This window comes from Coffea arabica, chromosome 3c (genome assembly GCF_036785885.1).
Source record: "Coffea arabica cultivar ET-39 chromosome 3c, Coffea Arabica ET-39 HiFi, whole genome shotgun sequence".
Classification (NCBI taxonomy): Eukaryota; Viridiplantae; Streptophyta; class Magnoliopsida; order Gentianales; family Rubiaceae; genus Coffea; species Coffea arabica.
Genome location: NC_092314.1, coordinates 17,298,203 through 17,370,291, shown reverse-complemented (window position 1 = coordinate 17,370,291; position 72,089 = coordinate 17,298,203). Strand labels below are relative to the sequence as shown.

At 34.6% G+C, this 72,089-nt stretch overlaps 4 protein-coding genes, 1 long non-coding RNA gene and 1 pseudogene across 9 annotated transcripts; 3 read left to right on the top strand and 3 right to left on the bottom strand.

The window, feature by feature from the left end:
- Window positions 1-19,783: 19,783 nt before the first annotated feature.
- LOC113734819 (ADP-ribosylation factor-like protein 2) lies at window positions 19,784-27,598 on the bottom strand. Of its 3 annotated transcripts, XM_027261554.2 has the most exons (7): window positions 27,229-27,598; window positions 23,272-23,438; window positions 22,185-22,311; window positions 21,975-22,085; window positions 21,304-21,466; window positions 20,427-20,507; window positions 19,784-20,151 (listed from the first exon to the last, which is right to left on the bottom strand). In XM_027261554.2, exons 3-7 carry the CDS (start codon window positions 22,247-22,249, stop codon window positions 20,014-20,016), a joined length of 558 nt encoding a protein of 185 aa, XP_027117355.1. In that variant the 5' UTR covers window positions 22,250-22,311; window positions 23,272-23,438; window positions 27,229-27,598; the 3' UTR covers window positions 19,784-20,013. The 3 variants fall into 3 exon arrangements, with proteins under 3 accessions (XP_027117355.1, XP_027117356.1, XP_071938542.1); XM_027261555.2 differs by lacking the exon at window positions 23,272-23,438; XM_072082441.1 differs by lacking the exon at window positions 27,229-27,598 and having other exon boundaries at window positions 22,185-22,252.
- Window positions 27,599-36,725: 9,127 nt separating this feature from the next.
- On the top strand, window positions 36,726-42,200 carry LOC113735715 (uncharacterized). Its single transcript, XM_072083006.1, has 2 exons — window positions 36,726-37,557; window positions 40,831-42,200. The coding sequence occupies exons 1-2, from the start codon at window positions 36,726-36,728 to the stop codon at window positions 42,198-42,200; spliced, it is 2,202 nt and encodes a 733-aa protein (XP_071939107.1).
- Window positions 42,201-44,234: 2,034 nt separating this feature from the next.
- Window positions 44,235-45,013, top strand: LOC140038075 (uncharacterized). Its single transcript, XR_011841885.1, has 2 exons — window positions 44,235-44,393; window positions 44,485-45,013. It is a non-coding gene; the product is annotated as an uncharacterized lncRNA (long non-coding RNA).
- Window positions 45,014-48,262: 3,249 nt separating this feature from the next.
- On the bottom strand, window positions 48,263-57,560 carry LOC113734817 (uncharacterized). Of its 3 annotated transcripts, XM_027261552.2 has the most exons (26): window positions 57,248-57,560; window positions 56,992-57,153; window positions 56,350-56,515; window positions 56,101-56,217; window positions 55,878-56,011; window positions 55,632-55,791; window positions 55,231-55,298; window positions 54,947-55,051; window positions 54,719-54,834; window positions 53,657-53,831; window positions 53,464-53,574; window positions 53,303-53,381; window positions 53,070-53,213; window positions 52,858-52,971; window positions 52,044-52,165; window positions 51,881-51,963; window positions 51,685-51,809; window positions 51,481-51,601; window positions 51,263-51,400; window positions 50,777-50,873; window positions 50,526-50,648; window positions 49,552-49,644; window positions 49,351-49,456; window positions 48,992-49,143; window positions 48,800-48,886; window positions 48,263-48,697 (listed from the first exon to the last, which is right to left on the bottom strand). In XM_027261552.2, exons 1-26 carry the CDS (start codon window positions 57,407-57,409, stop codon window positions 48,569-48,571), a joined length of 3,189 nt encoding a protein of 1,062 aa, XP_027117353.1. In that variant the 5' UTR covers window positions 57,410-57,560; the 3' UTR covers window positions 48,263-48,568. The 3 variants fall into 3 exon arrangements, with proteins under 3 accessions (XP_027117353.1, XP_071938540.1, XP_071938541.1); XM_072082439.1 differs by lacking the exon at window positions 56,101-56,217; XM_072082440.1 differs by lacking the exons at window positions 56,992-57,153; window positions 57,248-57,560 and having other exon boundaries at window positions 56,101-56,150; window positions 56,350-56,484.
- A 5,895-nt stretch (window positions 57,561-63,455) lies between these two features.
- LOC140037860 (uncharacterized) lies at window positions 63,456-64,890 on the top strand. The gene is made up of 2 exons (XM_072083005.1): window positions 63,456-63,465; window positions 64,319-64,890. The coding sequence occupies exons 1-2, from the start codon at window positions 63,456-63,458 to the stop codon at window positions 64,888-64,890; spliced, it is 582 nt and encodes a 193-aa protein (XP_071939106.1).
- Window positions 64,891-70,053: 5,163 nt separating this feature from the next.
- Window positions 70,054-71,035, bottom strand: LOC140037859 (protein AGENET DOMAIN (AGD)-CONTAINING P1-like; annotated as a pseudogene).
- Between the last annotated feature and the right edge of the window lie 1,054 nt (window positions 71,036-72,089).

Here is a 72,089-nt window from a genome sequence, read left to right as displayed (position 1 = left end):
AAAATTGGGTAAAAAACAAAAAAACCCCCTTCTGGTAAACTCAATATATAGAAAAGTCTCCCGTGATTTTAAAACATACAAAAAGACGCATCATGCCTTGAACTAAATTGTAAAGGTAATGAAATTCATTAAAATTAATAGAAATGATGTATTGGTACCTAAAAACAAATTTTTTATACCTAATTTTTAACAAATATACTTGTTCTACCCCTTAACCCCCAATTTTCTCTCTCTAGAGAATGAAATAAATGATTTTGTTGAATTGCCTTTTGCTTAATTATATCAGTGCATTTTTGTCGTTTCATCCGCCCCTGTTAATTTTACCGAATTCTGTCACATTTACAATTTAGTTCAAAGTATGAGGTGTCGTATTATATGTTTTGAAACCATGAGGGGCTTTTCTATATATTAGGTTTATCACAAGGGGATTTTTTTTTGTTTTTTATCCTTTAAAATTTTGTTTTCAATCCATGGAGCTACTTGAAAGATCTTATGGCTTACGAAGAGGTTGCGAGAAGATTACCTCAAGAAGAAGCTTTCTTTTGTAAATAGATGGATGGTTGAATCAACACCACTACCAAGGTTGTATGAAGCTTCCAAGGGCCTTTCAATTCAAGGCAACGCCACCACTATGCCACCCAAGTGTTTGGCCTCTAGTGAACTCCACACCACCAACTTCTCAAGGAGAACCTCCAAGGAAATGAGTGCACAAGAGAGATAAAGTGCTAGCTCATTATCTAGTCCTTTCTAATGTGAGAGATGTGATTTTTCTAAAAACTAATTTTTCTCTCCTTAATTTTGTGGCCTTTTGTGACTACCCCTCCTCTCCACATCAAAAGGAATGGTTGCTCTCTTGGGTAAAGAGTGTATTTATAGGGAACTTTCCTAACCTAATAGGGTTAGGTAAGTTTCTCTTAACTCCTTGAATCCTATTTGTCTTCACAAATAAGATCCTTAAGTATCTCATACTTAAGTCTCACTTAATTTCATTTTGGTCCTTAGAGTAGATGATGTATTGTGTGTGACCCAATAGGTTCTCATAGAATTTGGCAATGAATATGAATCATAACCCATTATTTCAATTGGGTAAGATAAATTAAAACTCTTTTAATTTATCATTAATTCAACTTAATTATCAATTCATAGTCATAGATCATGATTTTTATCTAGCAATGTGTCATGACCACCTAAGTCCTAAGAAAAGCCAAGTGGTTGACTTTACCTTTCCATGAACTAGTTTCCATGTAATTGATATCTTTTCACCATAAACATATCCCATTTAGCATAAAAGAGGTTATTTCATAGTGTCACCCTCTTCTGTTCTTATGGTATTTGTTACTTGTTCCCAAAATATAACTCCTTGAAGTTGAAATTGGAAACACACTTTCCAATTACACTTCCACTTTACGCAAAGATTTATTGAATTATCATTTCCTACAAGTGGCCATAGGGATATCTCTCCTATAATTAGGAGTGGCGAATTCTTTATTGATCACTCATCATCCTTCCATATTTCATATTATATCCAACATCTACCGTATAATTACTTGATTAAGAAATACAATAGTCAATACTCAAAATGGTCAATACTCAAGATGCTATGGTGATCTTAAGTCTAAGGATCACTTACACCTACTATCACATAGAGAAATTATCATTGACACTATGGAATTCTCAATTGGTCAATTCAATGTACTTGTCATCCACAAGCATCATAGTTGATGAGATCCACTACTTTCTTCGAAAGGAAGAAAATTAGTAGATGCTAACCTTTCCGCATTAGTGATGCCCTTTCTCACTAATACTACGGTTAGGCATATCTTCTCTTCATTGGAAGTTAGAGGAGAATAGAAAGGCTTGCACACATATTCAAGTGTCATAATGTTTGGGATGTTCTAAGAGTTGTATCTAATGTAAACTAGTACAAATCTTAAGGAAGTGTCTAGTCATTTGAATTGTGCCGATTCATTTAAAAGGTGACTATTCAGGAAAAAGTATGTTTCCAAAAGATGTGATATTTCTTTTGGAGTGTCTTAACAATATAAATAAGGATGTTCAGATATTAGGAAAACTCACTTTTTACTTCTAGTTTATTATTCTTCTACTTCTTATCAAAACAATAATTCTCTGAACCATTCTTGGGAGAATTTCTTTATACTACTATGTCAAAATTCTTGTTGGCTTTGTTATTCCTGGAGGAAATTGCCACAAATCCGGTAGTAGAATAGAGGGGCAAATTTCTTTAAGGAAAGCGAATCTTCACATCAAAACCATATTTCATAATTGTAGTTGAAACTTCTCTAACAATCTTAAGGAAATTTTTCAACATGGAGGGCACCAGTTCGAATAATGTTTTGAACAAATTTTTCAAGTCTGATATAATCAAGTTTGGATCATTTTGATGGCACCAATTTCATCCAATAATAAGAAAGGCAAGTCATGTTTTTTCTGTGGTAAGAAAGGACATTTTAAAAAAGAATGTAGGTTCTACAAGAAGTTGAAAACGGAAGTAAATGCTAAGCACAAAAAGGCAAATTAATTAAATCCTTGTATGGTTTAAAGCAAGCTCCAAAATAGTGGCATGAGAAATTTAATAAAATAATGTTATCAAATGGTTTTAGACACAATGAAGTAGATAAATGCATATATGTTAAAGTTACCAAAGATTATAGTGTAATTATGTGCCTTTATGTAGATGATATGTTAATCATGGGGACCAACATGCAAGGAGTAAACGAAACTAAGAGATATTTAACCTACCAATTTAAAATGAAAGATTTGGGAGAAATTGATACCATCTTTGGAATCAAAATTTAGAAACATAGTGGGGGTTATGCGCTATGTCAATCTCATTACATTGACAAGATTCTATCCAAATTTAATCATTTGGGTATAAAAGAAGCTAATACCCCATTTGATGTTTCCAATAACCTAGTGGAAAATTCGGGAAGATCTATTAGTTAGTTAGACTATGTTAGTATAATTGGTAGTTTGATGTATGCAATGCATTGTATTAGACATGATATTTCATTCACTATTTGCAAACTTTCTAGATTTACTCGTAATCCTAATACTAACCATTGGAGAGGAATTGGACAAGTACTAGGTTACCTTAAAAAGACAAAGTCTTTTGGATTGTATTATAACAAGTTTCCTTCAGTACTTGAAGGTTACTCTGATACTAGTTGGATAACTAATATAAATGATAATAAATCAACGACTGGTTGGGTTTTAAAATAGGCGGAGGAGCTATCTCCTCGGCTTTAAAGAAACAGATATGTATTACTCATTCAACTATGGAGTCTGAATTTGTTGTATTAGCAGTAGTAGGTAAAGAGGCAGAATGGCTAAGAAATTTATTGCTAGATATAGAGTTGTGGCCACAACCGATGTCAGCCATCTCTTTGCACTGCGATAGTGAAGCAACTATGTCTTGGGAATTTAGCAAGATTTATAATAGCAAATCTAGACATATTGCTTTTATACATGAATATGTAAGACAATTAATTTCTGATGGAATTATAACAGTTGTCTATGTAAAATCTGGTAACAATCTTGCTAATCCTTTAGCTAAAGGACTCTCAAGACAAATGATCAAAAGCACTACGAGTGCTATGAGTCTAAAACCATTCTAAAATTGTCTATTGTAATGGTGACCTAACCTTTCTTATTGCCAAGTAATTCTAAAGGTTTATTAGGTAATAACAAGTTATCGTTTGATTGTTAGCAAGTACTAGTAATTAAAAGTACTTATGAAAGAAGGAGGTTGAATAAATTATTCTTAATGAAGTAAACATGTTTGGTATAAGAACAAGGTAGTCTATGTACAAGACTCCAAGGTAGACTTCACCTATATGAATTCAAGAGTTGTTGCCGCTTCTATCAAAAGTTTGGACTAAAGTTTTTGTAAGAATTTATGAATTAGGAGGTAGCACAAGACCATAATACAATGTTGAAACTCATGGTGAATGTTTTATGAGAAATAAGTAAGATTTATGTGTATAGTTATTTTCGATCTTGTTATGTAGGAATTGTGGTTTAAAATTTATAATTACTGATGGGAATTTTACATACGTGCAAGTTAAAAAATCGAATTACATCCGTTCACTGCAAGTATACAGGTCAACTAGTAGTTTAGAGTATATATCGGGTCGATCCCACGAGGAAGAGTGAACAATTACCGGTATTACTAAAGCTTCTTTATTATTTAGACTATCAATGAATTATAACAAATTTAACCTACTGAAATTATACAAAATAACAAATAAAAGCTCCTTAGGTTGTGGTATCCCTAACTACTCATGCAAGTGTTATATTTGGATCATTGAGTACTACATCTAGGCTAGTTATGGTGTAATTTCCTTAAACATGTGAAACCTACTTTCGTAGTGAATCAACCATACTCATAACTAATCCATACCTATTTTCATGGTTATGAAATTAGCTACAAATTCATTTTTTCAGTGAAATTACATGAAATGAATCACTAAAACCCACATAAGTGCACCTCTACTTTTGTGAGTGTACTCCCTATGTTTAGCACTTCTTGAACTAGTGTTAAATCTCAATTTTCATTGCAGAAACAACACCTTAGATAATCACAATCAATGGTACCAGATTAATCATGATTTAAAGAGCCAAAGTGCTAAATAACTTGCTCAAATCATAGCAATCAAATAACCAAATAATAAACACTAACAATTATAGAAGTTCAACCAAACCCAAGGCATAAACTTTAGAGCCACTTACTGAACACAAAATCCAGAACTTGTATATTAACCAAACTTTGAATCAAGTACAAAAGATAAAGAGTTTGGAAGGAATACAACCCTTGTCACATGAGCTTTCTTCCTTGCCTTCTTCATCCTCTATCTTCTTCTTTATCTAGCTAATAACAAGAATGGATGAACTATCCTACTCTATATAAGCTAAACTAACACTAAAAAGATGAAAAAGCTACATTTCTGCAACTTCAAGCTTCTCCCGTATGTCTCTCCATCTCCTTCAATCTTGCAATGAATTTGGCTATTTAGTGATGAAAGGTTGGTCAAGAAATGAGGCCTCCACCTTCCTTTTACAGCTGGGAATGTTTCTCACATGTCTAGCATCACATGTGAGTTGGTGGAGGTGAAATTGAGTTTTACGTGTACAGAGCAGCCTTTTCTGACCACAATCCGGCCACAAATCCGGCCAGATTGCTACAGTAAATCTGGGCTGCTACAGTGATCCGAGCTGCTACAGTACCTCGGATCCGTATAAATCCAAGCTCGGTTCCACTAACCCAGAAACAGCCGAGGGTTCGGATGAATAGTGGATCCGAGTGTGGATCACTTGCTCTGTTTTTTGGCCCAACTTCAACCGATCTTTTCTTGATGTTAGAGGCTGAACCAGCTCATGTCTAAAACACTAAAGTTGTAGCCTTTTGAGTTATCTTTCCAATGCATCAAGAATCACCTCATTTGGATTTGTGTAGGCTGAGATATGACTGAAATACCCTTGCCTGCTCCATGCCTTGTTCCAGTTTCGACCAATAGCAATTGACTCTATACTTCGGCTTTTTGACTAGGAAAACCTTCAAACTGGATTCAGATGTCTTCATCAAAGTTGTAGATCTATCTCTTATCTTCAAATGGGTTCAAGAATCATCCTAATCTGATCATTGTAGCTCAAGTTATAGCCGAAATACAAAAATGTGTCAAAACTGTCAAAATACACAAAATCCAAGTAAAAAGTGATAAAAACCTCATTTAACCACTTAAAAGCATTTTTCACCAATTATAGCCAAAATTATTCATTTTCTTCCAATAATATAACCAAAGTGACTAAAAATAATATAAAATATCATACAATTATTACGTAAATTAGTCACTTATCAATTACCATTAATTTCAACAAAGTTTTGAAATAATTATACTAATAATAGGTTTAAGTTGAAAGACACCTATTTTATGTGTAAATCTTAAAAATGTTTTGATTTTGATTCATGACTAACTAAATGGGGGATTGTTGGACATAGTTAGCTATGACTCTTCATTGCAAGTTAGAGGAAAATGGAAAGATTTGCACACCAATTCAAGTGTCATGATGTTTGGGATGTTCTAATAGTTGTATCCAACGTAAATTAGTACAACTCTTAAGGAAGTGTCTAGTCATTTGAATTGTGTCTAGTCATTTAAAAGGTGCCTATTCAGGAAGAAATATATTTCCAAAAGACATGACATTTCTTTTGAGGTGTCTAAACATTAAAAATAAGGATATTCAGATATTAGGAAAACTCATTTTTTACTTCTAGATTTACTATTCTTCTACTTCTTATCAAAACAATAATTCTCTGAACCATTTCTGGGAGAATTTCTTCATGCTACTGTGTGGAAATTCTTGTTGGCTTTGTTATTTCTGAAGGAAATTGCCGCAAATCCGGTAGTAGAATAGTGGGAGCAAATTTCCTTAAGAAAAGTGAATTTTCACGTCAAAGCTATTTTCCATAGTTGTAGTTGAAACTTCTCTAACAAATATCTAAGATGATTAACCATAGGGATGAGAAGAATCTCACCATCATAACTCTTATGATTTCTTCTCAAGGTTATTAATTCTAAGAGCTTTATAATTTAAGCAGTAGCAAAGAATAACAATAGGAATAAATAATAAAGATTGCCATGAATTAATATGCATAACTATAAAAGTGTCTTTAGAGCCCCAAATTGATTGGATTTAGGGCATAACACTAACAGCTGTTTCTCTCTGTCAGTGCCTATTATTTGTTCTTTTAAGTTTCTCTATGATGATTGGTTCTGTTATTTTTCCCTATGCCTCTGGTCTTAAGTTTTGGTTATATAGACTCTTCCTAAGGATGGCTTTTTGGAAACTTATCACTGGTGGAACTCTAAAAAGCAATCTTGCAGTTGATGTAGCTAGAGGAGTTAATAACGAATTGGGATGGGCTTTCGGCCACAAGATTAGTAAAATACTAAGAATAGCTTCCAACCTTCTAGCTGAACTTTTGGGACTGTGAGAAGGACTAATGATAGTTATAGAACATAACTACTGCAAACTAGAATTGAAGGTTGATGTATTAATATTTTTAATCTTTTAAACCAAGTTAATACTACTACTTACAATATCCTTTTCATTATATCTGATTGCAAGTACCTCTTCATATTGTTGCAGCAAGTCTCGATCAAAGCATCTATTTCAAGCATGTATTTTGTGAAGTAAATTAGATGATAGACCGTCTAACTGATTATATCCTCATTTTATAGATGTATAGGATTCTAACAACAGGATTATGATGTTATGCCACAACATTTTTAAATTGCGGCTAGATGACTATTTGGGGATTTTATCCTCATTTTATATCTAGATATGATTATATATTATTTTAATGTTCCGTTTACACAAAAAAAAAAAAAAGTTATTTCTTTTGTATCTTATTGACTTAAAACTTATCTTGCACTTGAAATATTTTCGTTGTGCAATTATTTTACTTGGCTTTCAGAACTAAATCATTGTGTTAATAAGATTATAAGCATGAGATGATGGCTTGTTTGTGTTTCTCATGATGAGAAAATATATGCGGTTCAGTTCGTATCATATTGAGTCCAGTATCTCTTGCTATTCTATAACTGTTTTTAGTGATTTACAATTAGATGGACTTTTTGTCTGACATTCACAGAATGTTGAGCTACTTCTTGAATTTGTTCAGGGGCAACTCAAAACAAAGATATTTCTAGTGCACATCAAGGTAGTGCAAATACAATTAGCCAACACAAAGCAGTGTTATATAGTGATATATTATTTTGAAACTAATGACATTATCACTGCTATCCAGTTAGCAAGGCAAAGCAAAAACTATTGTTTTTCTTTTACTTACCTAATCTCTTTTCTTGTCTTTCCATTGCTGGTTTCTTTATCCAATCTCTTCTTTTCTTCTGACTGTTGGATGTGTACACAACTTGACCTATTTAGATGAGCCTTCAACAACTACTTTAGTCAAGAATGTATTGTCCAAACATAATTATTTGCCAACTTTCAAGTTCGTATACAAAATAGTCATGCAAAAAGAACGTCAAGAGAAAAAAAAAAAAAAAAAAAAAAAAGCGCAATGCAATCTTCTAGGATTTTAAATCAATCTCCCAATGTGCTGTAGTGCTTAGTCAATGATTATAAATACTTATTTAGATATTAATTTCGTCCAGTCTTTATAGCATCTACCAATTGGTGAACATGATAAAATATACTGGGATTCATTTTCTCTCCTTTTTTTTTATTTTCGGGACAAGTGCATGATTATCCAGCTCAATCGAGCTCAAGGTTACTAACAAAACTATCAGTTCCTCTTCGATTACATGTGCCTTTTTGTTTCTTCTATTTTCTTTGTATACAGAAACAAGAAACATCTTATTGATCCAAGTAATCTACTCATTATATTGTCTTGCATTTCCTTAATAAATTATATATTTTCATTATATAATAAAAATAAAAAATAACTACAATGATATTGATGCACCTTTGTATAACTTTTTGTATTGAATATCTAAATTTAAATAACTAGGTATTTGTAAGCAAACATGAAAATTACATTGTGCATGGTCTTCTCCTCCTAGTCTTATATAATAGGTAGACTAGAGGTACCTTGGCGATCGCCTGCACCGCCTAGGCCCGGTAGTAGTCTAATTGAACACATAGTAACATATCTTTTTGGTATACAATAAACAGCACTATTAGAGAAAAATTAAGCATCAAAACAATTAAAATTTGTTATGGAGAGAAATTCCATATATGAAATTAGCCACTCCTCTCTCGATTTTATAAGGAATGAAATTAGCCCCCTAATTATTGTGATTTGGACAAAGAATTTTGAACCTGTATTAGCCCCCCTTTTGATTTGGACATGATGCTACCAAAAAAAAAAAGAGAAAGTAAATACACTATTAATGCATTACCAATTCAATAGCAACATAGTTTTAATTGTAATTAAATCAAAAGTAGTCAGTTGAGTCTACAATTTCTCTTAAGTTAAAGTGAAGAACCATATTATGATTATGGGAAAGAGGTAAAAAAGGATCTATCAATCAAATCCATCAATAATCTCTAGGTTACTGAAGGAAGGCAATAAAGCAAGTGCATGGTTAAGTACAATTGGAAAGAAAGAAAGCTATTTTTCTAGCAACTTCGAAAAATGATTTATAGCACAATAGGAAAAGAGAATTTAATCGATCATATAAAGAAGTTGTTTAAATGTAAGAGTTGGGTGAGCTACTGATTAAACATAATTAATCAATATCCAAGGACTAAAAGTTTTTCATCAATTTATAAAACTTGATCCTATAATCATAAATTAGACAACACATAAAAGCAGTCAAAATCCATATGGTTAAGCAATGACCCACAGTGAAAATTTTCTATCTTAACCCATATAGTAGATTTTCTGCCTCAACCCACCAAGGTAGAAGTGGAGAAATAAAAAATGGAAAAAAATCACAACTTCCTAAAATCAAAGCTATGCCACATGCTAAAAATTTGGGGTGTTATAGTAAACTCGTATGTTATCTTATATAATAAGTAGAAAACTCATTAGACTCTGAATGGATAATATAAGGCCAGACTTGTTTGGTTTGGCATGAAAAAAGGAGCAATCAAAGAAAAAAAAAGATATATAAGGGGTATGAAATATTAGAATTATGCCACTTATCAAACTATTATAAAATCATGTAGTAAGAAAGGAGACTGAGAACTAAAGTCCACTTTCTTCTTATATACAAGATAGATTAGATAGAGAAAGAGAGCTTTTGAAAAATTTTGGGGTCGGTCTTGTACAATCATGGGCTTCCCCCAGGAAGAATATAGAAGCCATGGTTTTGCATCCCTGCTGTTGACAAATGTAGTGTGTTTGGACAGCCAATTATTTGGCCAAATATATTTGCTGACATCACCATTACAATTTCCAATACACCTTTTTATCTTTCCAATTACCTTTTTATCTCACATACATCACATCACAAAAAGTGCTACAGTAAAAATATTTCAAATAACTTACAATCCAAACACAAGTTTGACAAAAGGAGATGGGGTAGACAGAGATTTTCGTTTCTCATCCACGTTTCCATTCTTTTATGATGTTTATCTTATTTTATTGTTAAAGAATGTGGCCATGACTTTTCTTATTTATATTATTCTATTGCTAAAGAATGTGGCCATGACTTTTCTTAATTACTTAATTTTTACTTTTAATCTGGTTCAGTTGTAGATTTGATCTATTATGTGATTTTTCTACTTTTAGTGTAGCTTTTACAATTCGAGTTTTGATGTACTTTTCGATGGATCACCCGAAAATCCATTTTTCATCTTTTTGGAATAGATTATTAAATATTAAATTGAGCCAATAATTATAATTCGCTTCCGGTCGTAGCTTCATGGCTTGCAATAACTTATATAGAAACAATGTTCTTTATAAGCTAAATAATGAACCCGTTAAGAATTTTTTCCATAAAATAACGCGGATTGAAATTGAATAATTGCAACATGTAGTCAATTATAACATATATATTTTTTATGTACCTTAGGCATGTTTTTAGCTTGGTTTATCAACTTATGAAGGAATGCCAGAGTTTTTTATTGTATAACCGTTAACAAAAGAAATGAACTAAAGCAATCGTCCTAAAAGTTAAAGAACGAGTTATGCTAAACAAAAAATAATATATGGACATCCAAATAAGAGGAAAGTAGAGCACCTGTGAAATATTGAAGAATCAGAAAGAAAATAACTGAAGAAAGAAGAAAAAAGGCAAGCAGATTTCATCTGCATTTTTTACGAAAATGGTCTTTAATGTATTTTTCAAAAGAACATTTCTGTCTCAAAACCAAACAAGATCTTATTGGTGTGACTGGAAGTCCTCGAGAAGTCAACGTGGGACTTTGAACCATCAAAGTTGGAAAGAAAGAACTAGGTGAATTTGTAAACAACTTGATGAATAAACTCACGATTCATGGTTCCGTCATGTGAATGTTTCTTCAATGATATGTTCATGGTTTCTATCGGTTCGTCAGGGGCTCGATATCACATTCGTAATTCGTTGCCTTCTCTTGTTTGCTGGTTTCTTTGGAAAGGACGTAATGCTGTAAGGTTTGAGGGCGTTTCCTTTGATGTCCGGTCTGTTGTGTATCAGGTGGAACGTTTTTAAGATAATTTGGAGGTGGGTGGTAAATTTAAGAAGGGTCATTTTGTTAGAGATATAGGGTGTTAATGGTTCAAATATGCTGCTGGTTTTAAGCACAAGGTCCAAGGGCTTGCTGTTGCCTAGGAGCCTCCTCCTGTTGGTTGTTATAAGCTTAATACGGATGCTAGTGTAGTTGATGCTAGAGGTTTTGGTGGGGGATTGGTGAGGGATGGGAATGGAAAATTAATTTGTGCATTTTATAAAAAGTTTGGTGACTCTAATATTTTTTCGGCAGAGGGTCTTTCGCTTCTTTATGGTTTAAAGTTGTGTCATCAGCACGGTTATAAACAGGTTTATGTTGAAGTTGATTCGATAGTTTTAGTCTATTTGGTTCAATCAAATGCTCTTGCTAAGTCGCCTATTTGCAATATTCTAAGGGAGATATGATTTTGAATTTCTTCACTAGTGACAGAGATTCGCCATTCAAACTCACTTGGCGTGGATTATGTATGGTTTGAATTTCGTGATCTTCCTTCTAATGCTAGGAAATTTACCAGCTTGGATAGTAGATCATTTCCATTTGTATGTAACCAAGTTGTAAGGGAGTAAGTACTCATTTATTTGCTTCAGCTGTTTTTAGCTTTTCGATTTTGTTCAAACTCTTTGTAATATTTGTATTTCATTTTTCATAAAATATAAGGGGTAGCGTCCCTTCCTCGTGTATGGATTTTGCCAAAAAAAAAAAAAAAAAACTCAAGATTCATCATTGATGCGTCTATTTATTAGTTTTTCATCTTCTCCTCCTTCTCTTTAGAACTCTTTTTTCCCCCATCTCTCTAGAACTTTTTCAATAAAAATCTCTTTCATATAGGAGAGAGAAAAAATCTGGTCTTTCTCCATAGGAGGGAGCACTCTTTTTAGTTTTTAGTTTCTTCTGTTCGAATAAATTCTCTCCTAGAGTTTCCTAATGAGGGATTCTTCTCTCTTAGGATCTCTTAGCTAGAGTTTTATTCATTGCTGGGTTTTTTCGTAGTGAGTTTTCTTACTTTTTATTTTTTTTAGTGAAATTTGAAATTTTGTAAATTTAGAATCTGGTTTCTCAAATATGCAATTTCTTAATTGTTGCAGATCTACATTTCTCTTCGAACTTAAAAAGTTTTAATCAAAATTGACAGTCAGAAGACATGCACAAATATATTGGGTTACAATGATTTATGTGGATGGAAGATACATGGGAACATCAATGTTATCTCTATTTGTATTGATTTCTTATGTCTATTGTACCTATTGATTTCAAATCTATATATGTTTGTGTTATGTCTGTTTAATGTATTTTCTATCATTAGTATAGATTTATTGAATAAAATAATCTTTTCTATTAAAAAAAAAAGTGGAGTAGTTCAAGATCTCATTAATATTATTGAAATTCCTTGAGAACTTGATGTGGGGCTTAACATGTGAGATGAAGGCTAAATGGCAATTGAAAAAAGTTTAATGGGTAGCAATTATTGTAATTTGTAAATTGCAAGAAAGTTAAGTGCTTCCTCCATCTTTTTGAAGTGTTGTACATCCAACTTTTGCATGTTTTAAAATATTTTTCATGTTTAGGGATGAAACAGAATAGGAATTTTTTCTTTCTCTTCCTTCTCTCTAGAAAAGAACTCTTTAACTAAAACTTTTTTCAACTCTCCCATGGGAGAGAGATCAAATTTTTCTGATCTTTTCCCATGGGAGAATCCCCCTCTATAGTTTCTTTTCATTTGTGTGAATAAAATTTCTTCTAAAATTTTCTAGTTAGAGTTTCTTCTATCCTAGGATTGCCTAGTGAGAGTTTTTTTTTTTTCCTAAATTTTTAGTAGGGATGCAATTGGGGAGGGTGCTCGTGGGGGGCTAATGGGGTGGGTGTTGGAGCGAGGGGTGGGGGTGCCCACAAGGGCCTAATGGGGAGGCGGTTGGGGCAGACGAATTTTTTCCCCCCTTAAGAAAGAGGGCTATGAGAGCCCGAAAATTATTTGTATAATATATGTTTTCATCTAGAAATTTGAATGTGTTGCAATCTGCTTGTTATTATTTAATTTATGCGTTTACTTGTTTTTTGTGATTAAACAAGTTGAATGTACCCTAAATTAGAGTAGGATCAACCCTTATAGGAATTAACACTAACTAGAGTAAGAAACTAGTAGGGTCATAGCATGATAATATAGAAATGTGGGGTAATTGTTAGATTAACTTTTGACTCATGCATGATTGACAAGTGGTGTAGAGTGTGTGCCAACTGTTGGTTACCTTGCAAGATACAAAACTCTTTTTTACCAGAAAAATTGTGTCTTGCCTCCATTATCTGAGAGGGTAAAGAGTTTGAGAGACCTCTTCCTCCTTTATTTTCCAGCCTAGAAAGTAGAGAGAATTCAGTGAAAAACTTGTGTCTTGCACCAACCATTCAGCCAAGAGAGAATAGAGAGTGAAGGCAAGAGAGGAAGCTATCCATCCAACCTGCTTGAACCAAGGGGAAGAAGGGAAGCAAGCCAACTCTCCAGCTTGAATTGTAGCAAAAAGATAAGGTATTATGGCTAAGAAAATTTCAGTTTTTTCATATACTTGAGGGAGATATAGATGCATGCTTGATTTGAAGATGGATAGAAGTAGAAACTGGTGTTAGAAACCTATATGTTGTTGGATATTTTAGTTCTTAAGCATGTGATGGATAGTCTTGTTCCAAAGCTTTTCATTCAGATTTTTGGAGGAATTTTACTAGGAATGCATAATATATGTCTTATTTCTTGCTTTGCATGATATATATAGTATGTTTACCTTTGAATCTAGTGGAAAGTTGATAACTTGGATGGAAAAAGTTTGAAGGAACTGCTGGAAAACTTATTTGACTGGCCAAGTGAGGGAGAGAGAATTTTTCAGTTTTTCTCTGTGAAATTTTGGCTGCAAAATTTCACATTGTTGTTCAATATACTTTATAACACATTAATCTTCACATGCATGTTGGATTTGAGTGAAAAATAAAGAGTTTTATTGGAGAAAAATTTGTTTAACAAACTGTCTTCTTGTTGGAAAATTTTCCAGCTTTGAGCCGTCGAGAAAGCTTGAATTTTCAGCTCTTAGTTGCAATTTTTGTTGAGTTTTTCTGGACAATGCTTGATTAATATCCCACCTTATGTTATGAACATGTTATTGTGTGTGATTTATGGTTGAATGTAAGAGCAGGGTGCTATTTTGGTGAGAAAATTGAAGATAGCCTGCCAGAAATTTCCAGTTTGAACTATAGGATGTGAGCTATGTTTTTCAGCTTGTAACTTCCATTTTGTTGAGATTTTTCTAGGAAATTCATTCCTTATAGTCACCTTATGATATATTGCATGATTTATGCTTGAATCAAGAAGGAAAGTTGAAATTTTGGTTAGAAATCAACATGCATGTAGCCTATTTTAGGATAAAAATTTCCAACCCTGAATCATGGTTAAATTTCAGTCTTTATTTTGAAATTTTGTTGCCATTTTACTGTAAATTCATGTGATATGCCTGTTAAAGGGTAATCACAAGTTTTGGCATGCTAAATCTAAAAGCTATAAGAGAAAATTTGAATGGAAATGCTGGAATTTTCTGTTTGAAGCCCGAGAGTCACTGTAACCACCATTTTTTTCAGATTTAACAATAAAATGTTGGCTGCAAACTTGCACATATTGGCTTATTAAACTTTTAATGCTTTAATCATGACATGCATAAATAAATTTACTGTTTTTGGAGAAAATTTGATGTAATCTTGGTGAGAAAATTCTGTCAAAAGAAGCCGAGAGTGAGAGTAAGGTTTCCAACCTTATTTCCAAGAATTTGGTTACAAACCTTTATACCTTTTTACTCACATGTTTGACAACCCTTTTAAACTAGAGTTTCATGTATTATTCCACTTGATTTGACCATGATAATTTAGTAATTTTGGAAAGAAAGTTAGTAGTGTCGAAAGGTCTAGTAATTATAGTTTGGGCATGTTTCAGGAGTCGATGGTGAGATAGAAGGAAACCCGGAAGTCGAGGCTTGACTTTTCACTCGATTTGGTGAGTGTTCTACATTTGTTTGTAATGATTGAAAATATGATGAACAATAAACGTTATGTGTTTAGTTGACTAATGCTTGTTGGATTATTGGTGTTTGAATTGTTTAGAATGAAGTTTAATAATTGCTACTATTTTACTGAAAGGCGAGTGCATATTTTATTGCACTCGACCTAAGTGAATTTTGGAAATATCGTTAGTGACTCATTGTAAAATGTATATCAATTGTCCCTCGCCTTCTAAGTCGGGAATGTACTTTATCGCACTCATGTTAGTTGAGTTTGAAAATTGATAATTGACCAACTAATACTGTAACTGTGCATGACCGTTATTGGGTCCGAACCCCATCGATAGTCAGCCTATTCGAGGTAGCAACGGGCTTGGTCAAATAGGTATAGTTCTTGGATACCGTTTATTGGTATACTCAATTATTACCCACCGAGGTGATCACCAATACTGGAAGGAGGAGAATGTTGGATACTGTTTACTTGGGGAAGTGACTCAAGATTGAAGGGGATTGTTTACCGTTTTGGAGGATATAAGGAGGAGATTTGTGGAGTGCGAAGTGATTGCAAGAAGTCATGAAATGAATTACTTAACGGAGCTAAGTGCTACATCTGAAAACTGATGAGACCCACCTCTAGAGTCCATATCAGTACTATATCTTTTGATATTGATTGTGCTATTGGTTAAGAATTATTTCACCAATTATCCTATTATTAATTGGTTTGTTATTCCTGTTATGTTACTAAAATTATGAAATTGTGTGTTTAAAATTACTTGTTTTCTTAGAACCTCGCTAGGTATAAACTCACCTTTTTAGTTTGTTTTCCTTAACATGGGTTGGAAACGTGGAACCGAGAAATAGTGAATTTGAGATTTGAAGTCTTTGATTTAAGTAAATTGCAATCTTATTTGTTAGTGAATTGATTGAACAACTTATATTTTGATCCATTTAGTTGGACACATAAATATGGATGATTTGGAATGTTGGATAGTTTGTAACGTTTAATTGTAGTGTTTTAATGGTTATTTTGGAGTTAATGCTATTGATTGGAAGATTTTGAATGAGTTCTAATGAGAATTAGACAAACAGTCTGTTAAACTTTAGATTACGCCCTAAAGGGAGGTAAGGTCGTCACAGGGGTAGGGAGCAGGGGAGTATACCCCCACCCTGCCACCAATAAAAAAATTATATACACACACACACACACACATATATATATAATATTTAATTTAATTTGTTACAAAATTATAATAATATTATTATTAGTTATAAGTGTTATACAATATATATTAGCATATGTAATATAATTGATATTGTCAATTATGCGAATAATTATACATGTCTACTAATAGAAATTATTAATTAGTTATACTAAATTTACTAATACATTTATCCTATATTCCTAATTACATTTAACACAATAACACTTTTTTCTCAAAAAAAAATACAATAATAATTTAGTGATTGTATTTGCTTCAAAAGTAAAAACTTGACTACTTTAATTGTATTTGTTTCATCATATTTTTTTATTGTATTCAAATAGTTTTTTGATTAATTTTATGGATTTCAATTGTAAAATTACAATGGATAATGACTCAATGATGTGTTGATATTTTAGTAATTAATTATTTGTAAAACTTTGACTACAATGAAATTATATGACAAATTTTATTAGTTCCATAAGGGAAGTGAGGCAGGACAAGGGAGGGGGCAATTAGTGGGCAGCGGGTCCTCCGCCCCACCCCCACCCCTTTGCCATTCCTACTTTGTAGTGAGATTTTTATTCTTTCCTATGAATTTCTAGTGATAGTTTTTTTTTTCAATTTTCTTTTTTATATCTGAGTTTTTTCAAATTTTGATTATCAGATCTGAAATTTTTTGGAACTATTTGGTAGATCTCATCATAATATCTAGATTTGAAATAGTTAATCAGCAGATTTGACAATTTGAAACGTGCACAGATGTCCATGGAGATACAATTACTTTAGCTCTCATTTTTAAATTTGGGGCTTCATAATACAATTTCTAACTATTTTTCTGCTCTTCAAATGTGTAGTATTTATTTTTCAAATCTGTTCTTTGATATCTGTGTATGTTTGATGATCTAACTTCTGCAATTCATACAGATTTTAATGAAATTATAATGTTTTATCAGTAAAAATATTTTTCAGGTCCAAATAGTCAAAGCATCCCCTCTCTTATGCCTTTGTGTTTTTGTTGATAAAATCTATCATAAAATTCAAATTTTGAATTTGAATAGTAAAGTTTGAAAGATCTAAATAATTATCAGTATCAATACACTAATGTCAAGATCTGCTTAATTCTCAAAAAGTAGATTTTTTTTTTCCAAAAAGTAGATTGTTTGACTTTTAACATTCCCAAACAATAAGAGTCTACATTTCTATGACTAGTACAAAAGAGAATTAGTGTAAAATTTATATATATATATATATATATATATATATACACGTTGACAGTGTATAAAAAAATTATCTATATCCATACGAAAAATGATCAATTTCATCCCTAAATTTTTTTTTTATTGGTAGCGATTTATTTCTGAAGTATATATTTGAAGCAGAGCAACATTTATTAATGGCAGATATTGAAATAGAAGGGCTAACTGGCAAACAGAAAAAGATGCACGCGAACAAAGGGCAACTATAGTATCTAGCTATATACCAATCTATAATTGAGAAGGTAGATTCATGATGGCTTAAGTTGAGAATCATTGGAGGTGTTAACGGCAGAGTAAATCTGAAATTTTGCCACTTGGAATATATAAAAATCCAAATAAAATGTTATTGAGTGATTGAGAATGTAGGTTCATGAAGGTTGTATAACTTGAAAAAGGAGTTCTAACCACTAGAGGTACTGGAATATCAATCTAGTGCAGGGAGTTTGTAATCCCTAACTATGAAAAAGAAATATAGAAAGGAAGAGCAGTAATAAAACTTTGTTACAATTGAATAATATATTCAATTCGCACACATTTCTGAAGCATTTGTCCAATGACTTACAAAAATTGAAAGAGAGTTCAGAAGTTGAATACAAAAAATCCCTCAATCTTTACCTGGCGGATTCCATCAACCAAATGAATGTTACGCAACTATGCTAAGGTGGATAAATGATATGCAAGATCCACATTCGCATCCACACAATTTTTTTTTTTCCAACAAACGATACCAATTTTATATATATTAACACTTGAAATTACAAGAGTTAATTACAAAACGGGGTAACTACTTCCATATCTTTCCTAGCTAGTTCTGATAACCAAGATGGGAATGATCCCTCCCAGTCAAGTATCCTAACTGACTTAACTGCAAATTGAGCCAAAGCACGGCTACAATATGTTATCAAAGGTGAATGATCCAAAATTCATTGACGGTGATAACAAAATACAAGCAATACTCAGCTGTAAAAGCAGGCAAAACAGTAAGTCCATCAAATGCTCTTCATTTATGGATTGGCAGTAGCAGTAATTCCATTAACTTGCCAGAAAATCAGATGTTTCATCTGTTAGTGTTAAGGTTTTGTCTTTCCATTTCAACAATTCCTAAAATGAAGTGTTTTGCTCTAATGCATCTCAACTTTCTGAACGAATACATAATCTATGATCAGAAAAAAGTCATATTCTACATGATGCATTTATTTGTTACTTTATCTAACTCCAATAGAAGGAAACTTATCAGCGTAATGGCGCAACCTATAGATATAAAAGACATGCTTTGATGCTTAAATGGTTGAGAGATGTACCTTGAATCAAGTCAAGCATAGCGAGCACATTTTCAGAATGATCAAAATCAATCACAAAGTACAACGTAGCATAATGCTTGTAAACAAATCTGGTATCCTGAAATAAGGAAGAAAGCATGATTAGTTTTCTGAATCCCTTTTACAAATCTAGAGCTGGAACAAAGTGCTGATCAACCCACATAACAAAGACTCAAACATTAAGAAAGAAAGAAAAACAGTGCACCATGCACTATAAGAGCAAGAATTACCGGGCTTAAAGTTGATTGGACCTCAACAAAGTTGCCAACATTTTGAGGCCTGCTGGAGTAGTTGGGTACCAAAAAGTGGGGAACCGTTGTCTCAGCGTCAATTCTGTGCCTAGCTGACACTTTAGCGAGGAACTGAAGAGAACAATCTTGAAATTTTGAGAAAATGTAAATTTTTGCCATACATCAAAAACCTTCCAGTGAAGATTTTAATATCTTTGTTAATGTATTTTTACTAAACCGCAATCACCAGGGTTTGGGTTCACTAACTTGTCCTAAATCAATTAGCGTCTCAGCATAGCTTAAGCAGAAATAGAGCTTGCTTAATTAGATTGTTGAGTGTTATTGATGTAAAACAAATCCCGAGAGATTGTTGACCAATGCCTGAACTAGTCAGGACTTCCACCAGATACCAGGCTGAGGATCTGTATCATGCCCTTCAGCCATCCAAAGCACAAGAAACCGATTTGGTGGGGGGCCGGGGGTTGGGGTGGGGGGGTTTGGATAGCCCCGAAAAAAATGGAGGAAATGTACCACCTAAAATACACCCCGCTGTAACAAAACAATGCACTTAAGATTCAAATACTGTAGTAAGACACTAGAGAATATCCTCTGTTTTTCCAAATACAAATTTCTATGAACATTTGTCTGGCTAAAGCTTTCCATAGTCTCTTAATCCCAAGGAAGATGAAAGTGCACAATTAAGACATCTAGAGGTTTACACTGGTCAGTAAAAACTAAACAACAAGATCTTGTGCCAATGATGTTATCCAAGACAGTGCAGCCTAATCAAGCATATAGATGCGAGAGGCAATATCTTGGACCAACCAATCAAATCCATCAAGTAACCCCTCTCCAGTGTATGCACTACATCCCACAATTCTCCAATGTCGACTTTTATCCATAGCTTCTAAGTTGAGTACCTAATCAATAAAACAAGAAGAAGATGAGTAAAGGATTTGGTCTCAACATTGTACAGTTTTATTCATATGATTCAGGAATATATATCCACTCCAGAAACACTGCTCTCATATGAATCAGGAATATGAAGCAAATCCAGATATAGACTGCCATCCTGCATGTATAATCCTTAGGCCTCCGTTCTCTTTCAATTATAGGAGAAGAAACAAAAATAGAAGAAAAAAAAAGAAGATTATTCTAGCAAAAAGGAGCCTGATTTGATGGCCTTCAGGCTTACTTTAGCTATTTCATCCGGAGAGAGAGAACCTTGTATATCCTGCTTGTTTGCAAAAATCAACAATGATGCTCCTGATAGCCTCTGTCATTTCACATCAAAAAAGCAGAGAGAGAGAGAGAGAGAGAGAGTAAGTGTTAAAAATCCAACAATTTCAAAAACAATCTAAACATTTTTTGGAAAGTAAGTGTACAGCTTTTCAATCCAGGAAACTGAGGCAGTTTTATGGACCAGTGACATTAGACAACATTATTTGCCCGGGATTTTAATAGGTATAGACAGGGAAAGGGACAAACTTGACTTTCCCAATTTATACCAGGTGAGTAAGAAATGAGCTAATCAAATTTTTATCCCCATATACCAAAAATAGAGAAACTGTTAAGATTAGGAAACTAGGACTTGAAGGCTATGAGGTCACCATGGAATGGCACTTTGTGTCTTCTACTTCAAACAACTGGATAAGGTATACAGATATTTTTTATCTTTCATTCTTTCTAGTCATGACCATGTCAATTTGCCAAGTTCCAAGTACAATACCTCAGCATGGGATATCACTAGTCTGAAGATTTTTATGCTGAAGGGGGAAACATTATTATATCCTTCCCCACATAACAATGATGCGTGTTATGATGTCCATGAGATTACCAAGTCGACCATATGAAATGGAGCAGTATGCCACAAATAGCAAAATTGAAAGTGAATAAATTGCAATTGTGGATGTCAGGGTGATCAGTTAAAGCTATGGTAGGAAATTAATCACTGTCAAAATTTAGCAAAATGAAAATGTAATCCATAGCCTAACTAAAGACCACAAGTTTCTTCTTTTAAATAGGAAAACAGGTCTCAAACTGAGCAAAACAATTACGAACATAAGATATACCTCTTCTTTCAAAAGATTATGCAATTCATATTTGCAGTCATCTAGCCTTCTAAGATCTGAACTGTCCACAACCCAAACCAATCCATCAGTCTGCTCGAAATAGTTCCTCCAGTAAGATCTAATTGTTTTCTGTCCCCCAACATCCCAAATATTCAGAGTATACCTGCCAATTACACAGTTTATTCTAGCAGCTCATCCATCAAAACCACAACCAACAGAGAAATCAAATTTAATTAGAGTTAATACAACTGATAGGACTCAATGTTCTATTTTCAACTATATCCACAAAAATTCCTTCTTCACGATCCACACCAATTTCATATAAGATCCACTAAAGTTCTCAAGCAATATAATGACAGAACAAGCTCATTTTATCTTTAACAGAGACAAACTGAAGCCCCAACTTCTGCACCTAGAACATGGTCACCCATGTGATTGCTAGATTGCCTCTTCAGAATGAAAACCCCAGAAAGCCCATCCAGATATTATAATGAAAAAGAAGCTCTGCAAGTGAGACTACAATCAAGCCATTAAAAAAAAATCCCCTTCTTAAAGATGTCTCAAATATCCTTTCTTTTTTTTTTTCTTTTTCTCCAGAACTATTAAAAATAGATATGAACAAGCCGAAACTTCAAAAAAGTAGCAAAAATTTGGAGAAGCGAGAAGAATACTTTTCATAGATAATAGTCTTGATGTTGAAGCCAAGCGTGGGACTAATAACACTGGTGTCTTCCCCATTAATTTTCATCACAATTGTCGTCTTACCAGAGTTATCCAGGCCTCTGTCTCAAGAATAAAATCAAAGCTGAAGGTTAGATCTAAAGACTGAACTTGAAAATGACAAAACAAAGGAAAGGGGCAACTGGGCTCTCGATACATACACCATAAGAATCCGCATTTCCTTTTCTTTACGCTTGATCTTCCGAATTATGCTCAGAAGCCCCATTAGCTGCTAGTTTCTCAACAATGGAAGACAGATCAGGTTTTTCAGTGGAATTTGATTCAATCCTGGAGAATAAGTTAACAAGGTACTCTAGCAATTAAAACGTCAAATCGAAAAATGGTGTTCTCATTGCTACCTTCTGCAATTAGGATTAAACATTTGAATTCAAGGAAAAAGGTTTAATAGCGCTTGAAGACGTGATATGATGGATCTACTAGGGTGTGCCTTGTTGTTAGTACTAAACTTTTTTATTTCAAATCCATTCAGATACATTTTAATAAATGCATAGTTTAAGTATTGAAAGGTTCTTAAGGTCAATAATTATCTGATCTGGTTCCCAAATTTTGATATTTTGTTATTACCCGGTAAAAGTTACATGTTAGCATCTGCTTTTAACTCAATTTTGTGGCAAACTTAAGATCTCAAATGCAACAATGTTCTTCTTATGATGGAAACAACAAGAGGTACACGACATGAACCCAAATAAAGATGCACCAAAAGGGTGGGAATAGATCAATTCAAACCAAGTCAGGCAGCTAGTTTGCTCTAGCAGAGTACAGATGGGAATAAGTTAGGGTACAAATGAGAATAAACACAGTTAAGTAAACTATACAACTCCGAACAGAACAACAAAGAAAGCAAATAGGCAAATCACAATGCTCTACTACATGTTTTGAGAAGCTAATTGGGATTCATAAAAATGAAAAATACATAAGGTGACCGCACATAATCAAAGTTGCTGCAAAACCAGGATAAAACCCCAACGCAATTTTTTTTTTCACTTCCCAACTTAATGATTAAACACTTTTCACTAGCTACTATTGAGCTCTCGAATAGATAATTTTACATTTCTTTTTGGCATATCATCAAACATCTACTACGCACAAATCATGAATGCAGCTGAATGCCCAAACAAACCCATTTCAACTCTGGGCCAAACTAAAAGACGTCTCTGTTTTCCCAAAATTAATCAAAGACAATGCAAGAAATATACGCCAAAAACAATAAGAAACTAATCTCCGTACCAATCTTTAGGCCAATCTTGTCTCGTCAAGACCCGTTAAAAGTACAGAATGCGGGTGGCGGAGAAGGCGAAGGGCGATTGATGCTTCCTCAAGCAAGGAGAAGGTTATCGCGGCAGGGGAGGCCAGGTTGGCCGATGGGTAGTGACATAAAATAAATTCAGATACACCTGTATGCATTGCAATTTTTTTGAAGTTTTTTAAAAAATATACTATAATAATTTAATATATGTAAGATAAAAAAATAATTAAAAATTTATTTACTAAAAACGTAAAAATATTTTGATGAAAAATGGCTTCCCAATCAAGGCTCTGCCATGCGTGAGTTAATTTGGAATTAATAAACTTTTTTTAAAGAAAAATAATTGCTGGCGTATAATCAAATTCCAGTACCAATTGACAAATATTAATTAATAAGACTAAATGTGCTTAGAAATTGATCATTTGAGATTGTATTTATTTTTGTCTAAACTTTAGATATTAGAACCGCATGTACCTCGAATATTTGGAACAATTTCGATGAATTGATTAACCGCTTTGTTTTTCAATGAATTCTTTTTTAGTAGAATTTCTATAAAGGATCTTCCTTCTTTGTTTTTCGATTTTCATAGATCTATAAATAAATACTTTAATGTATTAAGTGACAAAAAAAGAAAAATATTTTAGAATCCACCTAGAAAAAGTGAATGTAAATTAAATTTCACCTACCACAAGCGACAATAAATCACGACATTACTAAATCATATATACAAACATAGAAATTCCTAAAATCAATGAGATATTCTTTAGTTTATTTGTGTGTTTACTCACATATTGCTTACTATAGGATTTTTCAATACTTTAATATACTTATTACATATCTTGCATAAACAAGTGGAATCTATAGTTCAAAATTGGGATAATTTCAGAAACCTCCCTTGAGGTTTTTGACAATTTCATCGACTGCCTCTAATTTTAGAAAATTACACTGACCTCTCTCGATTAAATAAAATGATTACAATACCCCCTATTTAATAGATAATTTACCATATGTGGGATACAAAGACCAAACCAAAAGTAAAAGAAAAAATAAAAACCTGCAACAACTCATCATCATCCTCAACCTGTCGCGTCCCATTTTTTCGCGATGGCAAAATAAGATGATGTTTATAAAAATATGATTTTATTTAAAAACAAGTAAAAAAAAAAAAGACCTAAAATGAGACTTTAAAAATACGACAATTTGAGTCCAAAATTTAGTCTAAAAAGATTTTTAAAAAAAATTAGTAGTCACCACTTGATATTGAATTTGGGTGTGCCAAGTCACCGAAAAAGTGTTTTGAAATAAAATAAAACCCTTTTTGACAACTCCAAATTTTTGAAAACAGAGAAAATGAGTTCGGAAATCACGATTGAATAAGTGAAGGCAAAGGTTCGATTATCTCAAATCTAAGGCACCATTTCAACCTAGTCTAAGCTAGTTGCGTGATTTAGTCAAAATTTTCTTAATCTAACCCTTAAATTTATCACATTTGGATATTTGCTACATGGATGCAAATAAAAAATATCGAAAGGGACAAAATATCCATTCAAAGATTTAATTGATACCAATCGCATTACTTGCAAAGGCCAAAATAATTTTTTGAAGGGGTCACGAGTATGCGAATGATGAAGTTAAGAGAAAAGAAAATTAAATTATATGCATACGATATAAGTGACCAAAGAATAGGAATGCAACATAATGGGTACGGGAGACAAAAACTCGTGACATAATTTTCTTACACAGAGATTAATGAGGTATTTAAACTAAAGAGTTATAATCACCCATTTCCCATGTTCAAAGAATAATTCTCCTAACATGAACAAGCAAATGAACTAGCTTAAATGAGATGCAATTCTAAATGTTATGATTAACACATATAAATGATAGGGGATAGAGGATAATACAATAGAAAATATCATGCAAATGAGAAAAAGATCCTAGAATAAAAATATGCATGAAATATGTAATAAATGTCACACAAAATGAATCTAATGCATGAACAATCTAAGGGTCTAGCGTTGGACTAACCCATTTCTAAAAATCCTTACTAGTATTGGACTAACAAGTAAACGGAAGAAGAAGCCACAACTAGCGTTGGACTAGTGTAGTGACGTCATGCATTAACAATACATAGTAAAATAAATACTACATAAATTAAAACAAATAGACATATAAGAGCACGTAGCACATAACACGTGAGCACAATATTTAGATGCAAATATCCTAAAGGAGCGAGTAAACACGTAATCACACAAGCATGCAAGCACACAAACAAATAAAAGCAAGTGGAGGCCTAACTATTACATTCGGGGATCATAACTACAATCTAAAAGGGTGAAAAATAAAATAATAACCTAACCATTACAATTTGGCATTTAAATGCCTCTCAAATAATAAAAAATTAAATTAAAGTAAATATACAAAATTAAAAAAAATGAATAACTAAATAAAATAAAATAAAAACATTCAAAAACATGCAATTACACACATAAAATCACATAGGAGCACATAGGAGAATTTAAAATGACACAAGAAGATACCTCCCTTGACGTAGAAGCTAACAGGGGATGGGATTCGCCCTATTTAACTCCAAAATTAATAGAATCATTAAGGCACCAATTTAATCAACAAATAAATCATAACAAATGGAAATAAACATGAAATCAATCAATTGAAACACTTAAATGAAGTGTAATCAATGATTATAGAAGAAAAGCAACTTCTATTTAAGCAATCAAATCTATTAGGGATCTAATTGCAAAAAATAAATAAAATTTTGGGGTCAAATTATAATTATCACAAAAAATTGGGGTCAACATTAAAGAAAAATAAAGTTTAAGGACCTATTTGCAATTAAAACAAGGACCTAATTGAAAATAATCAAAGTCTTTAGGGTCACAATGAAAATACACAAAAGTATAGGGACCCATCTGCATTTTTAGGATCTGGTCTCTTAAACTAGCTCTACCATCATGCCATTGGGCCATTTTTCTTATTTTTCAGGCCAAGATCCTCTCAGCCCGACCGAAAGTCCTAAGAAGACAAGCAGGCCAGCCTATCTTAGGTCCAAGCGAACCCCAACTAAAAATATATGGGCTTTTATTCCTAAAGCCCATGTCAACAACCCAGAAAATAAGTCATCAATTCATTTGTCAAACCCAACCAACAATTCCAAACCAAATATCATCTTATTTTATGAAAACCCAACAAGATAAAAACCCAACTAAAAATTACTAAACTCTGATCATGCATTAAATCCCAGAATTAAACTATCCAAAAAGTCACATAAAATATGCAAACAGAGGATTAAACTTAAAAGGGTGAAATTAGTTCGATTTTTCCAGATTTTGGGCCACAATAAAATTAAACAAAAATTAAGGGGTTAAATTACAATTTTTCAAAAATTCATTCATTCATGAATTGCAGAGTCTTTCTTCTTCGATGCAACTGAAAGGGAAAAGTTCCTGCAGCCTCTGATGCTTCAAAATCCAGCAATTTTACACTGCAGAAACGTACTAAAATCATCGCAAGATGCAACAACAAAATGGAAGAAATCAACTTCAAGAATCAAGGCTTCTCTTCCCCCCCCCCAACTGGTGGAACGCACAGATTCTGGCCAACCTTTGACTGGCCGGATCTCCTCTTGAGTGCATACAGAAAATACACAAGACTTATTCATACTAATCTCCAAAAATCCGTTCAGGCATTTTATCAAACAACAGGCGGGCAAAAGAAAATTAACCAATTCTTGCTTAATTGAAACCGTCATCAGCCCCAAAATTTGTCAAAACACAAGAGATTCTAGTCCAATCAACATACAAAGCATACATATTCCAAAATCCATGAACAATCAGCAGGAACAATGGCGTGAACAAAGTCACGGAAGACACGTTTGTGCTCGGGGAGGAACTGAAATTCAAAGAAAAAGGGTAGCTTACAGCGTTTTCTCGATGAAGATTTGCAGGCAGTGATGGCAGATTCCGGTGGGCGGCAGCTTCTATTGATTTCCGTTCGGCAATTGCTTCCCGTAGATTTTCTTTTCTTCCCCCAGCCTTCCCTCTGATTTTTCTTTCTTCTTGCCCTGTTTTTTTTTTCCTTTTTTTCTCTTTTACTCTGTTCTCCCACCCTTTCCGTTGTTTTTTCTCTGGTTTTTCTCTTCCGCCCCTCTCTGCTTCCACTTCCTCTCTTGCTTCTTGTCCCAATAGAGAGAAGGAGAGCTGAGAATCAATTTCCAGGCGAGAGGAGAGTCCTGAGCCCTCTTATGCAATTTTTCTTCTTCTTCCTTTTTTGTCCGTTGAGAGCCTTTCTCAGTCAAAAAGTGATGATGCCATCATGAGTCATCATGATGGTTCATGATGGCTCATGATGGTGTTTTTTTTTAAAATAAAATATTATATATATTTTTTTAAACAAACCTGAAAATATAAGATAAATTTGTACATTAGAATGCAAGAAAATAAATAAATTATTAAACAAAAAGAATTCAAGAAAATATTAAAATTGATAAAAATTTAGTATTTACACACATCCTTACTTTAATTAATACCAGTTTCTTTTTTCTTTTCCTTCTTTTTTTTATCTCTTATAATTCTTTCCTTTCTACCTATAATCTCAGTTTTTTCCACCAATCAATTACATCACTATGCAAACCTACCCAAATTGTTTATTTCTTGTATACTTCTTTCTTTCCATGGCACTTAACTATTAGTCCCTCTTGTTTATTTCTTCTTGTGTTATAATTTGCATACATTAAAGAATCAAAATTTCCAAAATTACAAATTGAGGGAGCAAATGAAATTTTCATGGTCAAATTAGATGGAGTTGATGAAAATGGTTGTGATGGAGGGGAAAAAATGAAATTAAAGAGTTATGGTTGGAAGAGAAAAAGGGACAAATATGGGTTATGCTACCATGTCTATTACGTCTATTACGCACTAGAATCTAATATCTTAATTTGGTTTCATTTTTGTTTGATTTACAAGTATTGATGGTGGTTTGTCACAAAAATTAATTTCTCTGTTCGTAATGCCACTGGAGTATAGGGTTACTCTTGGCAGGCATTAATAATGGTTAGCTAGGTCCTTTTATGTTCAAGGAAGATAATAGATGATAGGTGTTGGGTTCATAATTTGATATGTAAGATTAGTCAATAGACAAAAATACAGTGTTAATTTGGGGCGGGAAGCTTTTTGAGGGTATTTTAGTTGGTGGTGGTTGTTATGGTTGATTTGTAGAGGAAGTGATTTAGGTTGAGTTTGGGATTTTGATGATGCCGAAATTGATAGAATTTAGGGATTAACTTGGAGTGCAATTTTACTAAATTTTGGGATTTTAGTGATGCCAAAATTAATAGAATTTTGGGATTAAGTTGGAGTTTGCTTGAACAAGTTGATGAGGTTTTGGATTTACAATTATCATGGAAGCATAGCAAATCTAGATGAAAGTGTTTCTTTTTTTTTTTTGGTTAAATTGTTCACTAAACCTTTTTTTCACTTTCTTTTGATGTATGACATTGCATAAGGATATTTTAGGATACTTAAATATAATTCTGGCCGATGAGTCTATAATGTTACTTAAACACTAAAAGTAAGGGAGATCAATGTAACTTTCCAAAATTGGGGAGAGCTGAGTGAAATTGCCAGAAACCTCAAGGGAGGTTTCTGAAATCATTCCTTCAAAATTTTGTTATGGTATAAGAGCTATCACGGCAAAATTCATCCTTGTTAAAAGAATATATAAATAATGAACGATACTGTACTAGTCCACAATCAATGCATTGGAAAACTAATCCAGAAATAAAATTTTGATGCTCACCAATTTCCAATGATAGTAACCAAAAAAAAAAAACTATTGTTTGACCGCATCTAATCCCTAACTACATAAGGCGTCCAAGGTCTTGCTACAGTGATTTCGCAGGTTATTTTGTAATTTGGCTGTTTGATTTGTCCTTCTTTGTCCTATGGTCCAATATGTAGCCGTCAACGTCCTCTGCTCTCAATCTGTGCCCGTGAAGGTGTGAAGCTCCAGTGACAAGTTATAAATTAATTGTCTGGCTTTGTTCTGTTAAATCACCCTTACTCCTTGCTTTGTCGATTAAATCAAGCCCTCTTCATTATTAAATTAAAGCTGCTCACTTGTTGGATTAAAGCTATTGCATCGCTTTGTTCCATTAAATCAACCTCTCTCGATTATTAAATTAACACTACTCAATTATTAAATTAAAGCTATTGTGTTTTTAGATTGAGTAGCATAGTATATGTGAGAACCCGTAGATTTTCTTATTTTCTAGACTTTATTTTATTTAATTGCACGTTTTTCTGCATTTTCTTTCTTAGAAAACTTTTCTAGATAATTTTTATGAGTAAATATAGTTTTTAGATGATTTGTCTAGTATCGGTTAGTTTTGAGAAATTAAGAGCGTAGACCGGACGTGGGACCCATTAGTGCAGTAAAATTCGGCCAGTTAGGTTAAATGTTGGATACTGGGTTTATGTTAGCAGGTGTTAAGAGATAATTAGAGGATACCAAATGGATGAGAGTTGGAGAGACAAAAAGATAGCCATGCATTAATGGTAGTGACAAGTGTCACTTGGAGGTTTAGTCTTGACTTTGACTAACTTGTCTACTTTACCAATTTAATCAAATTTGACCCAAAAATTCATCACATATCCCACTCCTTAGCCGAACGTCTTGCTTGAGAAAAGAAAGAAAAAGCTTCCAAGTTTCTTGCTCCAATCTTGCCCAATCTCACAAACTAACCATTTAATCTTGAATTTCTTCCATAAAACCTCTTAGTTTAGTGCTTGTAAGGTGGTTAGTGAAGTGGTTTGGAAGACTAAAGTGCTAAGTGGTCTCTTTTCTTGAGTTGATAAGGTAAGTAACTAAGAAACCTCTCTCCTCTATCTAATGATGTTTAATTAATGACTTGTGGTAGCCTAAGGGATGATATTAGGTGTTATTTCATGATTTTGGTTGAGATTGATGACATTTTCTACTTAATCATGATTTTTCTGATTTAATATGATTCATATGTTGTGGCCATGGATGATGATTGGAAATGATCTGGAATGAAACCTTAGTGTGTCAATTGTAGTTATTTGCGGAAAATTTCCGCATTGAACGGAAATTTTGGAAGTTAGGGTTTCGATCACCCCCTTTCTGCCCGGTATTATTCATCATAATTAGAGGTCGAATTAGCCTTGGGTTAAAACATGAAAGTAGGGAATGATATTTTAGAGATGTCTGCAAAATTTCAGCTCAATTGGAGCAACGTAGCCTATGAAAAGACAGAAATACCCCTGCTGCCCTGTTTCTACCCGAACATGCTAATCAGCTTCTATAATTGGTTATTTTGACCAGGAATACTACTGATTTGGTTTTTGATACCTTCTTAAGAAATGCAGCCTGGACTCTTAGCTTTCGGATGGCTTTGGAATCACTTGAATTGGATTTTGGTAGCCTGAATTATGGTGGTTTAACCAGAATGAGGTTTGCTAACTTGTTTATGTGGTTCTAGTTTGGTATATTGAACTTTTGATCTAGTTGCACTACAAACTGGACTGAGTGACCTTCTGTAACATTGTAGCCCTTTCTATTAGCTTCGAAACGGTGTATATTGTACCTCCATTCAATAATCGTAGCACTGGTTGTGTCCAAAACGCTAAATGACGTCAAAACTGTTTTTGGGTTTTAGGGCTTAACCTTCATTTCCGGTCATTTTCCTAGCTAAATCTTGTACTTGAATGACTTTGAGCCTATTGAACGACTGTATGATGAATTTATATTGTGTATGACCTTGGGATTGATTGAGAAAAAATAATGAAGCCATAAATAGCTGGAAAATAGAGAAATACAAAGGGCGTGCTGCCCAAATTTTCACTCGAGAATTTGGTATCGATTTGAGAGTGAATACCATATGAACCATCTAGGATATTTGCGTCCTCTTTTATCGAGGTATATAAGTTTGAATCTGGCGAAAACTTGTACACTTGGAAAAAATGAAATTTACAACTAATAGAAAGACGTTTTCTTCCTTTTCGACTCAAATGGATATTTCAAAGTTTTCAAGCGAGCATAAGTTTTCCAATCCTATCTATACTTTGTACTAGTGGTATTTGAATTGTCTTCAATTCACCTGACTTTTGCTGGAGGAACTGTATTATGTTCTCTTGATTAACCTTAGGGTTCTTCGATGATTGAGAGGGTTACTCAGAAAGATCTTCTGGACGTTATTTTGCCTTAGTAGGTGAGTGTACCACTCCCCTTATTTGTTCCTTAACTTGATTTCTGCACTTGCAATCTGTGCTCTGAATGATTGTACTATCTGTTTATTCTGTTTGAGACGAGGGTATACTTTATCACACTCGCTCTCTTGTCTGCCCATACGCCTATGGACTGTGTATAATCTGTTAACTGCATTTGAATCTGTTCGGAAGTCGTTTGGAGGCTGGAATCCAACGACCTTTCTGTGATCTCTGAACTCAACTCCTGTGGCTAGTGACTCAAGTCGGGCCGACAAGGGCCTGGTCGATGAGATAACGAACCACGGTAGTCTGTTCTGGGAATCTTTGGGTATTGAGACTCTTGATTCCGGTATACTCGAGTATTACCATTTCTGTATTGTATGGAGTTCGGGCCCGGTAGGGGTATGTTTGGTGGACGGAAATTGGTGTAAAGTGGGGTTTACGGATATGTTGGTTCTAATTACGTTGACGGAGAGTCAACGGGTTCGGATCAAACTCCTGAGAGCCACCCGTATCCTTTCCCTTTGAACTATGGTGTTTAAATGTGTTCCTTTATATTTGGTATATGTATCTGATTGATTCAACATGAAAGGCCATGATTTTACCTCTATATATTTGGTACCTCATTGAGCGTAATCTCACCCCTTTTTGTTACCTTAGTTTTCCTTACAGGGAACCACTTTTGGAACTGTGACTTTGAAGCCTGAGTTGAGCTAGCTTAGATATTTTGTATGGCTCTTTAATGGTTGGAAACCCTAATTGTACTGGCTTTTTGAAAACGAAGCCCTAATTGTATTTTGTGCTGTATGAATATCTCGGATTGCACTGTATGTCAATTTGTTCAAGACTCCTATGAAAATATATGTAGTTTCCGATTGTTTGCTTCCTTTGGATTCTATCGCGCGTATTATGTTGGGTTTGTGTGAATGGATCCCGTAGTCCTGACGAGAGTTGGGTAGGCGATCCGCCGAACCCTTTGGTTCGCCTTAGGGTGAGGTGGGGCTATCATAGTATAAATATGCTCAACCTCTCCCGATTATTCAATTAAAACTACTCAATTATTAAATTAAAGCTACTCATCAGATCTTATGTGGTTCTTCTCTGTTACTTCCACATTACGTGGCGCAATTCTCCTTTGACTCTGCCTTACGTGTTGCATGCTTACAGATTACACCTTGCAGATTGCATTGGGTCAAAGTTCATCTTACGTGCTTGCAGCTTACGCATTACAGCTATATTTGGTTCGTTCGGTGATTATAGATATGCTTCCTTCGTTTGGTTCTTTTATCATAGTGGACTTGCAATCATTACGTGGATTTAATGCATGCATGTGCTTGCTTTTACCAAAGCACAAGCTCTTTATATAGTTATTAAGCACTCTGTGTGCTATATCTACATTAGCTTTTCCGCCATCAGTTTCTTTGCTTTGAATTTCTCTACGTGCATACCAGCAACTATTATAATGTTTTAGAGATGTTTCTCTTTTGTCCTGCATCTTTCTGTTAAGCCTCGATCTTGTGCCAGTTTTTGGGGATTTTTGTTTACAGTTTCCTCATTCTCGCTCGCTTCAATCAGGTGCTGCCTGTTTTCCTTTACTGTATTTCTCCACTTTTGCGCCTAATATAGCTGTTTATTACGTTGTTCCTTCGGTGAACGTTTTTGCTCTTTCACTGTGTTTGCTTATTTTTGTTTCGTATGCTTCAAGTTATGCTTTTATCATTTTCTTTTCCCCATCATTTCCATTTCTTTGTTGCAAGTTTTTAGTTTGCATGGACTCTGACTTGTCTTATGTTAGCTACTTCCATGATTTTTGCCAAAAAACTTACTATTTCGCACAGAATAATTTTTCTTTGTTGCAGCATTTTAGTCTGCATTAACTCTGAATTTTCTTGCGTTAGGTCACTCCATAAACTATTACCAAATTTAAAAAATCTGCTTTTTCCATTTTGGTGTATTTTGCTCATACTCACTATGTGTCCTTTTTCCATGATCATAGCAGTTCATTCAATACGCCCCAGTTTTCCACCATCCTATTCGATGTTTATTGTTCAGGTAAAGCAATCCTTTCTTCACTTAACTGCTTCTCATTTGCTTACTATGTAGTCTATTCTACTTTGTTGTTTTTTATCTTGCAAATCATTTTTGTTATTTCTTTGCCTATTAAATAGCAATCATCTTTCTCATGCACACTTATTCTGCTTGCTTGAACAAACTCCAGATGGTTTGTCATTATTATGGTTGCACATTATGGATAACAGAATTCTATTGGTTTTAGCTGCAATTACATATGGGTCGCAAGCGTAAATTTTCATCAGAGGATGAATATCGTTTAGAAAAAAGTCGCCGTGATCGTGAAAGATATATCAAGAAAGTAGTTCAGCGTAAAAGAAGCCAAAGTGCAGAAACACAGACTGCTATTCCTGAAACAACTGAGCACAACCTTTTTGATGTTCCTATTCATGATGATTTGCCGCCTAAACATACAGTCGGCTGTTTCTGTTTGGATTTGCCTATGTTTTCGCTTTCAGATAAAACATATATTCCATCTATATCAGCTATCTCTGCCATTGATTCATGTATTATTCTTCTCTTATTCATATATGGTCTTAGCTCTGTCTTCTTTTTCTCCTGAGCTATATCAAATGTAATCATTGTGCTAATCTTTTATTCATATAGTTTGTTCGCCTATAAATGATGATTCAGTTTCATAGAGCCTCTTTCATCCAGCTTCATCGCATGTTCTTGTACATCAATTTCCTCTTCCTTCTCATTCAGGTAGCAGTAATATCCCTCTTTCACCCATTGACTATCACTGTGAAATCAGAGAAACATGCTAGCTCTCTCAATCAGTTCATTTCTCCAAAAAAATATTCAGTTTGCATTCCAAACTTTGAATTTTCAGCCTCATCATCTGCCATCAAGGAAGGATTTGATATAGCAACATCCTCAAGAGTTCGAGCGGGTATCTGATCAAATTTTGGATTCCCCTCCTATATTCTATATCCTACGCATACTAGAAAATACACTTACATTTTTAATATAACCAAATATCAATCATGCTGTATACTTTTAGGTAATCATCGACGTCCAAGAAATATACCGCTCATACAGCAGATACAATCAGAGCCAAGTATATTACCATCTGTTCCAGATTGTATTCACTGCCATGCTAAGCGATTTTACATGGAGCCACCTCGATTTTGCTGTGCTTCTGGAGAAATCAGATTAGCACCAACCAAAATGCCTGATAATTAGTACAGCTTTATAAAGCAAACACTCCCGAATCAAAAGAGTTTAGACAATGCATTAGGAGTTATAACAACATGTTTGCTTTTACATCTTTGGGGGTCCATTACAATAAAGAACTCAGTAAGAGGAATGATGGCATTTATACGTTTAGAGTACAAGGACAGATATACCATTTTATTAACTCATTAGTCCCTTCTGAAAATGAAAAGGCATCGAACTTGCAGCTTTATTTTTATGATATAGAACATGAATTAACAAATAGAATGGCTATTTCAAGCAAATTCAGAGAGTCTATTGTAGAACAGCTTAGGTCAATACTCCATGAAAATCCGTATTCTGTTTTTATTCGAAGCTTAGCAGAACTTCAGGATTTAGACAGATATCGGATATTTCTAAAATCTGACCCAGGCTTCGACCAACGTGTCTACAACACACCTACAGTATCTCAAGTTGCAGCCATTTGGTCTGAAAATGATTTGAATGACACTCAAACTTCGAGAAACATCGAAATTTTGACAAAAACAGGCAATAAAAAAATAGTTAAGCAATACTATGGATGTTATGATGCATTGCAGTACCCTCTTATATATGCTGGAGGCGAAACAGGTTGGCATCCAGGAATTCTACGAAAAACCAAAGCTAATATATTAGACCGACCTGATCAGACTTGCAGTGAAGAAAATTTGCTGCCTCTTCATCAATGTACTAATATCGATCAAATTATCGATGCAGAAGAGAAAGGTATGACCATATATCTTTGTTCAATCATTTTATCATTTGAAAATCTTCTTGTTAAAGTCTTTAAATTTTTATTATTACTGCAGCTATCACTATCAAGCAAAAAAAAAAAACGTAGGCCAACTGTTTCATGCCGAGAATACTAGGTATACAAGTTTCAAATTAGGAATGGGGATCAATCCAATCTTCTGCATATTAGTCATCTTCTGCAGCAATACTCTGTTGATACATATGTAAAACTGGAGACTTCAAGATTGGAATTCTACAGAAGCAGACAAAACAAATTACGAACAGAAACATATCAAGGATTGTTAGACACTACTGCAAATGGTGAAACAAATGGCGCAAATGTTGGCAAACGCATCATTTTGCCAGCAAGCTTTATAGGTGGCCCAAGAGATATGCATCGCAGGTATATGGATGCAATGGCATTGGTGCAACGCTACGGAAAACCTGATATTTTCCTTACTATCACCTGCAATCCATCGTGGCCCGAAATCAAACAGCATTTGGGGGAAAATGATGAAACTCAAAATAGACCTGACTTGATTGCTCGCGTCTTCCGTGCAAAAATAGAACAGTTGAAGGAAGACCTATTGAAAAAGCATATTTTTGGACAAATAGCAGCATATACATACGTGATTGAGTTTCAAAAATGAGGTCTACCACACGCTCACTTTTTGATCATCCTTAAAGACAAGTGGAAAATGTACTCTCCAGAAGAATATGACCGAATTGTCTCTGCAGAGTTGCCAGACAAAATCAGATCACCGTATCTATTCTCTCTTGTTGTAAAGCATATGCTTCATGGTCCGTGCGGCTCTCTGAACCCAAAGAGCCCTTGTATGCGACAAAATAAAAAATGCAAAAACAACTATCCGAAAGATTTTTGTGACTTCACCAAGCATGGAAAAAGCTCATATCCATTGTATAGAAGGCATCATGATGGAAACAGTGTCATGATCAGAGATCATCAGTTAGACAATCGTTGGGTTATCCCTTATAATGCATATCTTTTAGCAAAATATGATTGCCATATCAACGTTGAAGTTTGTTTTGCTATCGAAGCTGTAAAATATATATATAAATATATATACAAGGTCCATGATTGAGTTATATATCAGTTGAATGCAGAACAAGCAGACAAAATTGTTGATGAAATCAAAAATTTCCAGTCTGCTCGATGGATCTGTGCCCCAGAAACTATGTGGAGAATCTTCGCTTTTGATCTCAGTGTCATTAATCCAGCTGTTATTGTTCTCCATTTACATCTACAAGATTATCAGCCAGTGTCCTTCCATGAAGATAGACCATTGCAAGATATGATTGAAGATGAAAGACTTCACCGAACAATGTTGACAGAATTCTTTGCTATGAATCGAACAAATAAGCAAGCTGAAGATCTCAATTTATTATATAAGGAGTTTCCTCAATATTTTGTCTGGGATGAAGATAATAGAATCTGGTATGCTCGAAAACGTGGACAAATCATTGGACATGTGACCACAACACATCCAATAGAAGGCGAGAGATATTATCTTAGAATGCTGCTGATGCATGTTCGAAGACCAAAATCCTTTACTGACCTCAAAACAGTAAATGGATTCATTGCTTGTTCATTCAAAAGAGCTGCAGAAATTCGAGGATTATTACAGATTGACAATGGAGCGGAGCAATGTCTATCAGAAGCCGCCATATACAAGATGCCATCATCTCTCAGGCAACTGTTTGCTGTTATTTTGATATATTGTCCACCGAGCAATCCAAAAAACCTTTGGGACAAATTTTATGACTCCCTATCAGAAGACATAGCAATTCAGTCATTCCTATCAGAGGAACAAACAAAAGCAAAGGTTCTTCATCTTATTGATGAATATTTACAAATAATGGGAAAGAATATAGCAGATTTTGGATTCTCACAATTAACTTCAACAATGTCTTTCGCTGCTATCACAAAAGAAATTGAAGCAGAATACACAATTCCCATTTCTGAAGAAGATTTAGCAGCTTCATCGATGCTCAATCATGCTCAAAGAGGTGCATTTAACAAAATAATGCAAAAAGTCGATGCCAATGTTGTGAGGACCCGCAAATTTCCTACATTTTCCCTCAAAAATGCTTTTTATTTGCAAATTATTATTTATTAAGGCCCTACTACCCAATTGTTCAACAATAAGTGCAGATGAACCTGGAAATAGGGTTTTACACTTCGGTTTCAAGATTTGAGCAAAATTAGGGTTTTCGCGATTTTTCGCCGGATGAATTTTCGGTACGGACCAAGGATCAAATTTGGTGATTAGAAGTGATTTTCAAGTGAGAAATAATATGTGATTAGGAGCAATGATATAAGGTTAGAGAATAGGAAGTAAAAACCCTAGTACGTGAGTTTTTAAGAAAAACGGCGCGAACCGACGGGTCCCGCGCATTACCGTTTGAACGCACCACTTGACCACCATTTTTGCTTACCAAACAAATTTATTGAACTTGAGCAAAATATCTTCTCTCTTGGCAGCAAGCTTGACCGAAATTGAGGCTAGAAAATAGCAAGAAAGAAAGAGAAAAAAAAGAAAGGTGGTGGTGGCGACACTTGTCGCCACCTCAAGGCTTCTTGACCCAAGACCAAGACTATCTATTTAACACCAAAATTCAGCAACTTTCCTCTTCATTTTGCAGCTGCTTGGCCCAGAGGAAGGAGAAGAAAAATACCAAGGGAAAACACTCCATTTCTTCTTGAATCCAACAACTAAGTGAGAAATCAAACAAACAAACCGATTAAACTTACCTTTGAGTGATTAGTTAGTGATTTGTGGTGAGATTTTCGAAAGAGAAAACTTGGGCTACACTTAGTGAACTCTAGTCAAGGTAAGAAAGCTTATCTCTCTAAATTTTACTTTCAATCTTGTTAAATTAAGCTTAGCAACTTGATTTTGTGGTGGAATCATGGATATTATCATGTTTTGGAAGTTTTCCCCTTTTTATATGATGAACTAGGGCTTGAGGAATTTCTGCCCAATTTGTTGTATGATGTATATATGTTGAAATTAAGGTTATAGGAGAGGCTTTGGTAGTGATTATACCAAGAAATTAGGGAAAGTTGCACTAAAAACTAAAAATTCCAGAATCTGGAAATTTTTCCCCAACATTCTGTCTGAATTTGTAACTGTATGTTACAGGCCGAATTAGCCTTAGGTCAAAAAAGGAAAGTTGTAGAGAATGGTATTTTATAGGTTCTTACAAAATTTCAGCTCAATCGGAACAACGTAGGTCATGAAAAATCCAAAATACCCTTACTGTTTTAAGTTTTTTCCCAGCAGTCCGTTTCATCAGTTTGTCTAGTTTATCACATTTTTTCACTAGGATCGGTACTGATTTAGCTTTTTGCCAAAACGTGAAAGTTGTAGTATTCTGACTTAGATTTCAAATGCCTCTAAGAACACCTGAATCGGACTTTTGTACTCTGAGATATGACCATTACAGTGTAATGCGGTTAAATAGCCGACGAGTTGAATTTCGGTTCTGTAATTTGAGGATTTGACTAAGTTACATTAGGAACTGGACTAAGTAACCTTCATAAACATTGTAGCCCTATGTCTTAGCTTCGAAACGGCATAGATTGCGCCTCAATCCGATAAGCGTAGCCTCGGATATGTTATTTCCACATCCACACGTCAAATCTGTCTTTTGCTAGAGTGTATTTCTGCACTTGTTATTATTGTGATTCTTATTCCTATGATGTTGTGAGCCTATGGAACGGCTTTTGACTTGAATTGTTGATACGTGTGACTTTGGAATTTGGCTGAGGAAAATAATGAAGTGTAAATGGCTGGAAAATTAGGTAAACACAAAGGGCATGCTGCCCAAATTTACGCTCGAGAACTAGAAAACTATACTTGTAACTTGAGTAACGGTTAGAAGTGATTATCACTTGAACTATCGAGGACCTTTGCTACTTGTTTATCGAGGGTTATATGTTAGGACTTGGCCGAATTTGTACCATTGAGAAATGAAATAATGATGGCTCGAAGTACGTTTTCCTTGTACTTTCGACTCGCATGACGATTTCAAGTATAAATGTTACAAAGTTTTATCATTGAAAAAGTGAGCAAGTATTTCATGAGTACTCTCCAAGTGAATTTCCATTTATTGATTCTTATTGAACGAAACGTATAAGTTTCGAATTCTAGTCATGTTTCAAAGTTCTCAAACTGAGTTTTATCGCAGATTTGGACTCCGAACCCGGAGTATAACTTGAAAGTGACCAGTAAAGGCACTATATCTTTTGGTGAGTGCTTTCAAATACTGAATTGAGCTTGATACTTGTACTTGATACGTGACCAATATGATTACGTGCTACATGCGTGAATTGTTAGGGCAAGAGTGTACTTTATCACACTTGTCCTTACATGATATGTACTTGTTTATTGTTGCAATTGACTTGACATACTTGTTTATGATGCGCGCACTTCCTGGAATTCCAGAAATCCTGTGGCTAGTTAATTGAGTCGAGCCGGCAAGGGCTTGGTCGATTAGATAACAAACCCTGGGTCACTAGTAAGGTCGAGTGGAGTGTTATCTCCTCGGCAATCCGGTATACTCGAGTATTACCACCCGTGTTTATTGAGGATTTTGGGCCCAGTAGGGGGTGTGAATGGTGGACGGAGAGTCGTGTAAGTGGTGCTCTACTGGATTGGTTCCTTTACTTGAAAGTTGACGGAGTGTCAACTATTACGTGATCAAGCTCCTGATGATGAAATGGGAAGTTGGCTCCTGAGAGCCATCCGTATCCTTATGCTTTGGAATGATTATTGCTTATTGGATTATTGTTGATTTTGAAAAACTTTTACACTCGCTCATTTTGAGATTTCTATTTGACGTGTTATTGCTCACGTTTATGAACTCTTCATGCTCGTTACTTTGCTATATCGAAAACTTGTACTTATAAATAATGGTCAATTTGCTATTTGGAACCTCACTGGACTTTTAGCTCATACCACGCTATTTGTTTTCCTTACAGGGGATACGAGCGAGACATGAGACATGTAAAGACTAGCGTAGTCTAGTTGTTTTAACGTTCGACTTTTGACTTGTATTCGCGCTATTTCTCGAATAGAATGTTTTGTATTTGGATTGTATACGTTTTGAACTAGTTTAAGTATATCGAGACTTTGTACCCTGATTTCGATCAATGTAAATTATAAGCTTGAATTGGGAATGTTATCTATGGTTCATGGTTGTGTGCACGTGATTCGAGTGAGTGAGTCCTGGCGAGAGTTGGGCAGGTGGTCCGCCGAACCCTCTGGTACGCCTTAGGGGGAGGTGGGGTCGTCACAAATGTTCCAGCTGCATTCTTCATTGACGGACCTGGAGGCACTGGGAAGTCCTTTTTATATAAGGCTTTGCTTGCAACTGTTAGATCAAGGGGAGATATTGCCTTGGCAACAACAACATCTAGAGCTGCAGCATCAATTCTTCCTGGAGGTCGGACTGCCCATTTTTGTTTTAAGATACCTCTTCAGCAAGAAATTAACAGCACCTGCAATATTTCCAAACAAAGTGCCATCAGTAAATTAGTTCAACTTGCATGGCTAATAATCTGGGATGAAGCAGCAATGGCCAAAAAATATGCCATTGAATCCTTTGACAGATTATTGAAAGATTTGCTCAGTTTTGACTCCATCTTTAGTGGAAAAGTAATTGTTTTTTGTGGAGACTTTCAACAAACTTTGCCAGTGGTTAGAAAAGGGCAACGAGAAGATTACATCTCTACATCCCTTGTCAATTCTTACCTGTGGCCTCATCTGGAAAAGATCCGACTCACTGAAAATATGAGAGCACGGTCAGATCCCTCATTTTCTGATTTCTTGTTGAAAATAGGAGATAGAACAGAGCCAACTATTCTAGTTAACAAAATCAAACTTCCATCTTCAATGCTTATACCTTTTATTGATGATACAACCTCATTAAACCTTCTAATAAATACTGTGTATGCATCCTTGTTTGACTTTTTAACCAGCAGCTCTGCAGTTACTAACAGAGCTATTTTGAGTACAACAAATGAGACTGATCAAGAAGTCAATCAAATTTTGATTCAAAGATTTCCAGGACAAGAAACCAGATACATCAGTTTTGATCAAACGCTTGATCCAACAAAACAAGCTGATCATGGAGATTTCTTAAATTCCATTCAGCCTCCTGGATTGCCCCCACATGAACTAATTTTGAAACCAATGTGCCCAGTCATCCTTCTTAGAAATCTTAACCCTGCACAAGGTTTATGCAATGGAACACGTCTCATTTGTTTAAATTTTGATAAGAATGTAATACATGCTGAAATTTTTGTTGGTATTCATATTGGCAAGCATGTTTTCATTCCTCGTATTCCATTGCACAGTTCGAATGATGAATCTTATCCAATACCCTTCAAACGAACTCAGTTTCCAATTTCATTATGCTTTGCTATGACAATCAACAAGTCACAGGGACAAACACTTGATTTTGTTGGAATATACTTAAAGGAACCTGTGTTTTCACATGGACAATTATATGTTGCATTGTCTAGAGCAAAAACCTCAGCAAATGTGAAAATCTTGCTAAGACCCGTTACTGTCCATTCTACAGAAACCAGTTATACTCGAAATATTGTTTATCACGAAATCCTAGCTGCTGCTGCTGATACTTGAGTAATAATTATCTGCATGGTTACATTATATAATTATATGTATGCTTCCTGTCTGCTTCTATAAGTTAATCTATTCAACAGCTGTAAACCTTTTTATGTTATACTACAGATATGGACGACAGATGCATACCAATTAGTGATCTAACAGAAAAATCTCAGGATTGGATGATCAAGATCATTGTGATTGAAAAATCAAATATATTCCCTGCAAAAGACCAAGGCTCTTTGTTCCAGTGTTTCATGTTTACAAATGAAAAGGTAAAACACTTATACTATTTCCTCTCTCTTATAAACTGCTTGTATCTTTTACCATAGACTTGCTTATGCCTTTTGCCATCTGACTGGTATACACCATTTCTCATACCTATTATCTTTGCTTCTTCTAATTAACTACTTCATGAATGTAACTCACTGTTCTTTTTTCTAGAATGAAACAATTCAAGCAATTGCATTCAATAGAGATGTGAGCCATGCAGACAACAAGCTTCAATTATATCATGCACATTATATTGGCAATGCCAGTATATCCCCCATAACAGATGCAAGAAATCAAGTTGGATCCCTGCCATGTCAACTCACAGTAACAAAGGCCACCTTCATTAAAGCAGCAACCAACGCAAAAGAAATACAATTTGAAGATCATTTCCCCATTACTTCATTCTGGCAGCTTGACAAATACAAAAATAGTGATGTTGATAGATTTAGTAGTGCTTCCCTTCCTCAACTTACAATTACATATAAATAGACTATATATTTTCACATTAACTATGTTGCAGAAATTATATTTCACTTACTCAATATTTCACTGCAGATATCCTCTGCGCTATTATACAAGGATTCCCAGAAACAATCATACCAACTGCTAGAGGACCTCGAACAATTCGGAGATTTGTTGTTGTAAACCCAGAGTATGATTTCCATTTAATTTTTTTTGGAATTTTATGCTCATCTAAACAGATATCATATATTAAAAATGCATATATTCCTGTATATATATTTACCTTCATTAAGATTATCATATATATTATTGGTGCAGATGCAGACCAATGATTTTCACCATGTGAGAGCCATTCGTCTATATTGAAGGAATTCAACTGATGAACATGATTCACACACATCCAGTAATACTGATTATCAGGCCAAAGATCACAGCATTTCATGGTAAATCCTCTATGGCACAAACAAACATATATTTTTCTTATCAAATGCTCATCTATATACATTGATTCAATACATTATTATTTTTTTCTTTTCACATACTCATTTACCTGGATTATTGAAGCAATTGATATCACTACAAGACCGAATACTACCATAATTCTTGATCCCCCACTTCAACAAGCAGCCACAATGAAAATCTGGTATGAATAATTACAGCACCCTCTAGGACTAGGATTGATCTACCCATAAAAAAAATATTGATATGAGTCAATATTCTAACTCTTAGCCTATATTACAGGATCGATGAGAACAGATCATACATTCACAAAGTCATCAACGAGAAATTATATGAAAAGGACAAGCAGCAGCCAGTTGCACCACTTCAAAGCCAAATACGGCCAATCTCACAGATCATTTCTTCCACACCACAGGTACATCTCATTTCTCAGTCAAGTTGCATTTTAATGCCTGATCCACATTGTTCCTATAACTTCACAATATCCCTCATCTATCATTATATTTATTTCTCTCATATTCATTACACCTCCAGTATATCAAGATTTCATATAACACATATTTGTATTCCCTTTTTACATTCTCAAATATTTTCCTTGTCCTTTGGAAACTTATGCATTATCATTTTAAACTCCTACGACAACAGATGAAACATTTCTGGATCAAAGGAATGCCATTAATAGTGAATCTCAACCAACGCTTTTTCTCTCCTACTTGTCCTACTTGCAACAAGTCTACTGGTGCTTTGATGGATGTGGAATTTGATTGTAACTTTTGTGATTCCAAAAACAAAATTTCAAGACCAAAGTAAGTGTTCGATTTGATATATCTGTACAGTAATTACAATTTTTTTGCCAAGTAAAGATTTTAAACTCTCTGTTCCTAATACTTCAACAGAGCCAAAGTCCAGCTCAATATCACCGATGATACCGGATTCCTATCAATCACAGCAGAGGACAGGCATGCAGAAACATTACTTGGATTCACTGGTTCAGAAATCTACGAAAGATACCTCAAGGTACTGAATTGAACTTACCTTCATAAAAAGGTAATATATAATACATGCATATTTGTAGCTTTTTAACATTTACTATAAATATATATTACAGCAAGATCCAATTCCCATTCAGCGCATCAATGAAGAATTACAAAGGCAAACACTACTTTGCGAAGTCAGATCATACTGGCCACCTCAGAGACAATACATGCCACTCTACTTTTTAACAGCATTCATCCCAGAAGAATCAGTAGGTGAAACTCTCTCTGATCAACTCGCTCAGACCACGCCACCAACACTGCTAACAGGACCAACATCTGCACTCAGCAATACAGCTGAGGAAACTGTTTCAGACACAAATGTCACTGAAATACCTGCCTCTTCAACCTCACTGTTAGCAGAAATGTCATCATCCGCCAAGCGCAATCTTGAGCCAGATTTCTCTCAAGTCACAAAACATCAAAAACTAGACTAACCACTTTACATTACAGTCAGATGTAAGAGTAAGAACTACACTTTTTGTTCAACAACCAAGGCAGCTCGTTAGAATTTTGTTCTGTAAAAATTGCAACTAACTTTTGTAGCAAGCTGCACTCTCCAGTTAGGATGTATATAAAAAAAACGCATGCTTTTTGCTTTTATACTCTGAACCTATTTCATTCGCAAACATCTTCTTCAGAAATAAATCATCAATTGACACTGTTACATTACATAATATGGGCACCCCGTGACAGCCGCGGGGTCCAATGCCTAGTAGTATATAAAGGGGTTTCTATGGAGCTATTAGAATTAGAATGAGAAGTGAATTTCATTGAATTGACAAAAAAGAATTTGAAAAGATTTACGCATCACTTCTTTAAAATCCCAAAAATCGGTTGATGTTTTCAAGTTGCTTTTGAAAACTTTTCTGGTTGAATTCTAAGCAATGGACTATCGTTAGAAATTTTTAAACCCTACGACGCATATTTTGCCAAGTCTCCCTTTCTCTTTGCGGGTCAAAATAAGCAGAATTAAGAGATCTAACGACAATGGCATTGCATGAGTTTGTTTGTTTTTTTTTTTTAATACCTTCAACCCTCCCCATACCCTTTTCATCCTCCAACTACATCCAAATTCGAATCTTAAATTTCATGGTGCGGAAAATTCTAAAAACTCTCCCCTAACCTCAGAGCCAATTTCAGTGATTAATAACATTGCATGAGTTTACTTACATCAACAGTTCCTCATCTTATGTGACCTTTTTTTTTTGAGGATAAAGATAAATACTTTCATTCATTCATTTAAATTAGATACAGTAGGGGTGAGCAAATTCGGTTCATACCGAATTCAAATTCAATTTGGTAATTTGAAATCGGGTATTTGGTAATTTGGTATAAATTAGGTACATACCGAATTCACCAAATTCTAATATGGTATGAACTAGGTAATGAAATTATGAATTTGGTAATAACCGATTTCGCATTCAAATTCGATAATTGAAATAGGGTACCACATTACCGCATTCGAATACCAAATTGGTATATAAAATTATATAATATATAGATAAATGCTATTTAGTATTAGTATATACTACTAATATATTATTATATTATATAGGTAAATGCTATTAATAATAATTAGTATATGGTATTATCATCATATCATGTACATATAATAATAATAATATATAATAATGTACAATATATTATTTTAGTATTTGTTAATTGTTATATGACTATAATAATACAAATATATAGTAATACATAACAATATAAGATACATGCGTATTATTTTATATATGAGTAACATGACTAGAATTAGATAATAATTAATATATATATGTATAATACTAAATATTAAACAATAAGCATAATTAGTGATTAGAATTTAGATATTGGTAATTTGATACATCATTGATCATTCATGTTTGAATTATTGAATATTTGGATGCGTAATCTGTAATTTGCAAGTATTAGTGTGCTCTAAATTTATATTACATATTTAACATAAAAATTCATATTTCTATTCACTAATCTTAAGGTTTTAAGTATAGACAAGACAACTAAATAGTGTAAGTGAATACATGTGAATTGCAAATCAATGTATTAGTGTATTGACTTTCACAATAACATATGTAAGTAAATAAGTTTTATTTTGATTTGAAATAAATTATAAGTTTGTAACTAATATAACTTATCACTAATCATTGTAATTTGTAAATTTGTAACTAATATTACTTATTATTAATCATTGTAAATTATAAATTCATAAATTATCACTAATCATTGTACAGTCTAAGGTTCATTCTAGTTTAAATTAATCACTTTTTATGTGTTCCGTAAATCATAAACTAAGGATTCTAGGTATAAGTGATCAAATAAATGCCAATTAAATTAAACCACAAAATGATTAGAATATAAGTAATGTGTTAAATTATGAATAAATTTGGGGATCAAATAAGTAATAATTTTTAAAAAATGATTTTTTTTAATAGATGAATTCAGTTAGACCGAATTCATTACCGTTTTCGAATTTGAAATCGGTTGCGGAATGAATTCGGTTATGGCCAATTCAAAATTGAAAACGGTTTAGATTTTTATAGGTCGAATAACCGAATTCATCGAATTCATTGCACCGAATTACCGTTTTTGCACTGAATGCACACCGCTAAGATACAGCATCAACCAAAAGGAGGGAAAATTATCCCACCAAACAAATTTCCGCTCTAAGCTGACTGCTACTTTGGCTAACATATTAGCAGGTTTGTTCGCTCTTTTTTTTTTTTTTTACAATAACATTAGAAATATTATTGATATCAAAACAAGCTATACAACTTTGAGCACAGGCTCATACTGAGCTTTACAAACGTGTACTTAGACACTGAGGATTCAAGTATTTCTCTATTGTATTAACTTAGTAGCATAAGAGTATCATTCTACTTGTCATACTATTTTGGTGAGATGTCAAGCTAAATGAGCATTTCATAAACAATGATCCTAATATTTGAATACCCTCCAGTTGAGCAAAAAGTCGTCTTTTACTTTGTTCGTCTTCAAACAGCGCAGCAATTGTTGAGATGAAAGTTGCACTTTCACTTCCAGGCTCCAGCCAATGTTTCTCCTTTGCTTTACACAATGCCAGTTTGATCGCTTCAGCATAATCCAGCCAATGATTCAGCATAATCCAGCCAATGTTTCTCCTTTGTTCGCTGTTCTACATACAGGTGAAATCTTGCACATTCTGGAAACTCTTTTGCAATTTTCTAGCTTTGTCAACCAGACTGCCTGGCATAGATTAGTCTGCCTCATAACTAATCAATCTTTTAACTAACATTGACAGAATCACCCTCCAAGATGAACTCCTCTATCCCAACTTCTAGTCCCATTGCAACCATTGATAATTGCACTCAATTCAACATGTTCACGGCTAATACTTTCCACTCCCTTCTGAAAAAAGCGGCCATAATATGATCATCTTCATCCCTAACAATACCTCCAATTCCTCGGCTATCTCGAGTCCATGCTGCATTAATATTTAGCTCCAAGAGACCATGCTCTGGAGTTTGCCTCATCCTATAGAACTCAACTGTGAAGGAGACAGCAGTGGTAACAATCTAGATATCAAGATAATGGTTTTCTTAAAACATTCATTTTTAATCAAGATACAATAACAAAATGGATAAACTCTCTCGAGCTTAAATATACCTGGAAGACAAAATTGCCTCCAAGATGAGGTAGCGTTGTGTTTTTCTTTGGCAGTCAAATAAATGAACATGTTTGTGGAGATAAGTGAGCATCCGTAACATGAACGGTACAAAGTTCAATAGATGCCTTAGTCTTGTGATTCGATACAAAGTTCAATTTATAGAGCTTAATACATAGTTTGGGACCAATTATAGAGCTTACTACATATTTTGAACAATTTCTGAATAATTCTCCACTATACTGTTCTTCTCAGGATATCAGTGCGTACTCAACAGATACATTCAATTCAAAGTTGTACTTTACATTTAAAATTTCCAAAAAGCAGCAGCACAAGCCTGCATGAAGAAATCCTACAGTCTATCAAAACGAACTCAATCCTCCATCTCTCAAGGATGTGGATTGAAGCTACACCATGGCCAAAGTCAAAAATAAACCAAAATTTTCAAGAATTACAAAGAAAAAAAAACTTACAAAAAAAATGAGTTCTTAATTACAACAAACTGAGAAGAAGTTTCAGTGGCTTAGTTTTGGGGCCTTTAGAAAATGAACACTTCTCACAAACCCTTTCCCAGCATCACCGATGGTTTTTAACACATCAATTAGCCCTTGGTTATCCTCATCCATGAAGTCTCGTCCTCGCTTCTGTGAAAGAGACAAGTCAAGCAGAAGAAAGCTTTTCGACATTCTCCAAGAGCACTAGTCAATTTTCAAATTTATCATGTACAATTAAGAAGCTATGAATACCTTTGGATTTGCTTTGTCCCATGTAAGGCCAATAGCATCACCTCCCAAAGAATCGTACCATACCTTGAAAATGCCAGGAAAGTCTCTCTGCAGACAAGAAGGATGAGAATGAGCTCCTAAATTAACATACGTGAGCAAGAACTTGAACAAAGCGAATTTGGTGGAACATCACCACCATTGGCTAATCCTTACCTCAATCTCATCAATAAAGCACCTAACTGGATTGAAGTCTATCATGACTTTATCTTTTAGGTCTTCTAGGCATGCCTTTATGCCTGTCCCAACCCCAGCTAACAAGAAGGGATGGAAGCTTTTGCTTGCACGCCCACGCATGACAAGCCTCCCTAAATAATTCCAAGTAATATTTCATTTATGGTGAACCAAGTCCTTGATGCATGAAAGCAAACAGTAAATATGTGCACATTGGGTGGGGTGGCTAGGAGAGAGTCCAGATGCATACTTACTGGAGCATCAAAACATACTTTTCACACCAAGCAGAAGAAAGGGAAACGAGGCCAAAAATAGTAAAACAATGAAAAAGGAATTACAACCTTGGTTGAGCTCAGATGGGAAGAGAAGACGATGAGGATACGGCAATTTATCCCGATGGAGAAGGATAACAACATCGTAGACGTTTAGTGGAGTGCGAAAAAGGCACTGCAAGGTCACAAGTTATGAGTTCTTGAATGTAAAAGGTTCACAAGTATGAAGAACAACAAAAAGAAGACCTCCAACTTAAGTACGCCATTCACCTCCCATTGGTAGGAATTAAACCGGTCCTGTAATATAAGTTTGGTCAATAAATTTGCGCTGCTGGTTGCATATACCACCAACCGTCTCAGCTCCTTGAACAAAAAAAACAAGATCCGTGATAAAAATTGGAAGAGAGGACATTCAAAAACAAATAGAACTTTCTGGCTCAACCAAATGAGAGCATGTGATTATATGTTTTAGTTCTTTGCTATAGAGAAAAAGGACTTCCCGGTTAGCTGGAGCTTGAGCACAAGGATGTCGAACACACACACGGTATGCTTCCTCCGCACCCATTGGAGGAGAAGGAAAGCATATGGCAGGACGTGACAAAAAGAACCAAAAAGTTCCAACAGCCAAAGAATGATTTTCTCAATATATATAATCAAACATGAGTTTGAGCACCATTTTTCTGCATCTTAGTGGTGGATCTATGGGTCTATAAGGATAAATAATTCCCAGTTCTACAAACTGCACCCCAGTTGCACTAAATATTAGTGAAGGCTAAATTACCTTAAAGCATTAAAACCATCATAGAAAACACCTAGTTAACCTAATAAGTTAAGTCAAAATTCAGGAGTTGGTTCAACGGGATCTTCTGCAAGTACAAGTGGATATGCTATGACATTATCACTGCGTTAACCATTAAAGAGGGAAAATAGGAGCAGCACCAAAAAATTGCTGTTAAAAGTATAATACATTACACTTCATAGCTGAAACAAATGATGAAACGATGTTATCGCATAAATGATGCAGTTTACTATCTAAAACACGCATCAGATAAGGAAAATAAAGCAACGCAAGGCATGCAATTAAGTTGCAATCTGAATCTCCACAATAACACTGAAAAAGTGACGCAGAACCTGTTATGTCACAAGCATCAAGAACTCCTATTTCTGAGTCCATCAACCATGGGAAACTTCAAATAATTCACTTATAAATAACAAAAAAAAAATCCAACTTAAGAGCTACTCACCGTTGGAGTGGGTGATGATCTGGTCCAAGCTTCAGACTTCTTGTCATAAGGAGTAGCCAAGAACATGGCTGGATTTGCACTCTCTGGATTTTCACTATTTTTCCTACTCGATGTAAAATTTTCCTGTCCCATCAAGCATGAAGACAGAATCAGTGAGACCTTGACAAGTAAAATAAAAGAGATAGTATTTGGGACCAAAATAAGGAAAAATAGCCAATTAAACAGATAACAAATTTTTTAGTAGCACTTACATGGATCTCTTTTTCATCTTCAGGAGTCAAATCACCATTGATATCAACCACGAGGGCAGAAAAGGTCCAATCATACTCTGACAACAACCGTAAGAACCTGAAACAGTAATGGATGATTCCCATCATGTTTTTTGTCTAACAAATTATTCACATAGAAACAAGCATCGCACCATGTAATTTACAACTCAAGGCAACAAATGACATAAAGAATCTCAATGTGTTAAGCAAACAAGACTAGTCTCAAAGAAGGTGAGAGAAACTAAAGCTAATTATTTTGGTTAAGTTATTTTTTCTCGCAAGAGCAAGGGCTGGTGGATCTGAAAAAGAATTTGACATTATATTGTGTAACAAGCTTGAAAACATGGAATCGCAGCAATGATGACATAACATTCTGTGGATCTGCAAGCTCTCAGTTAGCATATCTCATAGAGAGAGAGAACCAAGATTCGACCACGTATCACTGCAAGCATAAGTAAAATTCCCTACCTCAGAAACCCAGTTATTCGTGAGACAGTAGGACTAAATGGCCCAGGCTTCAGAAAGAGATATGCAACCAACAGCTCAATTGCCTCCTCTCCTAGCAAGGATGAGAGAAGATGGGAAGACACCCAGCGCTTTGCAAGCCTTCAGAAACCAAATCCAAGTGTTAAAGGTAGAAAGATTGGAAAGAAAAGAGAGGAAAGGCAGAAGAAGGGTTCTGTCACCTAACTACAGGCCCATATGTTGGAAAACGACCACATAGCCCATTGATCATGCTAGAGTGCTGGCTGCAGATAAACAATTTCCTATCTGTAGATAAAACCCACTTTGCTTGACCACCACCACCTGAAAAGAAAATTAATTGACAAGAAAATATAATAAGCAGGTCCCTACATGTGCAGTATCATGAATATGGCAGAGTTTCTTACTTGGCCTTCTCACTAAATTCAAGCCCCTCTCATGCAAAATTTTAAGGCGGAATGCAAATCCGGACATGAAAACATCTACATCATCTTCTGCTGCAGTACACGTCATGCCCCAATTCTTTTGAAGGCTGTTATCTCATTATGATCAGAAACTTTACACTTGAGATACTTTTGCAAATAAAACCCCAAAAAGACCAACCTTTCACCAATTTTGAGAAGAAAAGCAGACTTAGTCTTCTCTAATGCAACATCATCCATTGGCCAATTCCCAGAACCTTCAAGCTGTACAAATGTATAGACTAACTGTCAGAGTTTGCATGAACAATCTAACTATCAAACTATATCTGAGAAGCCATCCATGCCTGAATCATGACTTCAAGAGGCTGTACAGATGTTGAAGTGAGCTTTTGTATTTTGACATTTACATGGTTTTCGCATGCTAGGGCATGAGGTCCAGGAGGGAATACAGATGTAAACCTGAAAGCTGTAATCAGAGGGTAAGGACCAGGCAATAATTTATCTTTCCCATCTCATATATAATATATCAACCATATAACAAGGACAAAGTATGCCGTGAAGTTGAATATTCCCAGATCCCCCACCTGCCACCGGTAAATCCCTCCAAAGAAACATCATCCCAATTAAGATGCAAAATCTAAAGATATAAGTATGTCTCCTTACAGTATCCACTTAGACAAGTCTTTATAAACAATTTAAGCAGCAGTAAAAGGAGATTTATCGAACCACCGGATTTTAGTATGACAAACTATTGCATCTGGAATCAAGTTCTCAATTTCACCAAGTTTGTTCATGAAATTGGAAAAGGAAGGTTATTCACTAGACAACATCATTAGAGAAAGCAAACCAATTTGGTGGAATACAACTGAAAATTAACTAGACTGCTGTTCCTTAGCCATCATGCTTTGTATATTTCTATGGCATGTAAGAAGATTTGACTCTTCTCGTCCATGAATAACACAACAGCCACTACTCAACCAATTTTGTTGCTAAATTGAAGCTTAGATCCACAACTGGGTACCCCATCGAAAAGCACAAAAGCAATTGCTTCATAATCAGATAAAAGTGTTGTGCTTGCATCTCAGGTATGTGAGTTGTTTTTTTGTTTTTGTTGTGGGGGGGGGGGGGTTGGAGGATTTAACAAGTGTAGGGAAAAACCTGAACTGAGAGGCTGCACGCTGGACACCCTTAGAGGAATGTCATCAAGAAGACGCAACCGCTTTGATAGATCATCAAATGCCACTAACAGACTTTTAGAATATGCAATAGGATCTAAAAATTCATTTTGTACCATCAGTAATCCTTCCAACCAGGGAAAAAACAAAGAGAAATGAGATTAATCTTTAGCTATTGGCATCAATGGATAATACCTTTATTTCCGTAAAGAAGAGCAAAATCAAGTTGATCCACAATGGCGATAATATTTTCCTTTGGAATGGGAAGATGGCATGAAAGAATATGGTCAGATAAGTCTTTGATGATGAGATGCCTTTCCCACTCCTCACGCTCCCACACTGTGAATGAGCAATATCACCAAATTAATCAGTCTTCAATTAATAACTCAAATATCAACAGCAACAGAAGCATGTCAAAAACACCTTACCTACAACTTCAGCAATTCTACCATCACGAAATTGCCTAAGTGTTGCCTTGTCTCCCCAGAATTTTCGAAATTCTAAAGCCTAAGCATATCAAAGACAGTAGATGTTAATTTGGTTTCACAAGAAAATTCTGCAAAAGAAAATAATTATTTCTGCCTAATACCTTTTCTTTTTCCTCAGGACTGGGGCCCATTGTAACCTTTCTAAAGCCATCCTCCACTGAATTGAATGAAATTCCAATAAGCAGTTCCTCACTATCTAATGAGTGCAAACCCTAGAATCATGCAATAATCAACAAGAAAGATCTAAATGCACCAAATTGCAACATCATATCTTCAAGATTATTGACATCTTACTTCTTCGTAGTTACAACAGGAACTAGTATTTCTCCAAATTACACGAACATATTTAGCTCTATCTTGTAGTCCTTGAACCATGAGCGCAAGTACTTTCTGCTCATAATATCTCCAACATTCATCATCCAAGCAAAATCCTGGCTCATAAACTTCAGTGTTGCCCTTTAAGTTCAATCTGGTTGGGCCATCATGTGATATGAATAACACAAAAAAACATTACTTGTAAAGGTAAGATAAAAAATCCAAAAAATTTCAAGCATTAGTAGGCTAAATGGTATATCTGGATTATGCAATATAATTAGTTGCCAAATTAGAATGAGTACACTTAATTTCTCCAACTTTGGGGGTGAGTCTTTTCTATGCATAACTCAACACGACAAATTTTCAACGTCCAAATAAGGTGTTGAATACTTTGCTTTAAATGTTTTCAGAGTAAAAAGCATTTCCCAAATTCCAATACATGACAAATTTTTAACCATGACCAATTATAAGCCCTATTTTAAGTCAAGATTTTCCATGATTTGTAAATCCTTCACAAATAAATTGGCTCTACTAGATCTAGCCTTGTGTTATGAAGCTGAAAAATCAAAGCCAGCCCTTGACATGTTAATTGGCTCTTGTACAGCAGCAAACGAGACATCTAACATGAGATGACCCACTCTATAAAGTTCATCTACTTCCTGATATACACCTGAACTTTGAATGGTTGTGCATCACCAAACATTTGTTTCACACTACTGCCTAGCAGCTTCTATAGTATAGCATGCATGAAAGCATCTGCATCCATGGCAAATATTAGGATGAGATTTAACCATATGTAAAGTTGTTTCAGGCACACAGTTCTATGCTGTCCACTAATCAGTGTTGCATAAGTATGTCACAACTTCTAATTGGATAAATGAAACCCATGGATGACAATGAAGAAATCTCAAATTTTTTCAAATTTTCAGGTATTGAAGCATTAGAAATGACTCTTACCAGACTTAATATAATATGCTGTCCATCAACCAATTAAAAAGCAGAATTGTATAAGACACCCAAATATCATCTCACAAGATGTACCTAATACAAAAGTCATATTTGGCTGGATAGTCAATCCTGGACATAAAAATCTCATCAAAGCCACCATCACCATATTTCGCCATGCAACTAAGTGTCGCAGAAGCCTCATCTTGAAGCTGGCATTTAGAATACAAAGTAGGTAGAACATTTAATCAGCACGTTGCACTACTCATGATGTCCAACCTTCACTGAGAAAACACCAAATCAAAAGATTTTGAGGGTATATACCTCTTGGAAACCATTTCGCGATATGCGAAACCCCAAATTGAAGTCTGCAAATGAATCACAAATAACTACAGGAAATGATTGCAAACTTGTCCTCCTTCCCTGTGTCTGCAAAATTGGAATCAGTATTAGCATAGGCAAGATCCCAACAGTTCAAAGCTTATCAAAGATTAACAAATCGAAGACATAAATGCACCTCCCAAACCATTTGGAGCTCTAAATCGAATTTATATATCACTTAGAGATACTCAATGATTATCAAAGACCATAAATCATGCTAAACATACCTTATGTGGAACATTTCTTTCACCTTGTGGGTGAAAAAAGATTCCATTGTCCCATAATTTTGATTTAGCTGTCCAAAAAACAAAAAATATCATGGACAAGTTAGAATTTTGCTGCAAAATTCAGCCCAAAAGAAAGGCCTATTTGTGTGAAATAGCCAGGAAGACAAGCTCAGACATCAAAATGGCCACCTAAGAGATCACACAGTAAAATTTGTTGGACTAGTTCTATGTTGCACTCTGGACTAATAAAACAGTAGGTTGTCAATAAGTTTTTTGACATATTCAACCAGGCATAGAAATGAATTTTTTGAGTGAAAAAATCTATATCTCCAAATATATGACATCAGAATACAACAAGCTCTACCAATTTTACTAAGAGCAACCAGAATAACTATGCATACCTATAAAATCCAATGTCACACGAAATATCTGCATTGGATTCATTGATTTGTTTATGCGATTCCTACCAGATTCTGTGGCAAGGTATGCCATAATTACAGAGATCAGATATCCATTTAAACAATCATGACAGTATATTGAACTTCTCTGTCGTGCCCAAACCTACATCATGACAGCAATGTGTGTGATCAAATGACAAATCTTAGTGGAATAATCAATTTTTATCATGAATGTACTCATACGCATACTTTTAGAAGTACTAAAGCTTCCCCCAAATGCTTCCATCCCGCAAAAGTTCTTCTAATAAATCCTGCATTATCTTCAAGAAACATGTCCTCCAGTATACTAGAGTTATACATGGGTGTTGCCTGTGGAACATCCCCTGCAACATATCCAAAAGAACATTCAAATGCAGTTAGGTCCAGAGCTAAAATAGGTTCAACTTAACAATCTCAGAGTAATATGTAATACCTTGATTCAGAGCACGAACATTGTTCCGCCCTAAGTTTAATTTGGATATACTGAATAGAGATGATGCGGTGGGAATTATCCTCACGACGAATTTAACATTTTGAGAAAGCTTCACAGCTACCCAAAAGAAAAGAAAAAAAAAAGGATTCTACTTAACCAACTCTTACGGTTAGACAGAAGGCTGTTGAATAAATGTTTCGAATCAAAGTCAAGAAACTAAGTGCAATTAGTCAGGTCAGTGTCAAAAACCTGGATACACGAGCAATATAGGTTTACGAGCTTCATTTTGAAAGGTCGACCACCGAACATCATGAAAAATTGAAGATGATGTCAAATGCTTCTTCAGTACACAAAGATAAAGATATCTTTTGGCATGGTAGCGATAATTTAGATAGTCCTTTTCGTGGAAAGATTCCTGTCAAGATGAAGAGACGAAACTGATAAGATATGGAGTAAAATAGCAATTACAATGAGCAAATACACCATTATCTTTGCAGGCTGATGAAGGTAATAGCAGATACCCTAATTGGACAATAACCCATTGGTATACAAAAGGTATTAATATTCGTTCTTTGTGGAGTGATCATGCATACTTAGGTACCTTACCATCTGAACATCAAACGTGTATCTTAGAAACATTACATATCCTAAATAGTAGCTCCTCAGAAAAATGTCTCCTGGCTTAAACTTTTGAACCCCTTCTCAAATGCCAAGAAATGAACACCATACCTCACATAGCATTCCACAAGGTCTCAAAACTACTGTATGCTAGACATAACATTGGTTTGATATTAAGAAAATGGATAATAATGATGGAACAGAATCAAGAATAACCTCATAACCATTGGCAATCGAACAAAATAAATGTCATACATAAATTTAGACATAAACCTTTGGAAGGCGAATGAAAACATCCACGTTTATGTCCGGTTTCACAACACACTGCATTGAATAGCTTCCAGCAATTTCGATAAATTTTGGCCTGTTAAACTTAAATTCACATTTATCAGCTTTAATATCTCTAACAAACCGTGGTCCCAGGTCAGCTGTAACCTGCAGAGCATTGTAGTATAAGCAAAATAAGGAAAAAAAAAAGGTCAAAATAATAATGATAATAATAACAACGATAATGGAGTACTTCTGTAACCTGAAAATTCTCGGGGATTTTATCTATGACTTGTTTGACAGAGGAGACAACGTCGTCAACAGCTTTAGTGGTTGCAGGAGAATAATCGAGCTGCACTTCCTTCAAGAGTTCTGTAACCGTGAAGCTCATGGAGTCCGTGTATGTCTCATCGTCGGAGGCCATAATTAGGAGTGATATTTTCCGGCAGTAAGGCAGTGAAACGAGTCTCGCCGGCGACCGGCGCCAGTTGATTAGGGCTTTAGAAAATGGAGAGAGAGGAGAAGACAAAATCAGATTTTTCTTAAACCCCAGTAAAACCCGATAGGGGGTGATTTCCAAAACGACAGAGACAAAACAGGCCTTTCTTGTTAATGGGCTAAGCCCGTCACACAAACCAGAAGCCCTCCTTAAGCCTACGCAAGTCAGGCAATCATTTTTTAAGGGGCACACTTAATGAGCTTTAAGCCATATAGAAGAGGTATCGGGAAAAAATTATATGAGAGCCATTTGGTTCAAATTCATCAGTCACTGTCTTTTTTTTTTTTTGGTCAGATACGATAAATCATACTATTCTATACTAAGAGGGAGGGGATGTGAAGAAATCTAAAAATAACTTGGAGAGGACTAAATCACAAGGAGACTAAGGGAGAAGGATACTTGAAGAGATTCAAAAATAATTTGGAGGGAACTGAACCACCACCGTCTCAAACGGATACTTACGCACCCGCTAACAACATTTTCAGGAAAGTTGGAATTTTTTAGAATGTAAGTAACGGGATTTGATCCAAGTAAAGTTTTAAAACGCTAAGAGTAGGGTTATACTATCACTATGAATATTATTAACTCTACTATGAGTATGGATTTTGACGATTTCCCCCAACGTGTTTGGTTTAGTAATGGAATGAGTATCACTGTAAAACTACTCGTTTGGTTTGCTTATGATCAGGGATGGCTGTCAAGCAAATTTTAATTTTTTTAAAAATCTTTAGTGTGTAATATACATGTTTTTAAGGTTTCTTATTTTGTATTTTTTAAAGAAAATTTTTGAAAGGGCTTCTTCAGTTTTATATAAAGCCATGCTCTAATTTGAGTTATGTGCAAATGGTAACCTTAAAAAAGAAAAAAGAAAAAAGCCATTTTTATTGTATTAATATAGAGTCCCATGTATCTTTGATTTCTAGTTCAAATTTATCCAAATGTCAAGTGAGAGAAAGAATATTGCAACAATGTTTATAAAACAGTCCAGTAGAGCAAGATTACATCAAGAACCATTGTGAAGCCAGTGACCGATTGAAAGGCAATTTAACACAAGTATACATCAAGATTTAAAACCACATATATAAATATTGTATTTCGATACCATATGTCAATGGGATAATTTCATAAACCTCCCTTGAGGTTTTTGACTATTTCACTTAGTTTCCTTAATGTTTTAAAAATTATACTTATTCCCTTGATTTGACATTTTGGTAACCAAAACTTAAAGGGATAATTTCATAAACCGTCCCCGAGGTTTTTAACTATTTCACTTAGTCGTAACCAAAACTTAAAGGGATAATTTCATAAACCTTCCCTGAGGTTTTTAACTATTTTACTTAGTTTCCTTGATATTTTAAAAATTACACTTACCTTCCTTGATTTGACATTTTGGTAACCAAAACTTAAAATAGAGTAAATATTTAACGAATATCCTAAAATGCCTTTATCTTATAAAGTTTAATTTGTTCTTCTAAACAATTCTAAAGTAATTTAGTACGATTATATAAAAAAAAAGTGTCAAGTTTTTCACACCAATATTTGTTATATAATAATCAACTATAACAATAAATCTTTTGCTATAATAAGTTATTTTTCATAGTGCTTTAGTGGGGGATATAGATTCTTTTTAAGATAGAGAAGAAATTGCTATCTTTCTTTTTCTAAAGTTTTTGGACTACTTTTTTTTTTTAATAAAAGTTTATGGCCTAGCTTAGTGAGAGAACTACCATAGTTTAGTAGTGATTTTGGACCATTTATGTTTTAATTATTGTTGATTCATTCTTGATATTGATACAAAGAAAAAAGCTACAAAAAATTGGATGATGTTTAAGTTATTAGAAAAAAATATTACTAGTTTAATGTTTGATTTGAATAGATATTAAGAACAACACTCATAGTTCTTCTATACTTCTAATGAAATATAAGAGAAATGAATAAGAAGGAAAAAGGAAAAAAAACTATAAAATTCACCCTTTGCATAAACATAACAACAAGAGAGTTTTATTAAAATATTCAGGTTAGTATTGTCATTTAAATGGGTAAGGGATGTAGGTGTAATTTTTAAAACTTTAGGGGAGCCAAGTAACATTATTAAAAACCTCAGCGGAGGTTTCTAAAATTATCCCTAAAATAAATTCAAATACATGGAAAGGTATGTCTAGGGCCACATGTGGGTTAACTTGGAATTGATTAATTTTTTCTCAAAAACTTAATTGCTAGCAATAATCGGATTCCAGTAGCAATTGATAAATATCAGTTAATGGGATTAAATGTGCTTAGAAATTGATCATTTGAGACTATATTTGCTTTTATCTAAACTTTAGACATTAGAACCACTCATACCTCAGAATATTAGTAACCAACACAACAATTTCGGTGGCTTCGTTAACTGTTTTGTTTTTTTAATGAATTTTTTTTAATAAAGGATCTTCCTACTTTTTTGTTTTTGATTTTGGTAGATTTGCAAAGAAATATTTTAATGTATTTAGTGAAAAAAAAAAAGCAAAATACTTTAGAATCCACCTATAAAAAGCGGTTGTAAATCACAATATTATTACCCCATAGACACAAATATGAAAATTTCTAAAATCGAGGAGATGTCTTATCCTGTAGTGTGTGCTTAAGTCGAGTGTCACTCAGTATACTTTAATATAGGATTTTCCATTACTTTAATGTACTTGTTAGATATCTTGCATAAATCATTGGAATCTATGGTTCAAAATTTTGTTATGGTGTAAGAACTATCATTGTAAAATTCATCCTTGTTAAAAGAATAAATAAATAATGAACGATACTTTACTAGTCCATAATCAATGCATTGAAAAATAATCCAAAAGCAAAAGTTTGATGCTCACCAATTTCGAATGATAGTAACCAAAATAAAATATTTGACCCATCTAAAAGCATAAAAAGCGGTTTCTTTCGAGCTATTAGAATTAGAATAAGAAGTGAATTTCATTTAATTGACAAAAAAGAATTTGAAAAGATTTATGTGTCACTTCTTTATAATTCAAAAAATCAATTGATGTTTTCAGGTTGCTTTTGAAAAATTTCAACCCTCCCTCGTACCCTTTTCCTCCACCAACTATCTCATGCCCAAAATTCGAATGTTGAATCTCACAGTGCTGAAATTCTATGAACTATCCCCTAACCATTTGCCAACCTCAATGATTAATAACATTGCATGAGTTGACTTACATTAATAGTTCCTTATCTCATAGAACTTTTTTTTGAGGGAAAAGATCAATACTTTCATGGGAAAGTATTTTTACAACTGCCGATTTAGTTCTTAACTTTTATTTCTATCCAATTTGATACATGAACTTATTTTGTGGTCCAATTAAGGACCTTCGTAGTGATGCCACCACCTAAAATGATTTAGCTCCTAATTGACTAACTAAACAAGGATATTTTGGAAATGTCACTTATGAGATTGTAATAAATTAAGTAAATTGTGTAAAAAAAATCACAAGATTAATTAAGTTTAATCTTGTGATTTTTTACAAGATTTTAAAGTTTAATCTGGTAATTTTTTACACGATTCACTTGTTTTATTACAATCCCATGAATAACATTCCCATAATACCCTAGTTTAGTTAGTTAATTAGAAGTTAGATCAATTTTAGGTAGTGGAGCCACTGCATAGGTTTTTAATTGGAATTACAAAATAAGTTCAAATATCAAATTGGTTAGAAATAAAAGTTAGGAACTAAATCGCCACAAGCGAAAATGTTTAGGGAAGAAATTGGCCATTTTCCCTACTTTCATTTTTTTAAATCAGATTCAACATTAACCAAAAAGGAGGGAAATTATCCCACCATACAAATCTCTATCCTAAGTTAATTGCTAGTTTGGCTAACATAGTAGCAGTTTTGTTCCCTGTTATATGTGAAATCTTGCACATTTGGAAACTCTTTTGCAATTTTCTAGCTTTGTCAACCAGATTGTCTAGCATAGATAAGTCTGTCTCATCACTAATCAATCTTTCAACAACATTAATAGAATCATTCTCCGAGATGAACTCTTCTATCCTAACTTCTAGTCCCATTGCAAGCCATTGATAATTGCACTCAATTTAGCATGTTTAGCAGATAATACTTTACCAATTCCTTCTGCAAAAGCTGCCATAATATGACAATCTTCATCTCTAACAATACCTCCAATTCCTCAGCTATCTAGAGTCCACACCGCATCAATATTTTGCTTCAAGAGACCATGCTCTGGAGTTTGACTCATCTTATAAAACTATAAAGGAGATAGCAATGGTAACCAGGATTGCAAACAAATCGAACTGCTCATGAGTCGATCGCGAGCAGTTCAAGTCCGAGCTCGACTCAAGCTCGGTCAACATTGAACTCGAGTCGAGTTCGAGCTGACAAAATCGAACTCGAATTTGAACTCGAGTTCAAAAATATTAACTTCATTAGCTTGTGAGTCGACTCGAGTTCGATTATACACACACACACACATATATATGTATTCTATTTTTTATTTTTTAAGCGCGAGTTCGTGCTCGACCTTGACATTTTGAGCTCGTCGAACTCGAGCTCGAGCTCGAGTTTCGTAAAATTATGTCGAGACTCGACTCAATTAGACCAAAACTCAATTTGACTCAACTCGCTTGCACCCCTAGTGGTAACAATCTAGATACCAAGGTATTGGTTTTCTCAAAACATTCATTTTGAATCAAGATACAATAACAAAATGATAAACTCAATCCTCCACCTCTCAAGGATGAGGATTGAAGCCACATCATGGCGAAAGTAAAAAATAAACCAAAATTTTCAAGAATTACACAAAAAAAACTTACAAAAAAAAGAGTTCTTAATTACAACAAATTGAGAAGAAGTTTCAGTGGCTTAGTTTTGGGAACTTTAGAAAATGAACACTTCTCACAAACCCTTTCCTAGCGTCACCGATGGTTTTTGACACATCAATTAGCCCTTGGTTATCCTTATCCATGAAGTCTCGTCCTTGCTTCTGCGAAAGACACAACTCAAGCAGAAGAAAGCTTTTCGACATTCTCCAAGAGCACTAGTCAAATTTCATATTTATCATGTACAATTAAGAAGCTATGAATACCTTTGGATTTGCTTGTTCCCATGTAAGGCCACTAGCATCACCTCCCAAAGAATCGTACCATACCTTGAAAATGCTAGGAAAGTCTCTCTGCAAACCAGAAGGATGAGAACGAGCTCCTAAATTAACATACATGAGCAAGAATTTGAACAAAGCCAATTTGGTGGAACATCACCACCATTGGCTAATCTTTACCTCAATCTCATCAATAAAGCACCTAACTGGATTGAAGTCTATCATGACTTTATCTTTTAGGTCTTCTAGTCTTGCCTTTATGCCTGTCCCAACCCCAGCTAACAAGAAGGGACGGAAAGCTTTTGTTTGCACACCCGTGCACGACAATCCTCCCTAAATAATTCCAAGTAATATTTCATTTATGATGCATATGTAAATGAACCAAGTGTTGGAATAATAACTTAATGTGGCCTACTTGACCACATAAATGTAATTCTATCCCACATTGGTGAATGGATTGGTTCAAGGTATTATGACCAAAGTCATGTACCTAATTAATAGAGCACAATATTCAATGACCAAAGTCATGAATCTAGCTGAAATGATAAATGAACTTATCCTACCATTCATGGAACCCCACATAAATGAATGTACATACTATTAAGGCTATGTATATACATTCTTGAAACAAATGATTCATGATAAGATTGATCTTATCCAAAGGAAGAATGAATGAGCCTTATTAATGATCATGATAGGAAGGGTCACTTATGTATCTATAAATAGGCTCTTGGTCCCTCTCTCCACTAGACAAGTTTTGCAAAAAGAATTATCCCATCATTATAGCAAACATATGAGAGAGTAGGAGAGGGAAGATCAAGAGCTATAGCAAGTGAGGGTCAAGTTCTTAACACAAGTTCAAGTAGAGACATATTCAATGGCACAAGGTACATTTAAATGTTCCTTGTCTAATGATTTATGAGTTATGGTTAAAGATCCTACTTTCATGTTTTTCTAGCACGTGGTATCAGAGCAAGGTTGAAATCATGACTTATAGATCATATCATGTCTTCTATTACCTTATGCATTTCTATTATGAATGATATGTACTATTATGGTTCTTCATATCTTTGAAATGTATAATGTTAATCTAGATATATGGAAAGCTTGATATACCATTACTTTTGCTTATGTTATATGGCAAAATAAAAGAAGCAAGAAGTTTGTTTCTTGTGTATCTCATATTATGAGAAATTTTATGTGTAGCTTGTATGGTATGATACGAGGAATGTCCATATGCATGTTGTTTGAACAATTTAATATAGCCTTATAAACCATGAATGAAACGACCCTATTATCATAATGGTTATAAGGTTAATCTCTTTTATGATTATAGAGTTAAAATAAGCCAAAAGTGTTTTATATTCTATATTCATGAAAGAGTTGTTATATAACCCAAAGGTGTATAACGTCTCTGTTTTGGGATATTAAGAGAATTACTACAACCCATTTAGAGTGAATCACTAGCATGTCTTGTATCTATCCAAAGAAAGACAAGGTGATGCAATTGATTGCTCACTAGAGTGAATCACTAGTATATCCTATTCTGTCCAAAGATAGAATAAGATGATGCAATTGATTACTCTACTTATGGTATATCTCGTGACATGTTTTACAAAATTTCAGCTATAGCTATCACTCCAACCGCACTTCCAGGAGTAATATCTAACATTCCGGAATTGAAAGGGTCTAACTATTCTGATTAGCATGAACAAGTGTTTATTTCCTTGGGATGCCTAGATTTGGATCTGTGTCTCCGAATTGATGAACCTGGCCAACCTACACTTGAAAGTTCGGAAGTTGAAAGGGCTCTTTATGAGAATTGGGAGCGTTCCAACCTTTTAAGTCTCATGATCATCAAAAGCAAGATTGCAAAACATATACGAAAGTCAATTCCAGAATCAACGAGGGCACGTGAGTTTCTGGCTTTAGTTGGGCAACAATTTTCGGCAACTGATAAAGCCTTGGCAGGAACGCTTATGGCAACCTTGACTACTAAAAGGTATGATGGGGTAAGTGATGTACGTGAACACATTATGGAAAAGAACAATTTGGCTAAACAACTTAAGACTATGGACATGACTATTTCCGAGTCCTTTTTGGTACAATTTATTCTCAATCCTCTTCCTCCTCAATTTGGTCCATTTAAGATTACCTACAACACTCAAAAGGATAAGTGGACCATGAATGAACTTATCTCTATGTGTGTACAAGAGGAGGAGAGATTAAAGAGAGAAGGATTGCAAACGGTCCATTTGGTATCACAAGGTCATTTTGGAAAAAGACCAAGAAAGAATAAAAGGAAGAGTTGACAGACACCAAATGATAGCGATCAAGGAGGAGCATCTAACCATGATCGGTTTGACTTTAGATGCTATTTTTGTAAATGAAGGGACATAAGAAGAAGGATTGCCCTAAACGTAAGGCTTGGTTTCAAAAGAAAGGTAATCTCCTTTCATTTATGTATTTTGAAACCAATTTAATCGATGTTCCTTCTAATACGTGGTGGCTTGATTCTGGTGCAACTATTCATGTCTCAAATAATATGCAGGGATTCCTTACAACCCGCCAACCAATGATAATCGAAAGGACAATTCTGACGGGAAACAAAATAGGAGTAAAAGTTGAAGCCGTTGGAACCTATCGCCTTATTCTTAGTTCTGGAAATTTACTAGATCTTCCCAATACTTTTTATGTACCCTCCTTTTCTAGAAACTTACTCTCCTTATCTCGTCTTGATTTGGAAGACTATGTGTTTTATTTTAAGAATAATTCCTTTACCTTTTCTAAGACTGGTAGATTCATTGGGCATGATGTTTTATGCGATGGATTGTATCTAGTAAACCTTGATCCTATTTTTTCTGAATCTCTTCTTTCCCTGCATATAAATGCTAATGTCTGCACCAAACGTAGTCGTGATAATGAAACTTCATCTATGTTGTGGCATAAATGCTTGGGCCACATCTCTAAATCAAGCCTTGAGCGGCTTGTAAAGGATGGAGTTTTACCAACTCTTGACTTTACAAATTTTGGTACATGTATAGATTGCATTAAAGGAAAGCAAACTAAGAGGACCAAGAAAGGTGCCACGAGAAGTTTAGTACTACTTGAAATAATACATATAGATATCTGTGGACCATTTTCTCCTTGTATAAGTTGAGAAACATATTTCATCACTTTTATTGATGATTTCTCACGGTATGGTTATATCTATCTTATTAAAGAAAAATCTGATGCTTTGAATATGTTTATTATATTCAAGGCAGAAGTTGAAAATCAACTAGATAGAAAGATCAAAGTAGTGAGATCTGATAGAGGTGGTGAATATTATGAAAATATAATGAAAATGGTCAGAATCTTGGACTATTTGCTAGGTTCCTTCAAGAAAATGGAATTATAGCTCAATATACAATGCCAGGAATGCCTCAGTAGAATGGTGTGGCTGAGAGAAGAAATCGAACCCTTTTGGATATGGTTCGAAATATGATTAGCGACACCACACTTCCTGAATTTTTGTGGAGTGAAGCAATTAAAACAACTATGTATATTTTAAATCAAGTTCCAACGAAAGCTGTTGTCAAAACTCCTTTCGAATTATGGGTCGGCAAGAAACCAAGTTTAAATCATATACATATTTGGAGCTGTCCTGCTGAAGCAAGACTTTACAATCCATATGAATGGAAGTTGGATTTAAGAACCGTTAGTTGCTTCTTTATCGGTTATCTTGAAAGGTCAAAAGGATACCGATTCTATTTTCCTAATCATCATAATAGAATAATGGAAACAAATGCTACTAAGTTCTTTGAGAATGGAGATTCTAGTGGGAGTCATGATATCAGAAAGGTGGCATTGGTCCCTGAAATTCGGGATTCAAATAATTTGCCTATTACAAAAATAGAAAAGGGCGACAGAGAACTTAATTTGCCGCATAATGAGCCAAGTCATGGCATTTTGAATCCCATTGATACTCATGATCATTCAGGCACCTTACGTCGGTCCAAAAGACACAAGAAAGGTGCAATTTCGGATGATTATCTAGTATACTTGTAGGAACTTGGTGAAACTGGCATTGATGATGATTCGAGCACGTTTTTACAAGCCATAAATAGTAGTGAGTCCAATAAATGGTTGGATGCTATGAATGAAGAAATGGCATCAATGAAAGCTAATGAGGTTTGAAAATTGGTTGAATTACCTAAGGGGCATGTACTCATTCAGTGTAAATGGGTATTCAAAACTAAACGAGACTCTAAAGGTAACATTGACCGTTATAAGGCCAGACTAGTGGCAAAAGGATTCACTCAAAGAGAAGGCATTGATTATAATGAGACTTTCTCTCCTCTATCAAAGAAGGACTCATTTCGAATCATTATGGCCTTGGTAGCTCATTTTGATTTAGAGTTACATCAAATGGATGTAAAAATGGCCTTTTAAATAGGAATCTAGATGAAGAAATATACATGCAACAACCAGAAGGTTTTCAAGAGGAAGAAAATGAGCAATTGGTTTGTAAACTTAGTAGATCTATATATGGACTTAAACAGGCCTCCCGACAATGGTATCTTAAGTTTGCCAATACCATTACGACCTTTGGATTTCAAGAAAATAAATTTGATAAATGTATATATCTGAAGGTCAGTGGGAATAAGTTCATATTTTTGATCTTATATGTTGATGACATTTTGCTCGCTACCAACAGTTTAAGTTTGTTGCATGAGACAAAAGAATATCTTTCTAAGAACTTTGAGATGAAGGATATGAGTGACGCATCCTTTGTACTTGGCATTAAGATCCATAGAGATAGAACTTAGAGAATTCTTGGTTTATCTCAACAGACTTATATCAATAAAGTTCTTGAAAGATTTCACATGCAAAATTGTTCAGCAACTCCATCCCTAATTGCTAAAGGTGATAAGTTTAGTCAAAGTCAATGTCCTCAGAATGATATTGAGAGACAACAAATGTGCCATGTTCCATATGCCTCTGCCGTTGGTAGTTTAATGTATGCCCAGACTTGCACGTGGCCTAATCTTAGTTTTGCAGTCGGAATGCTTGGACGATATCAGAGTAATCCGGGTATGGATCACTGGAAGGCAGCTAAAAGGGTAATGCAATACCTTCAAGGTACAAAAGGCTTGATGCTTACCTACAGGCACAGTGGTCATCTTGATATTATTGGGTACTCGGATTCAGATTTTATGGGATGCCTTGATAGTATGAAATCCACTTCTGGATATATTTTCATGCTGGCTGGAGGAGCCATATCTTAGAAAAGAGTAAAGCAATCCATAACTGTTTCCTCTACAATGGAAGCAGAATTTATCGCATGTCATGAGGCTACTTCTCAAGCTATCTAGTTGTGGAATTTTATAGAGGGGATTCAAGTCATAAACTCTATATCTCGACCAATAACACTTTACTGTGATAATTTCGCTGTTGTATTCTTTTCTAAAAACAACAAGTACTCTAGTAAGTCTAAGCACATTGAGTTGAAGTATCATGTTGTTCGTAAAAGAATACAGCAACAGAAGGTGTCCATTGAACATCTCCGAACGGATGTGATGCTTGAAGATGCTTTAATGAAAGTTTTGGCGCCGAATAAGTTTAAAGAACACACTAGTTCGATGGGTCTTGCTGAATTATTGTAACTTGGATTTGTGTAATTTGAAACACGTGATTGTGATACTTATTTCCTGTATAAGAAACAGGTTTTTGTGCACATTATATAGAGATATTGTACAGGAATTTTTGGACCATTGATGAATTTGACAGTTTTAATCCATTGTATCTTCCTTATTCGATTTGTCTACATACAGTGATTGAAATTGTGATACATGGAAGGGATTGTATTACATTATTACTTGACCACCATGATCGATTCCAGTCACTGCGTAGGACAAATGTAAGTATTTTGGTGGCCTCTCTTTACTTGTTTTTATGATATTTACGTGATCATTTGTCCAAGTGGGAGAACGTTGGAATAATAACTTAATGTGGCCTATTTGACCACATAAATGTAATTCTATCCCACATTGGTGAATGGATTGGTTCAAGGTATTATGACCAAAGTCATGTACCTAATTAATAGAGCACAAGATTCAATGACCAAAGTCATGAATCTAGCTAAAGTGATAAATGAACTTATCCTACCATTCATGGAACCTCACATAAATGAATGTACATACTATTAAGGCTATGTATATACATTCTTGAAAAACAAGTGATTCATGATAAGATTTATCTTATCCAAAGGAAGAATGAATGGGCCTTATTAATGATCATGATGGGAAGGGTCACTTATGTATCTATAAATAGGCTCTTGGTCCCTCTCTCCATTGGACAAGTTTTGCAAAAGAATTATCCCATCATTACAGCAAACATAAGAGAGAGTAGGAGAGGGAAGATCAAGAGCTATAGCAAGTGAGGGTCAAGTTTTTAACACAAGTTCAAGTAGAGACATATTCAATGGCACAAGGTACGTTTAAATGTTCCTTGTCTCATGATTTATGAGTTATGGTTAAAAATCCTACTTTCATGTTTTTCTAACACCAAGCCCCTGACACATGAAAGCAAACAGTAAATATGTGCACATTGGGTGGGGTGGCTAGGAGAGAGTCTAGATGCACATTTGCTGGAGCATCTAACCATACTTTTGACACCAAGCAAGACAAAGGGAAACAAGGCCGAAAACAGTGAAAGAATGAAAAAGGAATTAATTACAGCTTGGTTGAGCTCAGATGGAAAGTGAAGACGATGAGAATATGGCAATTAGAATACTTACTATTAAATCTCCATAAGGAAATAATATGTACAGAAAATACGGGATATTACAAATATAAAAGGATTAAAATTTTAAAACCCTTGGATAGATTCTTACTTTAAAGATCAAGTCTTTCTAATTATTAGAAATGTCGAGGTCATTCCTAACCAACCCACAACTGAGAAAGACAAAAATATACATAAGCAGCCATATACCAATACATCATAGTAATTATTGTTGGATGCACCAATTTCAACATAGGCATATATTATCATCCCATCTCCAGAAAGGGATGAAGTCATGCTTCAACTATTGCAAGATGAGAGGAGACGTCTATCAGCATAAAATCTCAAATCAGTGGTGTACATGCCCTCTCCTGCATAGCTACCTTGGTGATCATCAAAACCTTCCCTATAAAAGCAGATAGCCAAAAGAAATTGGTTTGTAAACACACAAGAAAATCCTTGGATAAGTGATCAATGCAAACAATGAAACTGTTGCAATTACAAAACTATTGATGTCTCATACTCTAAGTTGCAGAAGACAAAATAGTTCATGGTCTTGTGCTTCATCTGATGATGATACGGGCTAATAAATTTGTAGTGGTAACTTCCTAAGCCATTTTATGTGCATTTGAGAATAATAATACTGCATAGAGAATTAGCACTGAGATTCATACCCTCATAGGCCAAATCCATTGTTGATTAATCCAATCTCAATGAGGCCTCAAATCAGAATGTTGAAACTCCATGACTTCATTTGTGGTCTCAAAATAAACTGTGTACTTTGAACCGTTGACCACTTAACATATCTGACCATCCTACTACCCTTCATTGTACCATGCATCAACATCTTCAAGTGGTTTGAATCGCTCAATTTGCTAAACAATTGGGGGACATGGTCTTATGCAGAAAGCATCAGTTTCTTCTTTGAGAAGTTTAGTTTCATCATCAGTCTTTAGAGTTTGATATTCTACTAAATACTTTCCATTTCCTATGGGTTTAACAATAGTTGCAGGATACCAAGAACCCATGTAATCTACTTCATCATTTTTTCACCTCTATCTTCATCCCATTACAAAAACACGGAGCCAATACTACACCAATTTGTCCCCTCAACTTTCCAAGCTTGGACTTCTTCTGCATTTCAAGTAACATTCATAGTTAGCATAGATTTAAAAGAATTCATAAGTATCTTCATAATCATGAATATCTTTACAACACCACCATGGGTCCAATTAAGGACCTCAGAGATTTCAGAAATGATTTACTGAACTAATATATGCTTCCAAAAGAGCATTTAAATCCATACCTTGGAAGCAGTGATCCATTTTCCCCCAATCCATTCTTGATGAGGCCGCAAATCATAATGACCAAATTCCATTTCCTCATTTGAGGTCTTGAAATAAGTTACATACTTGAAGTTTCTAAGAACTTTGCTAATAAGACCAACCTACCATTCATCATTAGACCATGCATCAACTTTTTCAAACAATTTATAACTGTCAAGCTTTTGAACACGAGGTGGACAAGGCCTGATGTAAGAACTTTTAGCCACATCTCTAAAGGGTTCAGCTTCATCATCTGTTCTCAGCGTTTGATATTCAACCAAAACCTGTCATCTGTAACGGGGCAAGTAATGGCTGCAATGTACCAAGAACCATGGTATCCTTGTTCATCACTCTTGACCTCTACCATTATCCCTTGTTAAACTTCTTCTCCTCTGTGTTTCCACTACATTTTATCCTGAGCTTCAAGTCTCCAGACTTTATCCCAATTTTAGCTAAACTCTTCTGCAATTCAATCATCTGCCACCAAAAAACAAGAAGTGCTATGAAATGAACAATGCTTATCTAGAGAAGTATAATATTATCTTCACATGATGCAGCTTAAGAGATGAAAAAGATTTTCTTGGAGAAAACAAAAACATGAAGCAGATAAGAAAAATTGATAAGAATCATACTTTGGGAACTGCAGCCCATTTGTCCTTGAGCCAATCTTGATGAGGTCTCAATTGGACATGTTCAAAATCAATTTCCTCATTTGTATTCCCAAAAAAACCTTGTACTTAAAGTCATCTTTGACCTTGGATATATGACCTACCCACCAACCATTATTATACCAAGCATCCACTTGTGTATAAACTTCAAAAGGCTCAACCTGATGAATTTTTGGTGGAGAAGGTTTGATGCATGAAATGTCAGCTTCTTTGAAAAATTGAGTCTTATCCTTTGTCATGAGTGTTAGGTATTCCGCCAGGAACTTGGCATTTCCCAAAGATCCAAGTATAGTTGCTTGATACCACGATCCTGGAAACCTTCTCCATCACTTTTGACCTCCACCGACATTCCCTTGTGAAACTTTAGGCAAAATGACTTTTGGTGGCACTTCATCCTCAACTTGACACTCTGTGAAGAGGTATTTGAATTGAGTGAGGGTTTCTGTACATCAACAATTCAAAAGCTAAGCAGATAAATAATAAATTGGAATGCAATTAATGCATCTTTCTTTATTCTTGTTTCAGGCTTTGTGCATATTTAGCTAAATGTTTGCAAGTTAGTGAAAACTTTAAGGAGAAAAATAAAATAGAACACAAATATGGAAGGAGTTAAATTATCCACATTGCATAGAAATGACATGAAATTTATAGTGAATTTCACTTTGATTGCTCCTCAAAAATCAACTCCATTATTCTCCATTCTATGGATTAAGAATCAAAATTTTATATTATTGGGAGAAAAAAAGAAAAAAA

Coding starts and splice junctions, on each gene's coding strand:
- LOC113735715 (XM_072083006.1), top strand. CDS start 36,726: ATGTGGAGAATCTTCGCTTTTGATCTCAGTGTCATTAATCCAGCTGTT. Junction 37,558..40,830: donor GCTCAATCATGCTCAAAGAG/GTGCATTTAACA, acceptor GGTACGCCTTAG/GGGGAGGTGGGGTCGTCACA.
- LOC113734819 (XM_027261554.2), bottom strand. CDS start 22,249: ATGGGGCTTCTGAGCATAATTCGGAAGATCAAGCGTAAAGAAAAGGAA. Junction 21,467..21,974: donor AAGACTATTATCTATGAAAA/GTATTCTTCTCG, acceptor TGTAATTGGCAG/GTATACTCTGAATATTTGGG. Junction 20,508..21,303: donor ATAATCTTTTGAAAGAAGAG/GTATATCTTATG, acceptor GTGAAATGACAG/AGGCTATCAGGAGCATCATT.
- LOC113734817 (XM_027261552.2), bottom strand. CDS start 57,409: ATGGCCTCCGACGATGAGACATACACGGACTCCATGAGCTTCACGGTT. Junction 53,832..54,718: donor AAATATGACTTTTGTATTAG/GTACATCTTGTG, acceptor TGGCCCAACCAG/ATTGAACTTAAAGGGCAACA. Junction 51,602..51,684: donor GAATTTAGTGAGAAGGCCAA/GTAAGAAACTCT, acceptor TTTTCTTTTCAG/GTGGTGGTGGTCAAGCAAAG.